This window comes from Pelmatolapia mariae, linkage group LG3_W, assembly GCF_036321145.2.
Source record: "Pelmatolapia mariae isolate MD_Pm_ZW linkage group LG3_W, Pm_UMD_F_2, whole genome shotgun sequence".
Classification (NCBI taxonomy): Eukaryota; Metazoa; Chordata; class Actinopteri; order Cichliformes; family Cichlidae; genus Pelmatolapia; species Pelmatolapia mariae.
In genome coordinates, this window is record NC_086229.1 from 59,685,414 (window position 1) to 59,757,502 (window position 72,089).

General features: G+C 39.2%; 3 protein-coding genes across 6 annotated transcripts; 1 reads left to right on the forward strand and 2 right to left on the reverse strand.

Moving 5' to 3' along the window:
- The first annotated feature begins 13,610 nt into the window (after positions 1–13,610).
- fgb (fibrinogen beta chain) lies at positions 13,611–19,389 on the forward strand. Its single transcript, XM_063469707.1, has 12 exons — positions 13,611–13,697; positions 14,907–15,013; positions 15,404–15,506; positions 16,441–16,509; positions 16,722–16,836; positions 17,189–17,295; positions 17,456–17,570; positions 17,692–17,811; positions 17,901–18,023; positions 18,120–18,214; positions 18,571–18,761; positions 19,158–19,389. The coding sequence occupies exons 1-12, from the start codon at positions 13,611–13,613 to the stop codon at positions 19,387–19,389; spliced, it is 1,464 nt and encodes a 487-aa protein (XP_063325777.1).
- A 690-nt stretch (positions 19,390–20,079) lies between these two features.
- LOC134624682 (zinc finger protein 883-like) lies at positions 20,080–48,949 on the reverse strand. Of its 4 annotated transcripts, XM_063469705.1 has the most exons (12): positions 40,561–40,636; positions 37,485–37,605; positions 31,241–31,342; positions 30,546–30,729; positions 30,013–30,158; positions 29,130–29,228; positions 28,094–28,255; positions 27,203–27,275; positions 23,111–23,232; positions 21,742–21,925; positions 21,492–21,637; positions 20,080–21,165 (listed from the first exon to the last, which is right to left on the reverse strand). In XM_063469705.1, exons 1-12 carry the CDS (start codon positions 40,569–40,571, stop codon positions 20,815–20,817), a joined length of 1,701 nt encoding a protein of 566 aa, XP_063325775.1. In that variant the 5' UTR covers positions 40,572–40,636; the 3' UTR covers positions 20,080–20,814. The 4 variants fall into 4 exon arrangements, 3 of the variants coding, with proteins under 3 accessions (XP_063325775.1, XP_063325776.1, XP_063325774.1); XM_063469706.1 differs by lacking the exons at positions 37,485–37,605; positions 40,561–40,636 and adding an exon at positions 32,199–32,690; XR_010093606.1 differs by lacking the exons at positions 20,080–21,165; positions 21,492–21,637; positions 21,742–21,925; ... (4 more) ...; positions 30,546–30,729; positions 31,241–31,342 and adding exons at positions 45,651–46,187; positions 47,265–47,385; positions 48,722–48,949 and having other exon boundaries at positions 23,127–23,232; positions 40,561–41,496.
- On the reverse strand, positions 25,301–26,613 carry LOC134624685 (fibrinogen alpha chain-like). Its single transcript, XM_063469709.1, has one exon. The coding sequence runs from the start codon at positions 26,069–26,071 to the stop codon at positions 25,490–25,492; it is 582 nt and encodes a 193-aa protein (XP_063325779.1). The 5' UTR covers positions 26,072–26,613; the 3' UTR covers positions 25,301–25,489.
- Positions 48,950–72,089: the final 23,140 nt, after the last annotated feature.

Here is a 72,089-nt window from a genome sequence, read left to right on the forward strand (position 1 = left end):
AACTGAATCCCTCACCTGTTTTCCATACAACATTTTTGCATTGTTGTTGTATTATTATGTATTAATTACATCAGTATTGTTGCTAGTGAGCAACTGAGTCCACTCAGTTACAATTTTAAGTAAAAAAAAAAATTAGGTTACGCTAAAATAAGAGTGATATAACAAAACTTTTTTTGTATATAAACTTTTTCAGTATAATACATTTCAAAAAATGTATTATACTGTGAAAAACCAGATTTGTTAGAATTAAATCTTTTTTCTCCCCAAATTTCAAGCCAGTTCTACCTTGAACCAAAAACTGCAGAATATTTTCAGGTACCAACAACAGATACATGGATTGTGGAAACCTGATTGTGTGGTATTGATAGACTGCCATGTGTTGCCCGGCACGTATTTTAATGACAAAACAAAAGTAATTTATGCGTTACAACTACTTCTCAGAAGTGAAAATACAGCTTGTTTTCACAAATTGTACCTGCCTGATCACACAGCTTGGACACACATTTGGCAGGGGTACACTGAAAAAAATGCAATAGGGTGGTTGTTGAATTTGCATAGAATTACTTCATATATCCAGCATGACTAATTTAAATTTCACATCTAAACATATTTTTGTCTTTTAATTTCCACATATTCTTTAAGAATATTCATTCTTTTAGAACAAATCATGTTGAAAAGAAACAAATTAGTCGTGTTTTATCCTCAAGCTCCGCCCCCTGGAAAGGAAAAATCGGCTGCACTGTCCGCCATTTTTGTCTCTCGCTTTGGAAAATCTACTACCATCTGGAGTTTTACACTTGAAGGTAAATAAGATTTTAAAGCTAACACACCAGTGAGAAAGAGTGTAGACCCTTTATATATGTGGACTTTTACTGGGGTGTTGTTATTTTACAGGTATGTGGGCTGTTTATCGAAAACCATGAAAGGCCAATATTAGGCTCCAGTTAGCTAATGGTAACCGAAATTATGCGATAAGCAAATTAGTAATCAGATTAAATTAAATTAAATTAAATTAGTAATATATAATGTGAGTTAATATTGTTTGTATATTCTTTCAGTCTAAATTAACAGACTATTACAAACTTGCATCGGTGTCTGTAGTAAGTGGTGGTACCTGCAGTGTCTTAACCATTAAACAAGCTAATGTAGGGCCAGGATATGACTAGTTTGTTGAAACATGTCTGCTGCCAATGTGACTGCGCACACATGGTAACATTACCAGCACATAGCCACAGCCACTATAAACATGCTGAAAGGTCAATCTAGCTTCTGTAGTCAGCAGCTGGAAGACTTAACACAGACCCAAGATTCAGTGTAACGGTTATCTAAATGTTGTGTGTCCTGTTTGTAAGCCCAGAAAAAGAAATTACATAAAACGACGACCTTGAGCTTCAAGCTAATGTAAGCGTAATGCTATAGCATAAAGCTAATGCAATGATGAGGTTGTTAAATTAGTAAAAATACAGTACATATATCCAACATGAATCATTTATATTTTTGGTCTAAACATAATTAAGTCTTACACCTTTCACTTGTTTTAGAAGGATGTTCAGTCTTTTAAAACCAGTCATATCAAAATAACAGAAAATAGTTATGTTTTCTGTTGAAACTCCACCCCCCAGGGTGTGTTCTGCAAGGGAAAATTCACTGTGGCGGTCCGCCATTTTTTGTCTTCGCTTTGTTTACATTTGGTGCTGGGCTTTACTTTGTCGAGGTAAACTGAAAACTACATGTTTGAGGGGAAACGAAGAGAACATCCATTAGATGGGGAAGTTTTTCTCTTGAATTGCCGTTGAGCAACATAATGGAAAAAACAAGTCATCCCTTAACTAACAATAATGCTAGCTTAAGCTGCGGGACAATATTATGTGCATTAGCTTTTTTTCAGTGTGTGCCCAGTCACATTCGCTTGTTTTTTCTCAGTGAATACAGACTAACAAACTTGTGTCCATTTAGTTAACTGGTTGTACCTAAAATTTTTTAGTTAAACAGTTAAACAAGCTAGTTTGCCGTGGGGTGGGCTCTGTGTGTGTGTGTGTGTGTGTGTGTGTGTGTGTTCGGGGGGGGGGGGTCTTCACTAAAGTAGGTTTATTTAGGGCATGACACCTATGCAGTACTCATTAGGAGAGGAAGTGCATGACGTGGGGCTTTATTTCATGTTCTGGGGCAGTGAATGTAATGTACTGATAACATGTTAAAGACACACAAAAACCCAACAAATTATTTTAACTGATTTATAGAGAGACTGAGAGGAGGACTTAAAGAGATAAAAAAAAATGACAACATAAATATGTAAAATTTATTTTTTCTGTATCGATATGTGGTGCTTATCCCTGCTGAAGGGCAGATTGGTGTTGCTTCAGAGCAATTCTCTAGCGCTGTCACGTTGAGGTGTTACAGTTAAGGTTTTAATAACATTATTTTATTTATTAGTGCAGATTTGCATATGTTATCTCACATTCTGTAAGGTAAATTTTCTGGAAAGGTCAAATTAACTATTACTAACTATTAATACTAACTAAGTATTAATGAAAGACCTTGATGTGTATATGACAATAATAGATGTAGTTTCTGGGTCATTTGGCAGAACTGCAAAATGGCCAGAAGGAGGCAACTGCTGTAGTTGCAAACAGGCTTTGGGTGGTATGGAAGTAAGGGCAACTATGGAACTGCTCAGCAACATGGGACCCATAGCTAATAAATAGTAATATGACAAAAATAACAACTTTGTGTGGATGTAACCTTGTGATATTTGAGATTTTGACAGCATTTTTATGTGACAACTTCTCTTTTTAGATAAATGCAGAGTTTAAGCGCATTACCACCATGCCACTGCAGTCCAGATTACTCTCGCAGATAGATGTGCTATCTGACAAACTAATAAAGGTCTTCAAAAGGCAAGGAGGACAAATAGGAAGAAGACTTCAGAACATTCTGGAGCCCACGGCCCAGGTAAGAAAAAAAATTAATTTGTGTATACACTTTAGGGAAAATAATAATTTTAACAAAATGCTGCTTGTCACTCTATGCCAGGAGTATGTTGAAAATCACCTGGGATTTTCACAATTTACCATGGGTGCGGTTTTTTTTTTTCTTTTACCTGCATTAGAACTATGTGTGGAGTTCATAGTTGAACACCTCTCTATGCTCTGACAGTATTCTGCTTCTTTGCATGGAGATTCCACTTCAGAAATGCATTACCTTTTTAAGCATTCTGAGGACTCAAATCACATTCTGTAATGAATCCATTTTTGTTCACCTAATGTGTTAATGTTAACATTTTTTGGAATAGTGACACAGATTAAAATAAGATTTGGTATAATGTTCTTTGACCAGCGTTCTGTTTAATTAAATTTTGGAATTCTGCATTTTCTAGGCCACAGATGAAGCCATTATCCAACGATCTAATAAGGAAACAACCATGGGAATTTACATCATAAAGTCAAGAGATGCCAATGGCAGCCCTGAGGAAATCGGGATAGTCCTTGAAGGCCAGAGAGTCTTGCAGGATTTGGATAACTATACCCTAGCAGCTGCAATGCTGTTTGGACTAATGTACACTTTGAACCTGACCTACCCACTGGAAAAGTATACCTTCGAGGTATTATAGAAACTGGTTATGGAGCTCAAAAGGAACAGCCTTTCAAAGAAGGCCCAGGTTTTCAGGACCAGACTGTACGATTGAACAGTTTTCCAGTTATGATGTGGGAACAACATGTTTACCTCTTCGAATATGTACCATCCTTTCTTTTAAGCCAGCACTGGTAAAGTTGCAGTACATAGTGAAACTTATTTTTCTGGCACTTTTCAACTTGGGGCCTTTATTACTGCAGTGTTCAGTGTTCACTTTTCAAGCCATGGCTCTTTTGAAAAAAAATTCAAACTTTGAATGTCCATTTTTCTCAATGGAAATGGTGCCTTGCACCAATTTCACCAGTTTGCAATTTTTTTCCCAAGGTGCACCACTACAAACAGATTGCATGGTCTAGTATTAGTGATTGTGATGTTTAGTGATAGAAGCAAGCCAATACTAATCAGTTTAGGTCTCTTGGTTTTGTGCCTGTGGGTTATAATGTTATTTTAAGTCTCTTCTTTGTGTCATTTTAATAATTACACCCCTGTTGCCATATTACCTTATGGCTCTTACATTTAAAAAACTATTTTTTACATAAGTGTGATGTCATAAGGCCCCATAATGTTGAATCCAGGTTACAGCAGATAACTTTGAGGAATGTTGTGGAATGTTTTTCAAGAGATGCATTGTACAAATATGACTCATGTATATTTTGGAAGCCTGAATTGAAAGTCCATTGTTACAACTGTGTAGTATTTTCAAAAATACAGGTCATTGTTCAAAAATGTTTTGCTTTTTTCTTTGATTGAAGAGAAAGTGTACAGTACATACAGTAAGATCAGCCTTAATTTAGTTTTATTTATTGAACACTCAATTATATATTAGATTATATATTATATATTAGAAATTTGTTATAAAATAAAATAAGCTTACCATAAAATAATCTTGTCAATATAACACATAGTAGTCCAATACAATTAACACAAAAAGTTCATGTCTGATAAACAAGTGATTTCTATAAATATTTGACCGGAATGAAAAACATAACAACAACATAAAAAAGTCATGTTCATGTTACCGGAAAAATGTGTGCAGGTATAACATAAAAAACTAAGGTTAACCAAACATAACTTAATTTCGTGCAACCGATTACAATAATTTTTTATGTTTATCCCACTGATTATTTTTTTCAGTGTAATTGTACTTTCATGTACAAAAAAGGTCTGTGCACCTGTTTCGGTAGGTGAAATTCTAGGATGTGTATGTTACTGCAATATTGAACTGGTGTGTGTCGTCACGACTGTGTCTGTCTTTCATACGCAGTGTGGTCAGTCCTTAAAGGCTCCATCTGAAAAAAGTCTAGCTTTAAGGGGAGAAACGGAATTTGTTTAAAAAAATGTGTGCTTACTTTTAGTAAATTCAATTTCTAGCAATAATTTAATGTGTTAGAACTTTATTGTGTCCAAAAATAACAAAATGATGGCCCAAAATAGTAGTTCTCTCTCTTGAAAATCTAAAAACTCCATTTCCATAAAATTTATTCTGCCCTCGCATCTGACTAGGCAGATAGATAACCATCATCCCATGTAGAAAAATCACACCGTTGTTCCTTTTTTGCAGATTTATTCGATTGGATGCATAGCATGGCTTTGATGAAATAAATGAATGGATGAATGAATGGTAAAACTGTAAATAAAACACAAAATAAAACGTGAGAGCTGACATAAGCAAACATTCTTACAATTAGAAGATGCTATGACCTGTTACTATGCAAAGAGAAGCAGAACTAAACAAGCTAACAAGCTAACATTAGCGCTTAGCTAGCGCTAATTAGCGTCTAGGCTAATATCAAATGAAGCATATCATTAGGAGAATTCACTTGCTCAAACTATCACAAGCAACTCACAGCAGTTAGTGCCAAACACACACTGGTAAAAAACAACATTACTGCCAACTTACAGACTGTGTTGGCTTAAGAGGCAGCATAGGCAGGCACAGGAGTAGCTAACTGCCCTTCTCCTGTCAGACACAAAGCAGCGTCAGGTAGGATGTCAAAATAAAATGAACAGTGCCCCAGAAACAAATGAAGACTGCATGAACTTATATAACACCACATAATATGTGGGACGACTCTTAAGGAGTCAGAACAAAACTCATATAAGTAAATTCTTCTTAAATAATAAATAATTTGAAGAACAATTCCTCATAAAGAGGCAAACAGAGTAGCAGGTAGCATTCATCTATTTTTTCCCCATTTTCACACAACTTTTTCAATTACAAGAAACCAGGCATGTGTCTGTTACTGCAATATATAAAAAAACATAATAATGCAACAAGATTATATTAAACGGCAGTATGATCAGCAGGTTGCTTAATTAGATTGAAGTGGGATAATAAAAATGTATGATGCATTTCTTAGGTGTTTTATATTTACCTGCAAAAGCTGTCTGTAACCCAGATTGACACAATACAAGGTTGTAACTAAAGTTACCTGTGACCTAAACAGACTGTATGGGAACTCAAGACTCAATGAGTCTCTGTGAATACCAAGAAAAGAAGAGACATGGAAGTGAAGTAACACAAAACTCACCATGACTTAACATTCTGAGAAAAGAATAAATACACTGACAATGGCTCATTTTCTGATACACAATGAGTAAAAAAAGGAGTAAGACGAAGTGCTGCATGATGAAAAGGGCAATTAATGCATCATGTGAAATCGTGATCCAGGGCTTCTGTGGGAAATCATATCATGACAAAGCAGAATCTGCAGAATAAAGGGAGAAGACGCAGCAGACGCTTTCAGACCTGAATCAGCACTCCAGCTGACACTGAGCAGAGTGAGTACACTTTGGATTTTTTTTCTTTTATGAAAATTAACATTAAAATTAAAATGCAAATGCTTATTGAATAAAAAAATCAACAAGTCAGATTTTTAAGTATCTGAGTATTAACTCAAACAATATTTTTTGCAAACAAAAACTGAATTATAAATTATAAAAATCTCTCACAATTATGACAGTTTTTTGAGAAAGAAGCATCTCTTGTGGACGAAATGTGGCTTTTCTTAATCTATTAATCTATTAATCTAATCTATTATTTATTTTTATTTTTTATTTTTTAGAAACTGTATTGGGGGGAAAAAAGTAAAAAACCAAATGTGAAAATTAGATTATTTGTAAATTTTAATTTTTTGTATATTTAACTCAAGTTTTCTTAACTGGGTTATCATTTTCCAAAGCCACTGTTTTAAATAAGAATGTTTTCTTACAATGCTCCTACTTCCTTTCACTCTTTCTTTTGTCCCTTTTTAAATTTCCTTCTTCTCTTTTTCCTAAATCTAACTCTAAACTCTCTACTTGTTCTTCAGTCTTTGTTCCTTACATCCCTTTCCTCTGCTTTGATGCAAACATTGTCTTTCCTTATTTTTTTCTTGTACTTTATTCTCTTCTGCTCTCATTCCGTAAACCTTATCAAAACTCTCCCTCTGCCTTTGTTTGTTCTCCTTCATTTCACACTCCACCTCTACCCATCCCTTTTCTCAATCTTGGCTTAGCTATTTTTTATTTTATTTTATATTATTTCTTTGTAAAAACATCTTTTGCATGGCGAAGAGCAATTTAGAGGTTCTATTCATTTTACATATTTTTTAGATTATTCCAGTATATATCAAGTTAAATATATATTTTAGAACCTATTATTGAATATAGGATACTATTTTTACATCTAATTGAAATAATGTACAAAAAAACATTATGGAAAAATTACAAGTGAACTTTGGATAAAATGTGGTATTAGTTATTCAAAAAAGAAGAAGAATATTTAAAAAATGGTGTGCTCACTCTGACACAGATTAAACATATAAATGCTTGCATTTATAACAGCTGCCTAAAAACAAAATAAGAAACACATTTTTAATAAATTATTGTAAAAGTAGATTTTATCACATATTTCACATCAGCATGCAATCTCTCTCTCATCCACCATTCACACTGCTCCGTCTCAGTCTGCTTTCCTTTTTCAGACCTGAAACCTGTCTGAATGAGCTGCTCTACTCTGGATTTAACTCTTAATTTGCTCTGACTAGTTCTCCACACTTTGTACAGGGAAACTCAGCTCAGCTCTGGTTTCCCTGTTGCTCCACGCAGCCAGAAACCCGCCCAGTTCTCCAGGTCTCTCTGTCACAGCTCAGTATTCCATCCTTGAACCGTTAAGCTGTCAATAATTATTTATCTTTTATCTATCTACAGTCCATTTGACTAACTGCTAATAGTTAAATGTCTAATGTTAGTTTTTGCACTCATCAGGTAAACATTAATAATTAAAATATATCACTGTCTGTGAGACAGGAACTTTCACCACTGAAATTCCTCTTATAGCCGAGCTGTGTGAAATTCTGTGTCAGCTAAAGAAGGAAACCAAGATGGCATTTTTGATATCAATATTGTTGCAAATAAGTATTTTACATGATATTAATTTTATTATTGATTACTATCTGAATATCATTTTTTGAAAACAGTAAGACTAGAAAAGTGCTATACAATTTTGAATAAAATAAACAACACAATTCATGCTCCAAAACAAATAGATTACTTGTTCGTGACGATTTTGTGTTTTGCCTATTTTATGTTTTTTGAGATCACGCTTAGCCCTGTGGTTGTGTGCACCCCCACCCCCATTACTGTAGTAAGTGACCAGTCAGTGTTAACAGCTGTTAAATTAACATAAGAAACATTTTTCATCACCAAATTCAGTTCAGTGGGTGGGTCAATGGGCTGTTCAGTGGGTTGTTCAGTAGGTCATAAAAGTGGGTCTTTCATTTGGTCATTCAGTGGGACATTAAGTCAGAGGCCAAAGGGGTTGGGTGGGGGGGGATTCCCATTCACTTCCTATGGCGGTCAATTTTGACCGGGAACACCACAGATGTAACAAAATTCATTAAAACACTCAAAATTCAACGAAAAAGGTGCTCATCACTTTTATATGTTCAAGTGCATAGTGTGGAGGAAGTCATGGGGCCTTGAGGCAATCAGATGTAAAACACAATATTTATGAGTTTTTTAATTTGTAAATCAGTCAGATTAGACCCGAACACAACAGGAAGCTTGGCGATATAGTGCTAGAGTTAGGGTTTGGTTAACATCTGTTCCTTTTTAGAGAATTTTTGTAAGCCTGGAAACTTACAAAGTAAAATCTCTTAATAGGAAAAAAAGTCAAAATAGGCTTCACTTAAAATTCAGCATATTCCAATATTCAGCGCATTGTTATAACAAAATCCCACTCAAGACTTTAACATTTTGATGTGTTGTCTGAAGGTCAACTTCCTCCATCATCATCTTCATGATCATCATGAAGATGCTTGCTGTGTCACTTACACTCTGCACTGTCCTGGCAATAAGCCAAGCCGCTCCGATCAACTCCACCACGTCCTGGGATAAAGGCCACTGTTACTATGAAAAACTGAATTGCTCAAACCGCATTGGATCATTCTGCCCTAAGTGTGATGAGGATGGAAACTTCCTCCCAAGGCAGTGCTCGCCGTCTACCGGGTACTGTTGGTGCGTTGACATTGTGAGTGGAAAGAAGATACCGAATACAACAACACCACCTGGGACCCCACCTGTTAACTGCAGTGAGTGGCTTTAGCAATGTGTACCCACATCACACTAAGTCATTCAAAAGTAGAAACCTGTACAAGACAAGCAAAAACATGTGCAATATAACTAACAGATCTAGCACACAAAATGTTCAAGCATAAGTATAACTGTGCTTTTTTAATTTGTTTGCTTTGGACTTTGTTTTTTAAAAAAATTTGTTTGTTTTTTAAGTGATAGGGGACTCAGACTGCCCAGACGGCTGGTCTCGATTTGGTGACCGGTGTTTCAACTATATCAGCACCCCAAAGACATGGACTGAAGCTCAGGTGAGCTCTCATAGAGATGATGAATACGACATACTATTTATTCAGTTGTTCATATGTATTGTAATAATTACAAAATGGCTCCCACCAGATTTTTTGTCAGTTCGATGGCGGCAACCTGGCATCCATTCACAGTTATGAGGAAAACCACTTTGTCCAGTCTTTGACCAGAGGGGACACCGACAACTTCCCAGAAACCTGGGCTGGTGCCACTAGTGCCGTCCATGTATGGATATTTTTTTTTTTTTAAATCAGTGTTATAATCCATGCCTGTATACTTAGTCAGGATTGAAATCTGACAACTTCAGTGGAAAATTAAATAGTTGCAAACTTGAACACTACCAAAATCCCACCTAAGATATAGCTATGCAAGTTAACTATTTATGTATGTTTGTGTCTGTCCATAGCCTGGTTTTTGGATGTGGATTGATGGCTCCAAGTTTTACTATGAAGACTGGTGCGATGATGACGATCATGATGATACGAGTGAAGAAGACAGCCATGACAATACAACTGAAGAAGACAGTGATGGCAAAATTAGTAAGAAAGACAGCCATGATGACACAAGTGAAGAAGACAGCCATGGTAAATCCAGGAAGAAGCGCAGCCATGATGATACAAGTGAGGAAGACAGCCATGACAATACAAGTGAAGAAGACAGCCATGGCAAATCCAGTAAGAAGCACAGCCATGGCAAATCCAGTAAGAAGGACAGTCATGACGATACAAGTGAGGAAGACAGCCATGACGACACAAGTGAGGAAGACAGCCATGGTAAATCCAGTAAAAAACACAGCCATGGCAAATCCAATAAGAAGGACAGTCATGACGATACAAGTGAGGAAGACAGCCATGATGATACAAGTGAGGAAGACAGCCATGGTAAATCCAGTAAGAAGCACAGCCATGGCAAATCCAGTAAGAAGGACAGTCATGACGATACAAGTGAGGAAGACAGCCATGATGATACAAGTGAGGAAGACAGCCATGGTAAATCCAGTAAGAAGCACAGCCATGGCAAATCCAGTAAGAAGCACAGCCATGGCAAATCCAGTAAGGACAGCCATGACGATACAAGTGAGGAAGACAGCCATGATGATACAAGTGAGGAACACAGCCATGGTAAATCCAGTAAGGACAGCCATGACGATACAAGTGAGGAAGACAGCCATGATGATACAAGTGAGGAAGACAGCCATGGTAAATCCAGTAAGGACAGCCATGACGATACAAGTGAGGAAGACAGCCATGATGATACAAGTGAGGAAGACAGCCATGGTAAATCCAGTAAGAAGCACAGCCATGGCAAATCCAGTAAGAAGCACAGCCATGGCAAATCCAGTAAGGACAGCCATGACGATACAAGTGAGGAAGACAGCCATGATGATACAAGTGAGGAAGACAGCCATGATGATACAAGTGAGGAAGACAGCCATGGCAAATCCAGCAAGAAGGACAGCCATGATGATACCAGTGAGCAGGACAGTGAAGATGACGATGATGATGACCATGACAACACCAAGAAGACAGCTAGCATCTGCGTGAAGATAAATTGCCATTGTAATGCTATACACACACATAAATACACACACATGTACACATACCAACAAACTAATACGAATGCAGATAAAGTTAGCCTGCTGTTATTCTTACTTATGTTCTAAGTGGAGACAAAAATGTCGAGGTGGGTTTTACATTACTTTACAAACTACAGTTTACAAAATAGTGTAACTAGATAAAGGTGTTCATTTAGTACACCTATATTGGGGGAAAACTAGCCAGTAAGTACACATGCATTGCTGGGACAGTTAGCACACATATATTATAAGTAGACTAGTCAAAAAGCACATCTGTATTATAGTGACACGAGTTAGCACATCTGGTCAGTTAACATATCTACATCTCAAATAGACTGATCACTTAGAACATCTACAAAGCAAGGACAATATATGGATTGGGTTTACTATTAATGTATTTTATTTACACACTTTTTGTACTTTAATATCCTAAAGGAAAATCAAAGCCATTCAAATCGTTTGAGTAGGTCTAAGGTGGAAAAATACTCTGCATTAGCTGCTTACTAATGTTTGCTAGGTGCTTGACAGTGAGCTAGAATCTTAAGCCTGCTCCCTCTGAGACCTCCATGTTTTCCCCACACCTCATCCAAAGCAAAGTTTTTAGAAACATTTAGAAAATAGCTCGGTCAGATTCACCTTTGACAATGTATTGACATAAGAGCAGCCACATATTCAGTCACAAAGAATCTACAAAATGACCCTGACCGATAGTAGGATCAGCTAAAACACACAATTTATAATTCCAGTTTGAAATTCTTAAATTCACATTTGTTTTTTTTTTTGTTTTTGCAGATAATCTGAAGTGGTGCACTGCAACCTGCAATGACGCCTTCCCCTTTGTTTGTTCGAAAAGGATCTGAACTCAGACCAGATGACTATACGCACTACACGTGACAGCCCCACAAAATTTGTTTCTTACTCTTTTTTGTTTTGTTTTATGTTTTTAAACGTAATCAATAGGTATTAAACACATCTTTTAGGGGTAGTTTTTGTTGTTCAACCAGTTGTTTACTGAATTTGGTTCAGTTCTAGATATAAATCCAAATCATTTGTGCATGTGAACTTGGATCAAATTCTTCTAATAATCTATTTTTGTATAATCAAGCATGTTTCAATTACTCTAAGTATAAAAAACACAATAAAAACAAAGCAACACAAATGAATTGTGTTTATTGTCACACAATAGAAATTTGGTCCAACTAAACCTAATGTCTTTGAAAACCTACATTGTAGGGACATACATTGATCAGAAAATCTGCACTCTGAGGACACTATTTGAATGACATTCCTACATCATACATACACTGATTACACCTGTATTGTGTCAGAAATTTTTTTTCCTACAGTGATATGTTACCGTATTTGTTTATTTGGTTAAGACACAAACCATTCAGTTAACACACTAACATCATGGAGATATCAATTAATTCCCAAGCCTACTGTGTGGGGATGCTGATCAGTCTCACCCAACAGCTACTATAAAACCACCTGTTTACAATAATAATAACTTTAAAATAACTTAGATTTCTATAGCACCTTTCAAGAAACCCAAGGATTCTTTACACAAGAGTATCTAGTAGTTAAAAAGGCTCGAGGTTAAGTTTTGTTTTGTTGAAGAGGTGAGTTTTGAGAAGTTTCTTGAACGACTCCAATGAGTCTTCCAAGAAAGGTATTGTGACTCTTATATGGGAGAGAGTTCCAGTGGGTGGGGGCTGCCACACTTTAGTACAAAGTAACAATGTACTAAAAACTAGGTTAAAGAACAAAGGTTTTTAATACATTATACTTACTTTGTCTAACAGCACACATTTATGCATGCATGACTCTGTGTTGATATTAGTGATTTCATAACATTGTACAATGTACCCTTTTGGACTTAAACAAATATCAGTTGTTTCAACATCCTAATCTCCAATCAATGCATGACTCACTGCAACTTCTTCGGGAAAACCGTAAAACTGTTCTCACTGTACATTTTCTGCATTTTCCTTTCTGACTAATGAAAACAACAAAAGTAAACAGGAATCAAGGAGAGCTGGGGACAGTTCCCAACACTAAACATTCTTCACACTTCAAAGAATATGTTATATAATTTCTCCTCCTTAATATTATGTTTTTGATATTAAAGGACAGTTGAGTTAAGGCCACTACGTTTCTAACCAATCTGCCACTCCTGAAGCTAAGAATTTCAAATGTTATTTTAAAGCAATGATGTTTTTGCTGCTATCATAACATTGTTCTGAAAAAGTTTCACTAGATAGAAACAGCTTTTTAAAAACACAAGTTACCACATTTTGTGGCATTCTGCCTTTCGGCCCCTTTGCCCTTTTGTTCATTGACATTCCCCAGACTTACCTGGTGTGGCAGTGACTAAGATTGGGTAAACTGTCCCAACAGTTACGGAACAGATCAATATAAGTGGGGGAGGACGCCTACGCATGTGCAGAGATGGAGGATAAATATGTGGTAAAATCAAATGTCTGGGAGAGAAAAGGCAGTTTGGACAGAGTTTGACAAGACTAACTTCATAAAGTACACCATGAAGATACTGCTGTTGGTTTATCTGTGTGTGTATGTCGCCTGGGCACAGGACCTTGACTTTGATAACGAAGAGGACGATGACTTGGTGAGTATATGTCCAAAGTGGAAACATTTTTGTATTACAATCACAAAATTTCTTGATTAATTCCTTTGATGAAATGACATAGTCAATAAAATATATTAAACTTACTTTCATAGTGTATCAGTTAGTTTTTAAAAGAGTGTACACTGTGTAAAGATCTATGTTTAAAATTTCAGCTGTGTTATTAACAAAATATCTACCTGTCTATCTGATATATTATTTTATAAAATACGTTTCTTCATAAATTGAGTCTATTTTTACTGAGAAATGCTGGACTTGGACAAAAATGCATTGCTTGTTTTGTTTTATTTTTATTTATTTATTTATTTTGGTTGGGTTTATCTTTTATTCACTTTGCACATATTAGAACTTCTCAATTCTAATTCTCAATGGTCAAATGGTGCTAAAACATAGATTACACATAATTTTAAAAAAAGATCTAAGTTAGGAGCTAAATTTTTTTTTAAGTTTTACTTTTTCAAAATGTAAATACAGTGCTTACCAAATTTGTCTGACCACCACCGAATGTTTTGAGGTTTTATGCCAGTTATGCCCTAAATTAAGAGTAGTAGTACTGGTAATAACCAGAATCATTTTTTATGCTTATCATATGGTTAATCCACCAGTATGCGTAAAATCTCTAATCAAAATTGTGTTGTTATTGCTAAGATATAATTTTTGGAAAACAATATTGTTGATAGTAATATTTTCCAATATACTGTTTTAGAAAACAAAATATAAGGCACACTATTATTTTATGATCAAGATGACAAGTTTTTGATGGATTTATAAAATATTTGTGCTTCCTCATTTTTGTGACGTGGTCTAATAAATGTAGCATTTTTTAACATGATTTAATTAACCCAGATCTGTAATAATTCCAAATAAATAATCATATTTGTTTATGGCATACATTGTTTCTTTAATTTTAATATTTTTTGTTGTCCAGCATAGTTTTGATAGTATTCTCACTGCCACGATTTGATTTGAAATATGTCTTTAAAAGAACATTTATGAAATGAGAGGAAATCTTTTACTCACAGCAGTTTCTTAAAATCTTCCACAGGCAACACCGGAATCAAATGGAACAGTATGTATAACAAACAATAAAAAATATTGTTCATAATTAAAATATAATTGAATAAAATAATTATATTACATATATTAAATTATCATTCATTACTTTTTCTTTCTTTTTTTCCCTCTTCATAGGTCTCTGGAACAGCTGTAGATGCTCGTGGTCACCGCCCACTACAAAAGGGCAGGGAGACCTTCACTGGAAATAGATATGCCCCTCCTCCTGTCAGCGGCGGTAGCAGGTAGAGCATTTTTTTAAAATAAAAGAAATAAAAACAATGAAAAGAAACAAAATCTAATGCAGCCATCTTTATGATATAGATGAAATGTAATTAAATCTTACAAGTATAAAATTGGCAATAAAATTTAATTAATAATAAAATTTTGTGAAATACAGCAAAATGGCTTTGTTTTGAGTTTTTTTTAAGACTTGATACACTTGATTTAATACAGCATAAGCATTTTATATTTGTTATAGCTGTCCTTTGGAGCTCATGCACAATATACCATATGGCAGGATGTGGTCTGCGGTGCCACTGTAGGGGAGGCGGACGAATAAATACAAATACAAATAACGCCTCACCAGCATATTTGTGTTTTTTGTGTGTATTTTATTATTTTTTTTAATTAAGGTATCGTGGGCGCCCCACTCCTGCTCCAGTTGGTGGCCGACAGATCCAGGAGAAAGTTGAGCAGCCCGATGCAGGAGGATGTACACATGCTTCAGAGGAAATGGTAAAAAAAAAGAAAAAAGATAACAAAAACACACATACAATTAAATATGGGCCAGTCGTCTTAGGTGATGTCAGGACCAGGACCAGCAACCACAATTGCTGAAAAGAAAAGTTACTGTACTGGAGTTTAGTTAACTAAACAAAATGAATTAACACAATATATTGCATAGTTACAAAATGTAACAAAATAGCTTTAATTGATACAAATAGCTCCAATATAAATATCCCAGTATATTGCACAACTATACAGACATTAAGGTGCCCCTGCTATTTTCCTGTCATACTGTACTTTGATATTTTCTCTGTAGAGGATGTGCAGATAGTGAGGATATGTAACTATTTGAGTGTGTACTTGTGTTTTAGATGGAAGTATGGAATGAAATGTAAAAAGTGCTAATTTTAGTCTTCAGTTTATTATGAATGTACAAATAAGAAGAAACATTTAAAAGTCAAGACTGTAGTCCACAGTAAAATACCACCACCATTTCACTACACGGTTTGAAGACAAGTATTACTTGAAAAACATGAAAAATAAGATGCAAAGTCTGCCACAATTAGATGATCAATGCTTGCAGTTCGTCTTCCATGCAAACTATGGGATAACCGCAGAAAGAAAGCACCATATGCCTATTTGTGACCAGGTTCATCTAGCTGAAAACCAGCAGTTTCCATCAAAACTCTGCCAGCTGTCCAAAGAATGCACAATTTGCTCTATTTGCTGGTAGTGTTCAGGGGGTCTCCATTTTGGCTCCACGTCTGTGTGACTGGGGTGTTCTTGGGAAACTTTTAATTGCCAATGTTAGATGTAGTTTTTATTGCCTTTAAGTTATATCAATAAGCTACTTTGAAGTCAGAAAATTAGAACAAAGCCAAAGAACATGTATTTTAGTGAGTCAAGATAAGTTAGCTTAACTTGTTTTCCTTTTGTCCATCAGGGTGTTTTGTGTCCCACTGGCTGCGATCTAAAGACCACATTGCTGAAGCAAGAGAGGAATGTCAAGAGGGTAAACCAAACTTATGCAATCATTTAAAGGGCGGTTGTTGTCATCTTTGAGATCTTTCCAAGCAAACATTTTCAAAAATGTTTGCAGCCATGATAAGCACAATAAGGTTTGGTTTGGATATGAGTTTAAACCAACTATGGGAAATCATTTGCTTTGTGAAAAGACTAAGTTCAGCCTCCAGTATTTTTGATTTTTCTAACTGTTTTACACAGAGCATTGCAGAACTCAAGCCTCAGGTGAATGATTTGTCTCGGTCCTCCAACACTGTCTTCAACTACGTCAATGGCATATCCAACTCGCTGAGGGAGAGGCAAAGAGTATCTAACGGTGCAAAAGAAATTTGCAATATAGCACTATAAATGTAAAAAATAAACAAAGGTTATTTACAACTATTACCTAATTTAATTAATTTGTACTTAGATTACATTATATTAATTCTAACTAATTGCCAGTAATTCTATGAGTGTTACAAGTTAATGAAAAAAAAAGAATGAAATACAGTGAATCAAATCTAATTAAATACACTTTTTTTTTTAGAAAGGAAGCAAAAAAAGTTTCCATGGTAACAAATAAACACTATTCCTTAATACTAGTGGTTTCATTAAAAAGGCCTGCCTTAAAATTATATATGAGAATGTGAAATGCTGAACATGTTTTTTCTATTTCCTTGTACTCTTAGACAACAGCAGGGTAGTTAGTCAGTACACCGACCGAGTGGAGGAACAGCACGCCTACATCAAAGAGATAGTGGATACTGTGTTCCCTTCCAATATCAGAGTATTGCAGGTAAATAAGAAGTGACATAGTAGTATACATATAATAGTATAATTATAATAATGTGGTGTGTCTATCAGTTTAGGAACCATATAGACTTTATACGACAGAAAATGAGAACAAAAACAGTACAATCACCCTTGTTCTAAAGTATAACATGTCATGACTCCAGGGGGTCCTGGACAAGATCAAGCTGAAGATCCAGAAGCTGGAGAAGGCCATCCAGGCCCAGAGGGATGAGTGCAAGACGCCGTGCAAGACTAAATGTCCCATACCAGTAGTTTCTGGTAAGAAATGCCAAAAGAAGTTAGAGAGAGGTCACTTGCTGTAAACTCAAACGCTTAAGACTATCATGACCTGAATGACTTAGTAGCTCCACAGATGTTAAAGCTTTTTCTTTTGTTTTAGGTAAAGAGTGTGAGGACATCTTCCGTCGGGGAGGAGTAGATTCCCAGATGTATATGATCCAGCCTGATGCCTTTTACCCTCCATACAAGGTTTTCTGTGATCAGGCCTCCCAGAATGGAGGTGAGACTTTACTTTGATCATTACTGTGATATAATGGTTTTCAGTTAAGGTTTGTCTTTTTTAGATTTCTTTTTTAAATTTGTTCCCAGGATGGCTTCTTATCCAGAATAGGCTTGACGGCAGTGTTGACTTTGGTCGACGCTGGGACGAATATCGCCGTGGATTTGGAAATATTGCTTTTGATTCTGGCAAGGGTCACTGTGCGACTCCTGGTAAGACAGTTAAAACACAAGACAAAAATGTACTCTAACCTTTTCTTAATGGTTACTGTAATAGCTACTGTAATATACCTTTTTACATGCCTACAGGTGAATACTGGCTGGGTAATGACCGTATCAGTCAGCTGACTAAGATGGGTCCAACTGAGGTTCTCATCGAGATGGAGGACTGGACAGGAGCCAAGGTGAGCTTTTAAGGGGATTGGCAGGTGCGAGAAATGATCATAGGATTAGTGAAAAAGTTTAAGCATGATAATTGTAGACTCCTGTGAATTTTAAATGTAGAAATTTGTTTATTTGATAATAAAGCAAATTGTGTACAGTTTTGAATTGCTGATCTAAAAAAAAGAAGCAATTTCCAAAAAAAATATTTTGGAATTTAGGAAATTGGAATTTGCATTAATGGTTAGGGTCTAATAGTTAATTATCAGTAAGACATGAATGCAATATTACATAAATATTTACAAGTGTTTTCACCTACTCCTTCTAATGACTATGTCAGTTAGGAATTAAATTAAAACTGGTTTCTGCTTTTAATCAGGTCCATGCCCAGTACAACCAGTTCACTGTCCAATCAGAGACATCCAACTACGTGCTTGCTGTTGGTGGTTATTCTGGTAATGCTGGCAACTGTTTCCTGGAAGGATCTCTTGAGCTCTTTGGTGAAAACCGTACTATGACCATTCACAATGGCATGATGTTCAGTACCTACGACAGAGACAACGACAACTGGTAGGTATCCTAAAAAAAGTAAATAATAAATTATTACTTAAAATATAAATACTAGAATACTAGCTGTCATAGCTAATTATCCTGTTACTAAAATGTAAAGAAATCAAGCCCATCTTAGCATTTTGGATGACCCACAAATTTACACAACTCAGTCTGTTAAATATGTTTAAAAGGATTTTGATTGCTTTAACACCCCTCTATAAACTAAATGTGGCAGTAGTTAATACATCTACCAGCATCTGAATGTAATATAATTAATAATAACAATAGTAAAAATATAATGATAAATAATAAATATGTAATAGTATGTAATAAACGTAAATGGTAATAACTCAGATTTAGAATTTTTCAGAAATATCACATTTTAACTTTACTCTTCTTGTCCGTACCAATCAGGACCCCTGGTAATCCCACCAAACAGTGCTCCAAGGAGGATGGAGGTGGCTGGTGGTACAATCGCTGCCACTCAGCCAATCCCAATGGGCGGTACTACATTGGAGGAGCCTACACACGACAGATGGCCAAGCATGGCACAGATGATGGTGTGGTGTGGATGAACTGGAAGGGCAGCTGGTACTCGCTCAAGGCTATTAGCATGAAGATCAGGCCTTACTTTGCCTCCAGATAATCCAAGAGTGTTGATGCACATAACATATAAAAGAAGGTGCCAAAATAAATGGTATATGACATGCAGATTTACAAATAACTAACACTAAGTGTCAATAAACTGTAACGAGAACTAAAAAACAAGGCTATAATAATGCAGGAGCAATGCAAGTATTAAAAATATGTTGGGGATGTCAGATAAACTTGTTACCAACAAAAGTAAGAGAAAAAACCTAATTAGTTGTGAGTAAATATGCTGCAATCTGTCCTTTTTTGTTATGTGTGACAACTATAAGGATGAGTTGATGCAAACTGTCCTCCACTACTCAATAAACACATTGAGGAACATATTATATTGTTTGTGTTGGTTATTTCACCTAAGAAACAAAAATGTCTTTTTTATTTAAATGTTCTTTTGCTTAAACACTATGAGTACTTCTGTGACATAAATAAGACAAATCTGGCACCATTGGAATCGTCTGCTCATTTTTGCTGCATACCAAGAAAACTATTAAAGGATTTATGTGACAATGAATTAAATGTAAAAACATTGATTATTTAAATTTTGCAAGTTTTGGAGTTTAAAGTTTTCATTATAATTGACAGGGATGATATCCAGTCATCCAGTAAACTCAAGTAAACATAAATACAAACAAAATTGGTTATCAGAAACTATTTAATAAAACAGAATAAGGATACAATGGATAGCAACTTGTAACCATTCAGACAGCATTTTCACTTACACAAATAAAATTTAGTAAGTTACATACAGCAATGACTGCACAGCGAGGGTAAAGTAATAGTTTTATTGCCTAATCATGGAGTTTGTGAGATAAATAACAGAGGACCAAACAGGAGTGCAGTGTCTGGATAATGAATGGAGGTAACAGGAGAATTTCTCAGGTTTAAAAGATGGCACAGAATTAGTAATACTGTCTACTCCCATCATCCTTTGAAAAAAGCACAGTCCACCTCTTCAATGTAATAACACAAGCTAGCTTTTGCTTGTGAGGTGTATTGTCTTGCCTGACAAGGCAGATGCTGCCAAATGTGGGAGTGTGCTGTGGGTGTGTTTAGGGAGATGTCACAGTAACATCCAATAATACCTTGACTCAAAGTTTCCCAGCAGAACACAGATTGCATTATTCACGTTTAACTGTATTTAAATTCACCGAAAAGCTTTTTTTCCCATTGTTTTTTAATCAAAAATGCCCCTGGATTGAACTGTAAAACAGCCTGTTATAAATCAGAGTTATTCTTCATGTTATCTCATCTGTTCATATGACATGCCACTGAAAAATATGGAAAAGACTAGCACACAAACTACTCACATTGCTGATCCAAATATAAACTGAAACTATAGCTAAACTTTGCAGATGAAAAAAAATAATGGTTATTTAAATAACAAGATTACAATGTGCTTCCTTATTTTCTGTCAGCCCCATATTCAATTAAACCTTTCTACATGATTGTGATCATTTACATCCTCTGACCCCTCCAGTAGCTCCTCCAAAATTATCTGATTCTGTTCAATGTCCTCAAATTGGGTCAGTAGTTCTTTCTGGACTGTCGGGATCGTCTTGTATCCTTCAGCTGGTTCTGGGACTATGTCTATAGGCTGGAGCTTAATATGTGGGATGCCTGTAGGAGGTAAAGGTGCTTTGGCTCTTCTGTTTAGAGTCTTGTCCATGTCTTCCATGTGAGTTTGAAGGATGTGATAATCGGGATGATCAATGCCAAATGGCAGCACAGACTGGCAAGAACCGCGACAGGCTCGTAGCTTCATGTCAATGTCCACCTGGCAACAAAAACAAGTTGAATAAGCAGTTATTCAAGCAACAATTACCATAAAGAACAAAAAACAAAGTAAGAAAACTTACTGTCTGAAATGTGTTTCTTTGCATTAGAGGACAATAATGCCATTTATGAAATAGCATTTCATAAATACTAACTACACTGAGTTGTTTAATGTGTCAAATATAAAATGAAATGTTTTAGGGCACTAATTTAAAACATTGCAGCAATCACTGTCAGAAGAACAAGTCATAATCAACAAGTCATAAATGTAAATACAGTCAAACCATTGCACAGTCGACCAATCAACAGTATTTGTTTATGTCTTACCTCTGTTCGATATAGCTCCTCTATCTGTTTCTGCAGTTTGCTAATCAGTTTTTTCATCTGTTGGGACAGACTGGTTGATCGTGTCTGTAGCGACGTGAAATTTCTGCCCAATTCTTCTGCTTGTTCCACGAATTTCAGCTTAGACACTAGAGATGAAATTCTGCATTAGTAACTCAGCATTACTTTAGTAAGTATTTACTAATTATTTTATCCACAACCACAAATCCAAACATCCCCAAAGAGTCTTAACTGTATCTGCTGACGATGACTCGCCGGTTAAAGTTGTATATGTGAGTCATTGTAGTCATGGACTTCTCTGTTGCATCTTCATACATCTGTGCTGTTTTACACACCTCCCGCAGTTTTCTTTCCACTTTGTTTTCCATCTGTGAGATCAAACCTTGGAGTCTGCAGCCAGACGGGCATTTAGAAAACTTTGGAGAAGGACAAGAGAACAGGTCAGGTTGGCAGTGCATCATAGTAACAGGTCATTCTGAGTTATCATGAAGTGAACAACAACAAAAAAAGCATCTTATTTACACTTTGCCTTTTAGATTTTTCAGAGTAATGCTAGTAAAGTGGTAGCACAGTGCTGGGTTGAAATAATTCAAATAATTAGACAACTGTTAATTAAGCCATGTTATAGGACTGTCCTTCATAACAATCAATTGTTATCAGTGGTGCCAGAGTATTCATGAATTATACTAATAACACTTAGTTCAAGTGTTATTCAAGAGTTCAAGAAAAAATTCAAACGTTAAAGAAATCTATCCAAATTCTTTACCAGCTTTGAAATTTAGTCTACATCTTGCCAGCTGTTGGATGTGTGCCAGTGCATGGGTTACAGATAAAACAAACTGGAATTGATTGAAACAATTTCATTATTGCCATTTTTCTCAAATTACTTGGCTTAATGGTCAATGTGGTTATTCCTTTTTAGGAAGAAGAGGGGGTGTTTTGCTTTTATTCTAGGATGTGTAACTGTAATAATAACCCCACTGATCTCAAACAGGGAAGGATATCAGAACAGCTGTAGTTGCTGCTTAAACCTTTTGACTGATGTATTTTAGATTGTGATCCCTGACAACAAAAGCAAGATAAAAAGTACTTTAGGTGTGCTAGTTTAAGTTTGTGAGCAATTGTGTAATAATACGTAAGTGGACTGAAACTGTTTAAATTCTACCAGTAATCAAGAGTAAATCCTGGTTTCAATTCAAAGTTTTTGTAGATGTCATCTGTGCGCTTTGCACTTAGGCTAAAGGTGGCTGCTAGTGCAAGGTGATTTTCTGCTTATTGGTTTATGAGACTGAGCAAGTCAATAAATGCTGGTTTGCTGGTTTTCTAACATAGTTACCTCTTAGTATGGCTGGCCACCTTTGGCTAAAGCTGTCATGTGGTGGTCAAGAGTACTGGTACACCAAAACCCAAGTGCCCTCTTTCTCTCAAAGAGGGCACTTGGGTTGGTTTCCCTCATGTTTTCTGTGAATTGTTTTTTTATTTCAGCTCAAGAAACTCAAATTATTTTCACATCCTGATATTATAATGTTTTAAACTAGCAAATAATTTTCTTTATAGTACTCATCAATAGAGTTGTATTTATGTGCTTGTATGCTTCTTACCCAGTCATCATCTAAACACAGCGGGATCTCTAGTTTTGCTTGACATTGCTGCTTCCTGTACATCTGGGTTGCACTGGGGGACTGTCGGCCATCTTCATTCTGCTGTTTGAACCTAATACACACTGTAGAGAGGAAAAAAAAAGTCCATCTTCAACTGTGCTCTAATTCAAATAGGACAGTACAAACAAAAATGTGATTTGCGTGCACTTTCTTGTGTTTATTTTGTGTCACTGATGGAACTTGTGGACTGTACAAAGATCAGTAACTTCAGGGTTGTTATTTAACATTTCCACATGAAAAACAAGCACAAAATCAATAATAGTTATGAAACTGTGAGGTGGAAATGGATAACCTTTGGCTCTATGGATAAAAAACACATAAAAGATGACTTTCCAATGTCCTTATCACCAGGCCAGAGATAAAAACAATTACCATAAAAACTAATTACACAAAAAACATGAGAATGTTACAGTTAAAATGTAATGTAGATCCTGTTGTTATGATGCATACTAGTCTGCGCTAGACCACATTGGTGCTTTTATTTTTAATGCCCTCTATGGGTTATATACAGTATCACAGGTGTTGCTAGTCACAGTTGGTATTTAAATAGTTGATTCTTATATAGAGCTTTTCTACTCTCTCGGAGCACTCAAAGCACATTTTCATTTAAATCAGTTCAAATAAATTGTTTACTAAGACAGAGTGCCTTGGTTACTTTCACAGTTGTATGTCTCATTTAATTGTTATTTATAGGCAAATAAACTGAATGTGCCATTTTTATACTGAAATTTGAGCTGTCACACTGAACAAAAAATAATTAATTGACATTCAAGAATCAATTTTTTTTTGTTCATGTTCATGTATGCAAGTGAAATAACTGCTATCTGGCATCTTAATCATAATATAAGGATGCACTTTATTATATGGTTTTATGCTTTTGTTTAAAAAAATAAATTTTAAAATTCATGGATAACAATATTTTAGCATTAGAAATATAATTTTGATTTGAGTTTGCACATACCGAGGGATTAACCATTTAAGAAACATGAGAAAGATTCTCGTTATTATAAATACTTTTAATTTAGGACAGCTTTGCCTTACAATGTGAAGTGCCTTGAGGCAACTGCTGTGTTATTTGGTGTTATATAAATAAAATTGAATTGAATTGAATCTAACAAAAAAAAAAACATTGGGTGACAGTCTAATAAATGTATTAAGCCATCTATATGTGAGATTTTAGTTATTACTTTTAAATGAAAACACTGACTTTGTTCCTTTAGAAATCTGAGGACTCAGTATTTCGAAGCATGGATCGAAGAATGTGATACTGTTACAAGTTTCAGGGTTTAAAACAAAGGGATACTCAGATCACCTTTATAGAATGACTTGTGCATAACATTTTTAATGCCTTCTGAATACTTTTTCTTATTTTCTGTAATATTACTTTATCACTATCTTGTTTTCATGTTTTCACATTCATGTTGTTTAATCTTGTAATCTTTATGTAGTTCCTGTTGTTTTGATGCCTAAATTCAGCAATGCACATTGCCATATAAATCTTTTTAATTATTATTATCATTAGTAGTAGTAGTAGTATTTCTTGCACTATATCATAATGTGTAAGAACTTTTTGTCACCAGTTCCTTGTGTACACACATTCTACAATACTTGTTTCTTGCACAGAGTTCAACTTGCTTGTTATGTGTGTTAACACGTCATCATCAACCCAGCAACTATAAGAAGGAAGGAAGACAACATAATAATAAATACAATTCATCAAACACAGAATGACTTAGCATGGTTAACTGCTTAACTTTTTAGCTGCAATCTTTGACACTATAAACTAGACATACACATTCAGGATATTTTTAACATATACTTTGTATTACTCACATTATGAAATAATATATCCTTATATTGTGCTTCATTTTTAAAATATTAATAGTAAAGTGAGTGCCAGTTATACATACAGTCTATAAGAGCATATAAATACTCCTAATTATCGGTTATTTTACATGTGGTTTATTACTCTGCAACCATGTGGTTTAATATTTTGATAGATTTCATAGATATTTTCTATCTTTAAGTTTCAATTCAATAAGGTTAAACTCAAGTTATTTATTTAGTGGGAAATGAGAACACAAACCACAGTGAGTAAAGTGAACACTGAGTCTTTATTGATTGAGCAGAGTTCAGTGGTTGAGAAACACGAAAAACATTGGGTCACTGCAAGAACATTGGACTGGTAGTGCTAACAAAAGGATCAATACTGTTTACACAGCATGCTCACATACAGAAAGTACGTATTGCACAGATATATTGATTCTACCTTTGGTTTTTGTCCTCTGGTTTTTATCTATTCACCTGTTTTTTCACCTGTTAAAAAGCAGTTGGTCGGATAAACATCCGAACAGTTTTCAGGCTGTAATTTGCTGGTTTGTATGTCATCCACACAACTCCATTCTCAGTTCCATATGGGATGTTTGTTTTGGGGTCATATGTGCCTTTATAATAAATACCGTTTAAATTAGCTGACTGGCAGCTATTGTACCACCACCCACCCCCATAAATCTCTGCACAATTATGCTCCGATCTATCGTTATCTTTGTCGAAGGTGCTGAATTTCATCCCATTGTGGGATAAATCAGATGCTTTTGGCATTAATAGAGCATCCCCAGCATCCCCGCTGTATGTGGAGACATGCAGCGGGTACCCCTCCTCCTCTGATCCTACCCGTATAGTGTACTCTGCACTGGCTACACCACCTTCCCAGTCCTCCAGTTCAACTTTCAGCATAGTCTCACTTTCATTACTTAGCAGGTGGAGGTTCTGGTTGCCTAACCAAAACTCGCCTTTGCCCTGAGTGTCCACTGATCCAAACCCATTGCGGTATTCAACCCAGCTGCGGTTGAAGCTGAGTGCACCACTCTCTCGCTGCTGGACTAACAACCACCCTCCCATAATACCCTCCTGCTGGCAGTAAACATCCACTATTGCCTCAGAGTTGGTGCCGCCAGGTTTGATCTTAAACAGGCCATTTGTTTCCCCATTCAGATGGTTCTGGTAGATTTCGACGCAATCTGTAAACAGAGAGGGGCATACCGCAAACCGCGAGTTAGCGTGGACTGGCTAAAACGGACACTTCACTGACAAAAGCTAAACTTGCTGGCAGTCGATTCCTCATCTCCTGATCACTATGCAAAACACTCTTTTGTGGCAAATAAGTCTGTGGCTAGCAGGAGGGATGTGGGTGGTGATATTTTCAGGATTTTTGGAGAGTTTGGTTAATCGCTAATCAGGAATTTGTTAATTGGTAAACTATTGATGAGAAATATGTTTTTATCAAATGTATTATATGGGAAATCTGAAAATCTTTAAACTCCAGAAACAAACAACAAAAAATGTTGTATTCACTTATCATTTTGGTACATAGGGCTAGCTAGCAAGCTAGCTGATGCTAATGCATGCTATCTAGCTACTCATTTTCTTCTTGGCTTTGTATATTTTACTCCAGGTCAGTTTCAGTACCTTTTCCTACATAATCGGCCTGGCGTTCGATTCGTGATCCGGCCTTCACACTCCTGGCGTGAAAATCAGGAACATCATCTTCTGTATTGTCAGTCAGAAATGCGCCAAGGTCGATCCCGACATCAGAGTCGAATGGATCGCTAAACCCAGTTTTGGTATTTCCAGAGACGCTGCCCTTAGTGCTGCCGAGATGTACGGTCTTGGTGGAGCCAGTAGAAGAGGATGAAGATGTATGGCTGAGAGAGGGGAACAAGGAGCTTATCCCACCCTTGGTGAAGTCTCCTGTCACCTGGCATCCGGGTCCTCCTTCTATCACCTCCTCCGTCCTTTCCACTGGCCCATCGCTTGTATGAACCACAGTTGTTCGGGTTCTCTTGGTGCAGGTGATGGTTTTGGTGGACACATGACTTGTACTGGGTTGGCTGAGGCTATGCGACCCTCCACCCAAACCAAACGTGTCCGCGTCGCCACGTCCTCTAATCTCAGTGATAGATTTAGATGATGTGGAAGAAGTGGACGATGAAGATGAGGAGGATGAGGATGTAGACGAAGAGAAGGAAGTACCTGGGACCTTGGAAACAGTTGCTGGGGATGAGCTAGAGCCTTCCTCTTCCAGGACCAAATGGACAGTCCTCACCTAGAAAAAGGAAAAGAAAAAAACTCTTAAGGAATATTGGTTCAGTGAAAGTTCGTTTTTATACAAATATAGAGCAATATTAACAGAATTTGATGAAATGATAGATCCTGCTCAAGAGGGAGAATGGTTTCCAACTTCCAGAAGGTCAGTGACTCAATAGCTGCTTCTTGCTTGAGAAGTCCCTGACATTTTTTTCGTGGTGCCATAAGAATTCCCAATAAATGTTTGTGAAACATAAAAGCCTAAAGTTTCCAAACATACAGTACAGTTAACCAAATAAGAACCACAAACCAAAAGGAATCAAATTTTAGGGTATTTAAAATTAAATTGAATTGAACTAAATGCTGTCAAACTTATCAAAAAGACTAAACTGTCAATAACAAATGTCAGTTGATATCAAAATTTGATATGTCTGCTTCCTCTGGGTCTTAGAACTCCACTAGTGGGCAATCCAAGGGGACAAAAAGTGCTCCAAAGTAGCATAAAACAATCAAACACTAGCTCACTGGTGCAAGATGTAAACAATGGGAAGCATTTACTTAAGATTTCCATCAATCACTGCATCACCGCTTAGAGTAGGATGAACATTTTAGCCACATGGTAAAGATGCATAGTTTTAGAAACGAGGCGCTTAGCTTTCAGAGAATGTCAACTGAAGGCAATTTTGGCCTTATCTCTCTCCTATTGTAAGATTTCCATTTGAAGTGCATGAAAACGCCATATTAATAGTTATTTTTGAATATACCTCTAAACCTGAAAAGTTACCAGCAACGTAATGCTTGTTAAGAGATGAAATCTAAATGTGACGGCTCTCTTACATCAGGGAACATGTCTGCAGTCTGCTGTCCTGCTGCTCCTTCAGTGTCCCTGGATTTGAAGACGCTATCCACAACCATTTCCCTTAGCGGCCTGCTCTTCATCACGTGCAGCGTCCCCACAGTCTCGACATTCTGGGGTGCCTGGGAGTCTAACTGCTGGACCTGGAAAGACAGACAGAAAGAGAAGTTCACAACCTAATGTTGGGAAAAATTCAATTGTCAGTAGAATGACAAACACAAATCTTACACAAAAATATCTTTTTATTAATTCGGAAAAAAATGAATATAAAAATGGTCACAACTAAATATTTTGACTTTTTAACAAATATTACTTTTTCTGTATCTTTGAATTTATTACCTTTCAAAAAAACAGCCAATAAAAACATTCTCTTTGGTTGTTTTATTTCTAATGTTATCTCCTAAAATAGTGTATTTCTCAATGATGTTTTGGCTTGGTGGGATGAGCAGGTGACCATATCCTGTATGATTACAGTGGCCGAACTGGGTTTGAGTCCGACCCGTAACCCTTTAAACTTTAAACCACTTTTAACAGATGTAAAGTAACAAATTTATTTTGGTGACAAAAGTAATGGCAAACTGCAAATGGGTGAAAACTGTGAAGACTCATTGCCAGTTATAACAAATTATTTAAGTTCTTCATGTCAAGGGTGGCGCAAGTTATTAAGTTTTGGGGGCAATTACAGTTCTGCCATGTAGGTTTGGGAAGCTTTTTTTCTGTAAATAAATGAGATCATCATTTAAAAATAGGAAAAAGAAGTATTTTCCGAGGTTATCTCTATTGGTCAATAAAATGTGACAGATATGCAAAAACCTAAGAAATTGTGAGAGGGGAAATTACTTGGACTTAAAATGTATTTAAAACAGCAGATTACTCGAGATAGCTGGTGTTTCACTGTATGCAAACCCCACAATTAGTTATTTATTGACTCACTCTGCTGATTGGCACTTTAATTAACTTGTTTTTAATTTATTCACCCTTAACTGGGTGGATAGATGTGGTCGCTTGAATTCTCACCTGTTTATTCAAGGTGACATAGCTTTCCTTGTCCACCTGGTACTCAGAGTAGCCTGCACAGGATCCTTTGCAGGAACGAAGCTTAATATCAATATCCACCTGAAAGAGGAGATAAAGTTTTTTTTAAAAATGTGAAACCCAAGAGTAAAAAAAAATAAAATGGTAAAACTAGCTTGTAAAAAAAGTGGTAGTTTTAAATATATCTGAACAAATTTATTCTGCCATTGTAACATATCTTTAAAATAAAAAACAATATTTTACTGCTACTCACTGTTACACAGGTGCCATAAAAAAGATTTTACTTTAGTTAATCTGACCTTTTGATTAATTAATATTCAGAGTTTTGTCAGAAGTTGAGCTACATTCGCAGTACAAATCTGAATATATCCATGTGTAGATATTTATTATACTGATTTATGTTGATTTATTGTGTCCTGTCTTCTTTCCCTCACCCCCAACTGGTCACAGCAGATGGATGTCCATCCCTGAACTTGGTTCTGCTGTTTCTTCCTGTTAAAAGGGAGTTTTTCCTTCCTACTGTCACCAAGGGCTTGCTTTAAGGGTTCAACGGATTGTTGGAGTTTTCTCTGTATTATTCTAAGGTCTTCTAAGGTCAGCATAAAGCAACTAGAGGTGACTGTTGTTGTGATCTGGCACTGGCTAAGTGCTTTTTAAAATGTTCTTATTTTCTTTCTTCTAGACTACTGAAACCTGCGGCTTCACTACTTGGTTACAGGCATTTCAATATTTTTGCATAGTCAACTATCCTCAGTACTTTAAATTTTTCTTCTTTAGTGCTTTTGTAAATACTTTTATTTTTAAGGATGTTCTTGTCATGTTTTTTATGCAAACATGTATTTTTGACTGTGCTGGCTTGGTATACCTCCAGTCTCTGCATCTCTGTGACCTGGTCTTTGACCCGATCCCTCAGGGCTGCCAGGACAGTCATCTGTCTGTCAATTTTAATCTTCATGTCTGTGATCCTCTGACGAAGAGTCTGGGCCAAGTCAAAGTAGTTGTTGTCGCTGCCTAGTAGAAGAAAACAGGAAACATTTAGTTTAATAAATGGATGGATTGATTCTTTCTTTTGTTTAAATGCATTTTGTCAGCTGTCCAGAGATGGGAGGGTTCTGCTGGATATAAATAATTGTGATAATATTGGGAATAAAACAACATGATGGCTTCCACAAACTGGTGCGCACTCCCATGTCCCATTTCTTTCTACTAAATATCTTTTAAATATGACTGTGTACACCTTTAAAGCTGCTTGTTAGGGTTGCACTTTTGATCAGTTTATGGAGATATTTATTTAACTGTGAAACAACTTCCAGGTATCCTATAACCACCTAGACTGGGTTCCTGTAACCATTAAACTCTTGACTGGGAAACAGAAGAAGTGCACAAAGCCACACTAACCAGCGTCAGTGGTTAGCTTTTCTTTCAAGTAGTCGTAGGTCTGTTTCGACACCGTATCAGCGGAGCGATGTTTGGCCTTGTTTTGATCCAGCAGGCTGCGGATTTTCTCGATCTTCTTCAGCATATTGTGATCGTATTTCTCCATCAGACCCTGGATCCTGCAGCCTGATGGACATTTAGGGCCCTAATGGACGACCAAAGAGAAGACATAATTATTCCTTATTTCTGTGTCACATGAAAATTCATTTAAATACAGAACAACAGGTTATTATAATAATTGGCAGTACAACCAGAGGCACAAAAGCTCCAATCTGGCCCGGATTGTACATTCTCTAGTGTATTTTCACAAGTTTAACAAGTTTTCCTACCCATAAAGACCTCCCTCGTGGTCATTCACAATATACCATTTATTATAGATTTCTGTCATTTTAAGCATTAATTCTTGCAATCAGCTCATGCTGATAGATTTCCTTCACTTATTATAGCAGCATCTCTTTACCATATATAAACACTAAGACATAATTTTGAAACCTTATTGATTAAGTACATAGTTAGACTTTTGCACTGACAGAAACTGGAATATCACCAGTCCAGCTTTCTTGTAAACATTGAATCTTAAAATTGCACACATTCATTGAGGTCAATAAGAACTTTGCCTAGCTTGAGCTCTGAGAGACAACAGAGAATCTGCATACCCATTCAACGTCTGTGCAGAAAGGCCATTCCTTCTCAGTGGCACATTTTTCACTTCTGGTGCCGTGCTCCACCGGACGAGCTCCCCTGGGATCAACCTGGGCCTAGACGAAGACAAGAAAGTCAACATTGTTTTAGTTAGGGCAGAAAACATAGCTATTGTCTCTGGGTTGTTCTTGGTGTACAATGTATTTTTGAAATACTTTGCTCTACAAGGGCCTGATATCCACTTACAAGGACATTATACTGCTACTGTTCTATCGAAATTTTAAATGAATATCCTCATATGTGGCTCTCATTTTTCATTTCGGTAATTCTTTGTTTTTACATTCATCTGGCCCCAATATGCTCAAATATCAAAGAGAAATTAAAAATGCATGCCGTGGAAAAGTTTGGGTGTTAGGAGGTTAAATATTACATACGAAAATTTTAGGTCAGTGGTAGTTAATCAGTCTGCAGTATTTAAATAACTGGCTTTATATAAAAACTGTAAGTATAAATGAAGCTCTGTTTTGTTAGGTCTGCTAATTTACACATCCTTTATTTGAATTCTTAAAACAGCTAAAGATAGTGACTGTTTCTTTGATTGATCAGTATTCAGCATTCTACTCAAGCCAACGTCCACAACTTCTAAATCTTTTGTTACTATATTCATATAAATCAATAATAATAATAATAATGATAACCAGAAATATATCTAATAAACTTAGGTAGTAAAATAAAAGAGTAAATAATGAATAAGACAGTGCGCTCGACATCTTTATAAATAGAACAGCCAAATACTATGTTCATGTATTCATATCAGTAAATAATAAACATATGAGTGATCAGTAAATACATAATTATTCTTGTTATTTATTAAACAACACATAGTATATAGTAAAATGACAAAAAATAAATAAAAAATTTCAGCGCCTTTGTAAAATTATTTAAAAACATCAGAACATCAGAGAAACTCACCAGTGTCGAAGACACACATATCAGACACAAAAGGAAACAGAGTCGCTCCATCGTTGCTGTTTCTGTCGCTCGCTCTCTGTGTGAAGAGTTGTTGCTGAATGATTTTCTAACGCTGCTCTCTGATCATTTGAAGCCTCCAGGTTCAGTTTCACAAACCGGTGACTCATCAGCAAACACTGGTCAGGTCAGATCAGAGTTGAGCAACAGCTTCTAATCGATGTGTTTGTTGTACTGTGTGTATCTTTACTCATAAATAATGCATTCAAACACACACACACTAAAGTCAAACATGCTGCCTACTCAGTGCAGCAGGATTTCTTGTCAGTTCCTGTACATTTTACACCAACCAAATAGTGACAAACACCAACGACACTAACACTGACTCAACTGAACTCAATCAGAAAAGGGCAACAAAAACATTAGAGGACTTTAAAATGATGGAATAGGATTTCTATTTACTCCCATTTTACAGCATTACCGTGGGTTTTGTTAAAATATAAATGAATCTCTCCGTATTAATATTACATGCGTCAGTAAAATGTCATTTATTTACCACCTTTCAATACAAAGATCACACAGTGCTTCACAAAAAAACACCAGAGAATAAAAAAGTTAACTACACACTTGTAAAAAAATGCAATGATAAAATGTATAACAATTTTTAAATAACAATAATGATTTAGCTTCTCAACTTAAGGTGTACGTGTATAAGCCGCTTAGCTAAAGCTTCATATTTACATTCTCTTTCTAAGGTAAACCATGAGGTAAATGTATATAAAATCAATCTAATCATAAATACTTTGTCACCAAAGACTTTATATTAAAAATGGTTGGTGTCTCCAGATCTGAAAAGTCCATTCTTTTCCATGTGTATATGCTGCTCCTTTGTTGGCATTCACACTACGAAGTTTGAGTGGATGTAGCCGCCATTGCTTTTACACTTAAACATGAGGCTTTTGGCTGCACCTATGTTGGATTTTTAGACCCAGACGTTACGTTTTCTGGATAAAAGTGTGGAGTGCTAAGTTAGCAGCTTGGTACTTTTGAACTGAACAGGTGAAATGCAGAGATGCATATCAGCTAATTAATGCTTAGCATCACAAAATAAAACTTTGTGAATTTCAGTCACCAGAACTGAAGCACAAACCTATTTGTACCATAGGATACTACTTTATTTATAAAGTGCTTTTAAAAACAACAACCACCCTGACCAAAGTGCTGCACATTAACACCAAATATAAAAGAGAAATACAGGCCAGAAGGTAAAATATATAGAAAACTAAAGAGTTGTAGAAGTTAATGAATAAAGGAGCACATAAAAAAGTACCACACAGCAGGCCACAATATTAAAAAACACACCAACAGAGTGGAGAGAACCAGTTAAATGACTAGAACTAGGGGATGAGACCTAGCAACTACCAGCTAGGCTGCTGTGGGGTGTGCACAGCAAGATTTATCATTTATTTCAAAGGCTTTATTTGACTGATTGTTAAGCAGGACACTAACTTATTGATCCAGTACAAAAGTAATAGTAGAAATGGGAAACTGCAGTTTCATCGTGGCAATAGAGTATTTTGGGAGATACACTAAGCTAACTACTTACAGTTTTATAAACACGTGAACGCTTTCAATATTATTTCTCTTAACAGGAAAGGAAATAAACCGAATCATAATTATCTTCCCATTAAAATTGTCCTTCTAAAATTCTCATTAGTCTTTTGCTATAACTGTTTCTGTGAACAGATGTACACATGTAAATATGAGGAGAATCACACACTGTTAAATACACACCAGGAACATAGATATTTATCAAATCAAAAACAAAGCGATACAGTAATGTTGTGGGTATGGAGCTGGATTCCCTTAAGGTGGTGTCGGAGAGGCGGCTGTTGTCCAAGATAAAGACAATGTTGGGTAATACCTCCCACCCACTCCATGACATGCTGGCTAGTCACAGGAGCATGTTCAGTGGGAGACTGAGATTACCAAAAAGCACCACTGAAGTACACAGGAAATCATTCCTGCCTGTGGCCATCTCCCTGTACAGCTCCTCCATCAAACACACTGTAAACACTGCAATAGCTATGTCCTTTTTACACACGCTCTTTTCTACTCTGTAATGTTGCTGTCAATATTCTTGATATTTATTTATAATTACATCTGTCAACCCTGGCTATTTATTATTTGGTGATTTGTATATATTGTGCTATTCCTTATATCTTAACATATTGTATTGTTAAATAGTCTGTTTTTGTTAATGTTACTGTACTGGAGCACCTATAACCCACATAATTTCCCTGGGGATTAATGAAGTATTCTGATTCTGATAAATGTATAGACAGACTAAATTACTACAGGAAATATCTTTTCTTTCTTGTCTACCAGTGAGGAGAATAATGAAGCAACACCGCCATCTACTGGAATAAACAAAGAATCACTCATGAGTTTAAGGCTGCTTAAAGAGCAGCAAAGACCAAACAAAATGACACGGCTGATTAATAGTAACATATGAAGTGCATTGATATCAGCAGCAGCAATAAGTCTCAGCCAATCTTTCTGATCTGGGTCTGTAGAATATTAAAGCTTATACTTAAACAAAGAAGCAAACAATACGCATGCTTTTATTTTCAAGAAAAGTAAAAGTGGATTGACAAATTAGTGGTAGGAAACATTTTAGGATTGAATGTCTCACAAAGACACATAAAACTCTTTAAATCAGTGCAGACAAAGATACAGATTTTAACCATATAAAGAACCCTATTAGCAGAATGTAAGTTCTTCACTAAGTGCAGTAGTACATTATCATCTTCATCTCAACTTTTTACCACGCAGACAAGAAACTGTTTTACACACTGTGTTGCTTCACTTCTCATTTACTATCAGTTAAATACCATCGACTTCTTTTGTAAAACCATAGGTAAATCCTGCAAAAACATCAAACACTGGAGAGCCAGAGCCAGCGTGATACATCGAGGTGTGGTAGGTCGCTACTTTTCCTGCTTTATTTCCACCCTCTAATATGTTTTCAATGCCTTGCTTTGTGACATAATTACAGATCAAGTGGATGATTACTGCCTTTAATGACTCAAATAATCATCAGCAGCCTGCCCTCTCTTCTCTGTCTCAATGATACATGTAGGAACCATTTGTTTCACTTCCCCTGCTGGGTGTCCAATGATGCAGGCTTTACCATTGGGAGGCAGTGGAGCCCCGGTGGTACCTTGTTCTTTGCTCTTGTTTTGGCTTGAGCTTTCAGGGTTACCTGGAGCATGCATCAAGATGTTTCAGGGTTGAGCTCCAGAACTGCATAATCTAGCTCAGCGTCAAAGTCGATGAATGTATTCTCTGCTCTAAAGTAGTAGAACTTTGTTTCTGGCTCAGACTTAGTCAAATATAGCAAAAACTTCTGGATCCTGCTGCAGCTCCTTTCCTTTAAAGGAGCTGCAGATAAATTTGCCTTCATTACTGCAACTGCTAATTTCACTGCTATCATGTGCACTGGGTGAAGAGCTTGTGTGACTAGAACTCGTCCCATCAGAACATTGAACACAAACTACTCTCAGATTAAAATGTGATTAAATGTAGTGATAGTTAACGGTATAGAGTGAGCACTTACCTTAAGTTTGATGTTTTTCTCAGCCATGTTCAGAGATTCAGATTTATTATGAAAAGAAATACTCATGTTTCCAAAGTCATATTTTCATCTTTCTCTCATATGTTGCTTTCAGTGTGATGAAATGGGACACTTGGGGGAGCTAGTTGTGTATTATTTACACTACAGCCTGAGGAACCACTCGTCTCTGAAACCACCTCAAGAAGAAAAGAACCAACTCCTCACAGTTATATTTCCTATTTTATCTGCTTTGCTTCCTTCATGAACATTTACAACTACAGCCAGAATCACCAATTAACCTAACATGGAAGTTCATTGATACTAAAATTAATAATTACACACCAACCTAGAAGGTGGTCAAAATGCAGTGTATTTGAATGTCAGGAGTTTAACAACCATCTGCATGTCCTTGTACTAAGATAAGTGCTAAGCTATTACTGAGGTCATAGGTGTTGTTTTTTTTTAGACATCAGACATTAAAAACATTAAAAACCTAAAGCTTCACACTGAGAGAGCTCAGTCATGTCTTACACACACAAACAATTCAAGACATAGCAAGAAATGACCAAATACGTGTTGACGCGTTATGAGTTACCAATTTGAAAATGTTGAGACATCTGAAACTTGTACAACTAAAACAAAAACATTTTTTTCTAAAGCCAACAGTCCTAAAACAAAAACAAAATTCTAATAACTGGCGCTGTCAGGTGAAATTGATCTGACTTTATAACAGAGTTTGGATATCCAGCAATAGTAACATTGACTCTCTGAGTGAGTCTGTGTCTGGTAGAACAGCACAACTGCAGCTACACATCCATAGACAATCAGTTTTTACTCACCAACCAAGAGAGACTTGCTCACATGGTAACCTATCAACCAATCACAAGTGAATATGCGTTTTGGGGTGTTTTTATTTTGCATGTTACAAGGTGAGTTTAGGAATATAACCACGGCTGAAAACCTAAACAATGATCTTATAAACACTCACTTTGGCTGAGTTAGAAGAATCCAAAAAGTAATGTAAGCTTCTTACTGCGGAGAGTATCTGGCCACACACGTCTGTGTCTCTTAGATCCACTGGTCTGTATTTGTACATAAGTGTAAGCACGTATATATGGATTTCTTCTAATCTTTTTCTCTCATTTATTTCAATTGTTTCTTTTATTTTGACTACATTGTCGTCTTTTAAACATGCTATACAAATAAAGATTGACTTAACAGGGGTGAAGAAAGAGCAGTTATTATATGAACTTTTAATGTATAACCAACCATTTTAATGTTCAGACCAACATCTGAACCAGCTGCCAAGATGAGTAAACCTGATGGAGTTTTACAGCAAAACAAAAGGTGTGTTAACAGCAGAAGGAAGCACGTTGCTCTCTCAAAGGCTTCATCACAGTTTCTAGTCACACACATTTAACAGAAATACACAACCCTTATTTACCAAGCTGCTTATTAAAAAGCATGTTTATTATCAGGGCGACATTAGCAGAGCACAAAGTTACATGTTGTTATTATTTTGTGTTTTACTTTTATGGATTTATATACAGAAACAACAGTGGAGTTTCTGTAGCTATTTTCTTTCAAAACTGTTTTTGATTGTGTTTGTGTTAAACTTAAAACTAGCTGAAGGCTGCTATCTTGAACTGGGGGAAGAAAAAAACGTGTTTTACCCTGATTGTAGAAGCCATGCAGTCCGAGCAGATTTCAGCAAAGTCTCTGCCCATGACGCCGTAGTAAAGTCCATAAAACAGCATAATCACGCCAACATCCATCGAGTCCTCTGCCTTGATCCTGTACAAAGAGAAAAAGGAATAACTCGGTTATTTAGCTGTGCTCATGCCAGTACAGCTAATTTAACTGTGCTCAATGGAACTGAGGGGTGTTTAAATGAAGTTATGTAACTACCACTTAGTATCTAAAAAGCCACTAAAGAGGCGTTACACTGTATCTGAAGGTAGTCTGTCCTGTAAAAGGTGAAAGGTCTACTGTTTGATAGCTCACTCAGCCAAAATCATATGTAAGATGTTAAGACCACAGTTTAATCAAATAAACCATAACATAAACTCCTGATCCCTCAGAGACACCTGATTAATTTTTTTTTCTGTACATCAACTTAAATCTGTTTAAAACATGCAAACATTTACCTTCACAGCATTAATACTTTCTAAGGCAGTTAACCTAGACGAGACATGGATCAGCATTTTGGTTTTTTTAAAATTATATTTCCTGTATCCTTAAGCCTGGTGGATATCTTAGGCACAGGAGATACCCACATCTGGACTGAAAATATGTTTAAGGTCTGTTAAAAACCACAAGCACATCAGTTTTATACCAACTGCAGCTGTGAAATCTGGTTTGTATCAGGACTGTTAAAACTGCCTGTTAAACTTGCGATAAATGTATTTTTGGTATAAAATGGCACATGAAAGGACATTTATGTCCAGTGCATTATCTTCATATACTGGCTCAGAACTGATTTTTCATGGATTGACTCTGAACTAAAACTACTACCATTGGAAGAGGTTTATTTGTTTTTTGTCCCACTATCTTAAACTCTTGCAGTCAGCTTAACTGGAGACATTGATGCAGCAGGTGCAGCCTGACTGCATGGCCCACCACCAACTTATTAGTGGAGTAAGCCAGGCCAGACAGTTCCCCTGGCCTAAGCCAGGCAATGGCAGTATGTGGTCTTTGGCTCATCTGTAGGGGAGCAGTGGGTTCAGGGTGTGGTGCCAAATGCCTCCCCTATTTGAGTAGGATGCCAGGACGTGGCGAGAGAGCTGTGTGCACTGCAAAGATGGTGAGGGCAGCTCAAAAGCTGTGCCAACTGAAAAGTGCAACCAACGTTGTAAATAAAAAGATCACTCAACTTGCAGCACTGTGTGCTCCGGGTCCTTTTGTCACAGTGTGCAGTACAGCACCAGTCAAAGGGGTTACACTACACACTTTGGTGTAGTACAGCATCACATCCAAATGATAGCCATCATAACGTCGTGTTGCAGATACCTCAGAACTCAGGAGTGACATCATTACAGAATTAACTAATTATTACTAGAAATTAAGCATAATACTTTGATAGAGTCTGATCAGCACAGCGTATGGCTTAAAAATTCACAACATTGGCAGTGCAGATTAAAGGTTTACACTTTTACAAGATTCTTGGATTGTAAACTCATGTATACTGGCCTGCTCGGACTTGCAGAGTAGTATGTGGGGAGGGTGCGAATCCCTGGAGAGAGACTGCCAAAAATATCCAAATAGATAAGAGGGAATGGGTGAATAAGTCAAACCCATTGAGGCACAAATATGTTGACCACAGCAAAGAGCGAGAATTCAAGAGGGTAAAAAAAAGTCCCTGAATTTTATTTAGTTCCATCATCACTGGCACTTCATTAAAAAATTGAAATTACATAAAGGCTCACAATCAGAAGGTAAACAGATTAAACACCCAGCACAAGTTTGAATGCTGGTAACAGTGTTGGCCACTTGCGTAGGTTGACACGTAGGCTGTACAAAGATTTACAAAGTCTAAATCAGATGTTAAAATGTGAAGTTTATATCACGTTAAAAACGTGCACATTGCAAGAAATCCAGTGAATAAATTTATAAGGACAGGTGACCAATAGTTGCACTGAATTACATCGCAAGGCCAACCATATACAAGTAGTTGTCGCAACTCTCAGACAGATTGCAATCTGCAGTTATTTGGAAACCTCTGCCAATCAATCGGAGTCAGTCTGTGTCAATGAGCGCAATGAGTTTCCTTAATTAGAGATACATGACTTAAAACAGGGCAAAAAGTTGATGCCCATTTTGACCAACAGCAGTTTTTTTCTTTTTAATTTTCTCTATTATCTATATTATTAATTACTCTGACAACTACAGTGAGGTGGATGTACTGAGAGTCTAGCGTGGTGAAAGTATGATTGTAACTCACTACTTGATGATCAATATCCAGTCTGTAGCTTACCAATGAAAACTATGACATCCAGACAAAAGATAGTTTCTTAGTTCTTTGGTTTTAATATTGACTTTTATTTTGTCCCGAAATAGTTTATCTTTTTTTTGCATTTCATTTTTTTCATCCTTTTCATTTTGGGACAAATCCCCAATTTAATATATTAATCTGTAAGGAAAAAAAAAATTCTAAAAGCATTTTATCATTTAAAGATCAAGGCAGAGAATTTCTCTCTAACATTCTTCCGTCTCATTTTACATGAGGAACAACTAAAACAGCTACAGTTAAAGCTTAAAATGGAGTGAAGCTGAGTCAACGTAATCTCATCTCAGCAGAGTCATCCCTGTTTGTCCTCCTAATCTGTGGCTGCCTTCACTAAAACATCAGATTCAGTCTCTACTTTTTCTTGTTGTGAGTTAATCTGTGATTTGTGAGGTGCTGCAGGAGCCTGAAGCGCTTCTTGCAGAGTTCACACTCAAACGGCCTTTCATCGGTGTGGGTGCGCATGTGCTTTGTGAGATTCCCACTGTGGTTGAACTGCTTCCCACACTCCTTGCACGCGAAGGGTTTTTCCCCTGAGTGGATCATCTGGTGTTTCTTCATATTCATGATCTGGGAAAAGCACTTTCCACACTGAGAACAGCGATGAGGTTTTTCTGCTGACTCAGCGCACCTGTGATTGGCTAACTCTTCCTGATCGCTAAATTCCCGCCCGCACAGGGAGCACCGTGGTGGTTTCTCCTCATGAGCGGACAGGTGTGTTTTCAACGTGGACGGGTGACAATAACCTTTCCCACATTTTTCACACTTGTATGGTTTCTCCCCTGTGTGGCCCCGCTCATGGAATATCAGGTGCTGCTGCAGCCGGAAACTTTTGTCGCAATGTGAGCAGTGAAATCGCTTCTCCCCGGTGTGTATCATTTGGTGCTTCTTCAAGTTGCTCCTGATACTGAAGGCCTTGGGGCAGAGGCTGCACTTGAAGGGCTGCTCTCCAGTGTGGGTGTGGATGTGTGATGCCAGCGATTCCTGCAGTCTAAACTTCTTTGCACAAAGCTGGCATTGGTACGGTTTCTCCCCTGTGTGGATTCGTTCGTGCTTCCTCAGTTTGAAAAGCTGTTTGAAGCTTTTGCCGCAGTGGCTGCAGTTGTGAGGTCTCTCCTCAGAGTGGCTCAACATGTGTATTCTGAGGTCCCCGCGCCTGGCACAGGTCTTGCCGCACTGGTCGCATTTATAAGGTTTCTCCCCTGTGTGGATCAGCATGTGCTCCTTCAGAGTTCCTTCCCTGCCAAACTGCTTCCCACAGACCTCACAGTGGTAAGACTTCTCCCCAGTGTGCGTGAGGAGATGCTGCCGCAGCGTGTACAACACGTAGAAGCTCTTATTGCACTGTGTGCAGGTGTGAGGCCTCTCTCGTTGAACCTCATTACTCTCTTTGCCCTCGTGACTTTCACTGTTCTCTTTGTGACAGAGCTCATGCAGCTTCAGCCCGCGTTTAGTGTCAAATGTTAGAATGCACCTGCTGCATGAGAACGTCTCCTGCTCCAGCTGGTCTGAATCTTCTGTGGGTTTTGTTCTGCTGCAGTTGTGCCGCTGGTGTCGGCGAACATTGCTCTTCCTTGCGAAGGACTTCCCACAGTGCTCACAGCGGTGGTGTCGGGGTTCAGGCGCAGCATCCTGTTGGTTCTCTGTTTGGTTTTCATTGGTTGAAGACACGCAAGAAGGAGCTGCAAGGAAGAGGAAAGAAGGAAGTGATGATTACAAGTCACTCAAAATTATTCCATTAGCGTGTTGAAAACGATGTTTAGAAGAGAAGCTTGAAGGACGTAAAAAATTGATGTTTTTATTACAATCAATCTGCTTTTATAACAAGACTGATGTCTGACCTTTTGACCTATGGCCTCGAAGCATTACATACTAAAATAGCATGTTTACCCATAAGATGAAATCTTTGGGTTCTATAAGCTGTAAAAACTTGAAATTTGAAGGTATTTTCATGCTGTTTGTAATTTGCGAACCTTTATGCCATCTTTGTGACATCGTAAGGCATTGTGTTGAAAAAGTGCTTTGTACAGTGCTCTCCATGCCCTTTTATAATATATATATATATATATGTACACAGTGTTGGGGAGTAACGGAATACATGTACCGCCGTTACGTATTTAGAATACAAAATATGAGTAACTGTATTCCGTTACAGTTACCGTTTAAAAAGGTGGTATTCAGAATACAGTTACTTTGTTGAAATACATGGATTACACGGCGGTACTTTCCTGTTTCATATTATCGCGAGTCAGGACTGTTTGGGTTTGTTTGACAGCTATGTTCTGTTGTTCCAGGCGGCAGCGTTACGGTTGCCATGGTTACAGGGTGACGCTCTCTCTCTGCGTGTTTCCTGGGTGAGAGAGCGCTTTTTTGTTGTTGTTGTTGTGCTAAGCTAAAAGGCAGAATGCTACAGGCATGGCCCTAAAGAATGTAGCCTGATGGGCAGTGTAGTCCGTGCTGCAGCGAGAATGGACTGTCATACACGTTATGTGTCTGTGAGTGAGGGAGGGAGAGAAAGGAAAGTCCGAGCTGTCACGGAGCAAAAACGGGAGCTGGAAGCATGTAAATATAATAATAACCACTGAAGCCAAGAAGAGTGCCTGACGAGCCCATTTGTAAGTAAGCTATTAAGACTCAACTGTACACTGTGTTCGTGTTTTCCTCCGGAAAAAAATAAGTTCCGTTGGAGCAGCCTTTCAACGCCTCTCTCTGTCTCTGGCAAGCAAAGTTGACCCAGACAACAAAGTAAAGCTATTTTTCGGCTACCAGCCCGACACGGAACCCACCGTATTAGCCAGAGGTCCCTTTACTATGGTTCGGAGCCGCGGACCTTCAGTAACAGTAATAAATCACAGCAATAGTACATTCACGTAGTTGTAAACAGCATGATAATATATTAAGTAATCCAAAGTATTCAGAATACGTTACCCTCATTGAGTAACGTAACGGAATACGTTACAGAATACATTTTGGGGCATGTATTCAGTATTCTGTAATGGAATACATTTTAAAAGTAACCTTCCCAACACTGTATATATGTATATATATATATATATATATATATACTCAATATGGTTTCTTTAAATCTTTTTTCAAGGTCAACTTTAATGTTGGGGGCGCTAAGTTTGTGGACGATCCAGAAAAAATTGTGGGTAATGTAAAGTTTTTACTGATTTTTACATTTGCTGTGACCTTGACATGATTTTCACCAAAATTGAATCAGCTCGAGCTATTGTTGGACCTGAGAACTCCTAGCAGATGCAACAGGGTCTTGCACTAAGTTTATTATACGCAAGCTAATACCAATACTACTCGTACTACTACAACTAATGATAATGATACTAATAATAATAATAACAACAACAACAAGTAGGGCTGGGCAATATGAGAAAAATCTAATGTTCAAATAACACCCCCCCCCCCAAAAAAAAAAAAAAAAACCCACTTTGGTGTAGTACAGCATTCAAATCGACCATTCGGTGTTTTACTTCTACTTCAAATACAAAAAAAAAAATGACACTACTGTCGGAGTACGTCTCTTTCTGTGTTCAACACCAGACATTTAACAAACAAAAGATCAGAACAAAAAGTACATCAAGCAATAATTCATGTGACAAAATAAACCGAATAAACTGAAATGAAAAAGGTGCTCTTTTGTGCTTATGATATATGAAAATTGTAAAACAAAAAATGGGATTATCTCAAATTACAGAAAGAAAAGTCTAGATAGTGACTATAAAAACGACTAACCAAGAGCATTCACAGGTGTCACAGCTGGTTTATTTAACATTTTCTTTGCTGTGTGAGGAGATGTTGACATTGATTGATTGATTGATTGATTATACTTTATTCATCCCGAGGGAAATTGGGTTAAGGCTGCCAGCCGTGCCAGCGCCGTCTTACCCATCCGACCATACATACATTACACAAACATCACATGGGGAAGACAGGTCAGAGGGGTATAACATGGAAAAGCACAACATGAGGAAAGATAAGGAGAAAAAAAATAACTCCCCCCAGACTGAGCTCCAACAGGTAGATCAGTTTGAGAACAGAAAAAAACACCTCTGCACATAGCACATGAAAAAATCTCTTAATACACCAAAGAAACACATGACAAGCAACAGGGGTGGGTAAAGGGTGAGAGACATCCAATGTAGACAGTACATCCGGGCTCCATGATCCACCGTCAGCATCGGAAGGGAACAAGCGTCGAAGGCGTTTGGAGGGGGGATGAGTGTATATCTGCATGTGTATATATGTCTGTGTGCGTGTGTGTGTATGTGTATGTGTCCAGAGTTCAGCTGAGACAGTGTCCTTCGCCCTGCCAGGCTAAGTAAACAGTCTTCCAGCCAACCCAGGTGGCCTTGCATAGAATGGGAAGAACAGTCTCAACACAGTCGTTATCTGGGTGTTGTTGTTCAGCTCCAGCCTTGAGCCCACAGCTGGCGCCGAAGGGGTCTCCGCATAAAATGATGATGATTTTTACTTTAGTGCGAACAACTCATAAGAATTTCAAAGCTGTTCTAACAGTCCAACACTGGTCTCTCAATCTCCCGTTGGAGAGCCGTGAGCTTCTCCATGATGTTATCCAAACTTACGTTCCGTGGTGTTGTCATTCTTGTGGTCAAAGAGCAGGTTCTGAGAACTCACGACCGCAGTGCACTTCCCAAGATGTGATCAATTTGTGCCCAGAGGTGTTATTCCGAGTGAGCCCCTCCAGATGTAATCAGTTTGCACTCAGAGGTCTTGTTCTGAGTATTCACTGCAGCCGTGCGGTTCTCCAAGCGCTCAATGACCCATTTCGAGAAACTCACGCCTCGTCCCATCGTTTTAATCCCAGCGGGCAGCCTTGTGGGGGTTTGAACAGCCGGTTCCGCTTCCTTAATTCTTCGATAAGCCAGGGCCAAGCCAGCTCCGATCAGCAAGAACCCTGTTATCATGGTTCCGAATAGGTAGATGTCTTCAGCACTCAGGCTCACCCGAGCCCAGACTTCTCGTTGAGAAAAGGCTGTCAATTGCATTCAGAGACCAGTTGATCAAATCCATAATTCCTCTTTTAGGTTTTAGAGAACAGACTGTGAGAGAGTGTTCCAGGGAAAAGTAATACAAAAAACACGAGACTAGACAAGGACACAAGAGGCTAAGCAGGGAAGAGGAGGAGGAAAAAAAAGTGCGACCGCCTTTGCCAAGAGCAAGAGAGAAAGAAACATGTGTCAATGGCTTAATATTGTCATGGCAATTTATACTCGATGGTCACGATAAAGCCATTTTAACCATCATACATGGAAAAACTTGCGATACCTCAAGTATATTCGATATATCGCCCACCCCTAATAATAAGGCCTTTTTCTAGAAGCTAAACATGCTCTGAAATTCATCAGGAGAATTGCAACTGGTGAAGATTTACTTTCACATCAGTTGAATGTGAGGGAATTGTGGAAATAATATCATTTAGAAATAATGAAATTTCTAGGTTTTACTTTAAAGATTTGATCTGATCAGCGTCATATTTACTCAGTCTAATGCAAAGACCTCACTGATGGTAAATTGGAAAACTTTTGAGTTTTTATTGAAGAGCGTGTCTCTCGCTCCATGGGGAAATTTGTAACTCACACATATGTCGTCCAGTACGGCCCAAACTTCTCATGTTTGATGAAGACCTGAACATCTACTCAGCAGCATCTAATAGTCACAGTGCCACCAAGAGGCAACAGCGCAGTAGTGCACAGCTAAAATATTAGCAGCAAAGCCTTAAAAAACTTTCTGGTGAAAATTTTAAGTTTAAATAGAATAATTTAAAAAATTACTAAAACACTATTTATTAAACATTCACCTCCAGACTCGGGCTCGGGGGTTTCTGCACCTTCAGCTTCCTCTGCTTCAGTGTCCTGCTGTGCCGTCTCCGTTCTGTCTGATAAAGTATCTTCTTCCTGACTTTGCTGTGACATTGCATCCATTTCCTCCTCTGAACTGGCGCCCAGTGCAGCTGTTTCGAGGGACTCTGATAGTTCGGAACACTGTATGAGCCACGCCATCCCTTTGGGGCCGCTGCCGTTCTCCTGAAACACTAACATTTTGCCATCAGTCCGAGCAAGCTCTTCAGGTTTGTTTTCCACCAAGATGTTGTTTTTATTTTCTTCTTCTTCTTTATACAAATGAATCTCTGCTCCGACTCCGCTGTCCTGCCAGACTGGGTGCAGCTCCAGCTTTGAGCCCTCGTACTCTCTCCCCAACTGCTCGTCCTCCTCTTTCAGCTTGAGCTGCAAGCTGCTGTGATTATCGTCACTATTCAGCACTGGAGTTTTCATGCAGTCTACCAAAGAGACAGACAGCTCCCTCAGAGTGAGGACTGGAAGGTCACCAGACGGGGCTGAAAGGACGATAAGAAGAGGAAGACACAGAAAACTGATGGATTATTTGCTGACCTCTTCAGGGTTTACTGTTTGAACTTTACTTTAAAAGGAGGCTGAAATAATTTGTTCACATACAGATATGAGCAGTGAGCAAAAACCTTGAACTGTTTTAAATTTCAGCCAATCGCCTGTTCACAGGGCTTTAAAATAGACTCCAGAATGGTGGCCAAGTTTTAAAACTTTTTTATAAAACAGATAAAAATCTATGCATTACTTCACATTTTTCCAAAGTCCCTTCAGACTCTATTTCTCAGAAACAGCATTTTGAAAACAAGGCAACATTTGTTACATATGTAACCAGAGTAGACCTCTAAAGAATCATCAGCTATGCATGAAGCTTCAGGCTCATGTGAGTTCAGTCTCTCTCTCTGAGTGGTCATTGTATATGTAAATCTAGACAAAAAAAACTTAATTCATGTGAATGCGGATTTTAGCAGATGACTATGTTGCCATAAAAGAAAGAAAAGGCTGGTTTACATCAGTCTTTGTGGGCAGCGTCACAGTTTTATGCCCAAGAAGTAATCTGATCAAACAGTAAAATCCTGGTTTGCCTGTAACTGTGGAACATCACTATAGGAAATTCAGAACATCAGAGCAGGTCCTCAGGCAAGCTGGTACTGATTTGTGGAGCTTGACAGCATGATAAAAATATACTAGTGATAAATGCAATCGGCCCAGACACAAGAAAGGCTGCGTTAGAGCTACCAGCCGAGTGGAGGGCAGTAGCTGTGCAGTTTGTTTTTGGCACTACTAGTGAGTAGTTTGCTTTGTTTAACCATCTCTTTGTTATTTTAGCATATATCTGTTGGTTACTGACTTTCAGTTTAGCCATTTTTTGTTTTTTTGACTATAGTAATAAAAGCAACAACAAACTACTGTGTTTGACTTGGTTCTTTTCCCAGCTCTAATTGTTGTTGACCTCCTCATTCCCTTGCCCTTGTTTGTATACATGATGAGGGTATCTAAGCCTGTGACCAGCACTGTAAGATGTAGGAAGTAACGATCCTGATCTTGTGTTTCTGAATGCTGCTCACCTTCAGGCTCTGGCCTCGGGACCCCCGGAGTCTTCATACAGTCCACCAGGCAGACAGAGAGCTGTTTGCAGCCTAGCACGGACAGACTGCTGACCGACTCCATGATCGCCCGTCAAGAGACCTGAAAGACAGTCAGGTTCAGCATGTTTTGAGTTTTTCTTGCATATAAATATTTTTTGGTGCAGGCCAAAGTTAATTTTGTCACTGCCAAAAGAAAACCCACCAAAACCCAAATAAAAATATTTTAACTAGTAATTAATTATGTGGGGATTTGTTTACGCAAGTTTAAGTATGTGTCTGTTTATCAAATAGCCCAATAAAATTACCATTCAAGTGGAAATCTCTAACATAGATGCTTTGCCTTTATTGAATGGGACTAATTGTGCTTATGTGTGCAGTCAACCACCAAAAGCCCAAGACAGCAGTAACTTAAACAACCACTTGTTACATTTAAGCCTCTTTGCCACTGGTAGCTACTTGACCCCGGTTCCAAGCGAGCTGAGTCGAGCCAAAAATGTGATGTAACCAGGCTCCATGCCACTGATTGGATGAATCATAAGAGTGACGCCTCCGGAAGAATCACACTCCTCATTTTTGAAACACAGCAACGAGGGAAATGGCTGCACACAAACCAACACTGTGGTCCAATGATGAGGTGCAGAGGTTTACCATCAGCTTAGCAGCAGGTATACCATCGCCTCGATGTCCTCAACATAACAATGTGTAGTGTTGCTTTGCATTGGTGTCCTATACAAATGACATCACAGGACTTTTGGGAGGAATGCTATAACGAACCCTCCCACACTGAGGTGGTACCCAGTGTTAAAGGTAAACAACCGAAACCAAGCAGATTTCCTGCTGAAGCATAATTCAGGCTTAAGGCGATGTCTATTCATCCATTGTATTCAACATGGCAGCTTCCACAAACCACCAGCCACTGATATGCATTTCAAGTTTATGAGAATGCATCAGGAAGACTAATTAATGCATGTTTATGACTACAAAACTCTTTTTTCCCTATAAAACCAAAAGATAATCACTGACAGCTCCTTTACAATGTCAGTACAACAGGCACAAAAACCTGCAAATATTTAACATCTTCGTCAATAAGAAACGTAAAACATTAACAATCCATCAATAAATATTAACAATAATGTTTCGGTGTCACAGTTTACACTGTTTTTATCTGTTTTAGCTTGAGGCACTGCTCTGCTTTAAGCTTCTCGAGTATCTTGGTAAGGTTTACTTTACAATAGCCCCAGCTTTAGTTTCCAATTCAGTGCTTAACGTGGCTTTGCGAACTAATTTTCTCCCCTTTAGTTAGCAATTTGAGGCTAACTGTAGCCCAGCTCCTGTTTTAGCAGTTTTACAGCACAGACACAAACTTCATGTCTGACATCCTGCTCTCCTTACACCGAGCACAAGAGGAAATCCCCGAGAACACAGGGTGAACTCACCAGGAGTTTAGTCCGCTTTCTCCCCGGCCTAACTCCCGAGCTAAACCGCTCGTGCAGCCCGATTTCCGCTTCGTGTAAACATGAATAAACTTCCACCATCAATTTCTACTTTTGACATGCAGAGCTGCACTCTCCTCTGTTTATAATCTAATCAGGAAAAGAAACTGTGAAGAAGGACGCACGGAAACAACATGAGAAAGAAGTCCGAAACGTGTGTTTGGTGTGTTTTTCCAGATTTACGCGAAGAAGGGGATGTGCGACCAATGAGCTTTGAGGAAGGGAGGAGAAGGCGGGCTCTTGTGTAGAACTGTAGCCAATCACAGCATGGATGAAGTTCAAACAGAAGGGTTGCGGCTCAGGACAAAATTGATATGAACGCCTTTCTTTACCCTGGTCTGTGACAGTGATTTGTCTGATAGTTCAGATTATTTCAGGCGCTGTTCCTCTTATCAGCCTCAATTTTAAAATTTCACATAATTTTCATCAGTGTTTCAGTCTAATTACCACAATAAATTCTTTTAATTAGTTTATTTGGGCTTTGTTTTCTTATTGCATATTTGTCACATTTCATGTCTCAAGTGTTCTATTAAACAAAGATAACCCAAGTAAATACAAAATGCAGATTTTAAAGGATTTAATTTATTAATGGGGAAAAGAATATCAAAACCTGATCCTATATGAAAAAGTAACTGAGTCCCCAAAACTTAATAACTGATTGTGCCACACTTGGCAGCAAGAACTGCAATCAACTGTTTGTGATAACAAGCAAAGTGTCTTTTGCCTCACTGTGAAAAACCCGCCCACTTGAGATGCCAAACCATCTCCATTCATCCATATATTATCTTCTGCTTACCCTCATCAGGACGAGAGGCACGGTTCACCCTGGACAGGTCGCCAGTCTGTTGCAGGGCTAACACAGAGAGACAGACAACCATCCACACCCACCAACTAACCTGACCCACTTACTGCATGTCTTTGGACCTTAGGAGGAAGCACAGACCCACACAGGAGAACATGCAAACTGTGGACAAGTGAAATTTCTCTTTCTGGTAGTTGAAAGAAGTTAAATAAATAACACATTTAATCACTAATTTATTTATTTATTTTTACAATGCATCTCAGTTTTTTTTACACGATAAACAAAAAGCTGCTTTGAGTTTAATTTTGCAAGAATAAAATACGCAAAATTACAGAAAAAATTCTAATAACTCATTGTGCAGGCTGTCCTGTAATTTTGTTTGTTTGTTCTTTACTGTGAAACCACTGTAAAAAAATATGTATATCTATATTTTACCCAGCTTAGATTATGGGATTGAATTAACTGCAGATGTTAAACAAAGTGTGAAAAGTGCCATCATTACTCTGAATTTGTTTGACAGTATACACTAATACTGTAACCAGTGTTGGGAAGGTTACTTTTAAAATGTATTCCATTACAGAATACTGAATACATGCCCCAAAATGTATTCTGTAACGTATTCCGTTACGTTACTCAATGAGGGTAACGTATTCTGAATACTTTGGATTACTTAATATATTATCATGCTGTTTACAACTACATGAATGTACTATTGCTGTGATTTATTACTGTTACTGAAGGTCCGCGGCTCCGAACCGTAGTAAAGGGACATCTGACTAATACTGGGTTCCGTGTCGGGCTCGTAGCTGAAAACTAGCTTTACTTTGTTGTCTGGGTCAACTTTGCTAGCGAGAGACAGAGAGAGGCGTTGAAAGGCTGCTCCAACGGAACTTATTTTTTCCAGAGGAAAACAGGAACACGGTGTACAGTCGAGTCTTAATAGCTTACTTACAAATGGGCTCGTCAGGCACTCTTCTTGGCTGCAGTGGTTATTATTATATTTACATGCTTCCAGCTCCCGTTTTTGCTCCGTGACAGCTCGGACTTTCCTTTCTCTCCCTCCCTCGCTCACAGACACATAACGTGTATGACAGTCCATTCTCGCTGCAGCACGGACTACACTGCCCATGAGGCTACATTCTTTAGGGCCATGCCTGTAGCATTCTGCCTTTTAGCTTAGCACAGGGGTGTCCAAACTTTTTGCAAAGAGGGCCAAATTTTATAAAGTGAAGATGCCTGGGGGCCAATGGTTCCTTTTGACTTTTTTTTCCATAACAAAGTTACATGAAAATATAATGAAGAACAATTTTAATAGTCACAATTACCTTTATTTTTAAAATAGAAATGTACCTAAATAAAAGACACTCAGGCAAGCATTTACAACTCTAAAGACACAATTCCGCTTTTCATTTATATCTGGAGAGTCAGACAACATTGAACAAACTGTATAGAATACCCTAAATTTCCATGAGTTTGCAATATCTTTGCCTAATGAACATTTAAACAGGAGTTATAAGTAATGAAAAGTGTTCTGTTATCAATAAAGTTTTTTTTTAAATGAAATTTGCCCTTGACTTTTACAAGACCTTTCAGGAAGCCAAAGTTTTTCACATCTACTGGAAGATTGCATAACTGGAAGTTCACTTGCTGCAAGAAATAAACACATTTGTAAATTTACACAATATGTACACAACACACTCAACTATGAATTAAGAGCATAACATCAACAGTTAAAACCAAATCTTAAGAGTTTAACAAAATACGTTTCCTTTTGTGGATTGCATTAGCGTGCTTTATGCTTTTTACAAATATATGGAGCCAAATAAGCTCAGCATTTTCTTAGCAAGAGATCGCACTTCAGGAAACCTGTCTTTGTCTAGCTGCCGATAAAAGTCAACAAGAGAACACTGCCGGTGTTTTCCGCGGCACTCATCGTCACACTGCAGCTCAATGAGCTCCAGCTGAAGCTGCGGAGGAGCATCATCAGGGTCCACGGAGAAGGGAGATGAGAAAAGCAGCATGTCTTTTTCAATAGCTGCAAAGTCCTGAAAGCGTTTGTTAAATTCTCCAGAAAGAGACGCGATAGCTGTTGCGTAACTCTTCATTTGGACATTAATGTCCACTGGGAAACTGTCAATAACCTCTTTCAAAGCTGGGAAGTGTGCGGTGCAGGGCTCTGTTAGGGACAAGTGTCTTTGGAAAAGTTGCAGTTTGGTTCCAAAGGCCTTGATGTGAGCGTATAGTTGGCTCACCACTGCGTCTTTTCCTTGAAGATTAACATTCAGCGCATTCAGATGCTTCGTAATGTCAACCAAAAAAGACAGATTTGCCAGCCATACAGGATCAGACAGTTTTTCCATTGGTTGTCCCTTCTCATCTAAAAACTATCTGATTTCCTCTCTGAGAGAGAAAAATCGCTGTAGTGCAGACCCCCGACTTAGCCATCTCACATCATTGTAATAAATTACGTCACCATATTCAGCCTGGATGTCATGCAGAAACTGCTGAAACTGTCGGTAGTACAGAGCTTTAGAGCGAATACTGTTGATCGTCTTTGCTACTGGTTTCATAACATCATCAAATTTGAGATGTTTGGCACAGAGAGCCTCCTGATGAATGATACAGTGAAGTTTAACAGCGTTACCTGCTTCTTCGCTGACTTTATTGCAGATCAGTGTGGACAATCCGCTTCGCTCAACAGCCATGGCAGGTGCACCATCAGTAATGATCCCAGAAACTTTACTCCATGGTAGCTTCATATCATCAACAGCTTCACAAACAGAAATGAATAAATCCATTCCTCTGGTTTGACCCTTAAGGCTTTTGAGATCCAGCAGCTCCTCTGTCACGTTCATCTTGTCGTCGACTCCTCGTAAAAAAAATCAGCAGTTGCGCGGTGTCAGATGCATCGGTGCTTTCATCGCAGGCTAATGAGAAATAATCAAAATCCACTCCTCTGTCCCGCAGCTGTCTGTGAATGTCTGACGATATATCCTCAACTCTTCGTGCCACAGTGTTGCGTGCCAAGCAAACATTCAGAAATTCTTGCTTCTTCTCGGGGCAAATGTTCTCCACCATTTTCATGACACAGTCTTTGACAAACGTACCTTCAGTGAAAGTTTTGCCATGTTTAGCTATTAACATAGCCACTTCGTAGCTGGCTTTCGTGATATTTCGTGTGTCTCACAGGCCCGCATGAAAAATCGCTGTTGCGAAGCCAGAGCAGCTTGGAGTTGCTTCACTTTTTCAGCGCGCTCACTCCCTGTTAGCTTGTTATATGTTGCAGCATGTTTAGTCTCGTAGTGTCTCCTAATGTTAAAATCCTTAAACAAGGCAACAGTCTCTTTACAAATCAGGCAAACACAATTGCCTCGAATTTCAGTAAAAAAAATACTACAATTGCCACCGCTCCTGAAAGCGGCGGCCCTCACCATCAACCTTTCTCCTTTTTTGTACAGTCGCCATGGCAGAAACGAGCAGAGAAGGGCGGGCTCGCAGCACAGGTGCAAGTAGCAGAAAAAATGTGCTGCCACCATGTGGTGAAAAAAGGAATTACACCTTTAAAGTCATGATTTATTTATTCAGACTTAGAAAGTGAGCCATAAATTATACATAATTAGACTGAAGCTGTGGGCCACTTGAAATCTGACGGCCCGCGGGCCGGACTTTGGACATACCTGGCTTAGCACAACAACAACAACAAAAAAGCGCTCTCTCACCCAGGAAATACGCAGAGAGAGAGAGCGTCACCCTGTAACCATGGCAACCGTAACGCTGCCGCCTGGAACAACAGAACATAGCTGTCAAACAAACCCAAACAGTCCTGACCCGCGACAATATGAAACAGGAAAGTACCGCCGTGTAATCCATTTATTTCAACAAAGTAACTGTATTCTGAATACCACCTTTTTAAACGGTAACTGTAACGGAATACAGTTACTCATATTTTGTATTCTAAATACGTAACGGCGGTACATGTATTCCGTTACTCCCCAACACTGACTGTAACACACTGCGTTATGGATGGGCCTTAGGGTCCACGCCCACACAGTGAATTCACTGCGTTGAACTCTTCTGATACACTTAAGCTACAAGTTACACTTATTCACACAGATTAATAATAAAAACATTAAACACTCGTAGCACAGCTATTGGACTGTAAACTCAATTGAATTATTCTGTGCTGGTAAGCAGCATGACTGAAGAGGACACTGAGCGATGACCCAGTGCAGAGCAGTCGTGTCTCTTTGTGTGTCTGTTTGTGTCTTTGAAACTAAAAAGAGTCAATTTCAGCTTCTACAGCCAGTTATAAAAAACTGCCCTTCTGGAAAATTACAAAAAAAGAGCAACGAGGATAATGTGCACAGTCCTACCGTGTGATGAGTTCTCTGATCTATTTCTAAATCAGAAAAAATATCTCTCCTGTTACCTCCTCCGCTAGCACAGATATTTTCACACTTTTATAACTGTTGCTACAATTTTCTGAGTGTATGTGTGTGGTAAATAATTGTGCATAGCGTGTGTGAGTTTTTGTTTTTTTAATAAGAAAATATTATTTTATAAAAAAAATAAAACCAATAAATAATAATAATATATACCAGAATGAAGACAGGACGTACATGTCCTCTGAGCACCACTAGATGGAGACAAATGATAAGTTTACTCTAAGAGTGCTTTTTAGTAATGGTTTGCAATCACATCAGTAGAAACAAGTGGAGGCTCTATAGATTAAAAAATAAATTGTCGAAAACATGAGAAAAATCAGAGTGGAGGAGGCCTGTTTGCAGATCTCAGAACTAAAGCGTGTGTCTTACTGTGACTCAAGTGTTTCTGCATGAAGACTAAATGAGAAAAAAAGGCTGAAATAGCTTCTGAGCTAGACATCCTGCTGCTCCTCAGGCAGGCAGCTGATAAAGCTTTCAACAATCGTACTAAGAGTAACAAAAAAAACCACGCACACAAGCCCACAAGCTGTGTCCTTCTGTTACGCACAGTGCTGACATCCCTTTGAAGTTTAAACTGTTGTTGCTTTGCAAGTTTCAATTAAGTGACTCAGTTATTGGAATTTTATTTCTCATGAATGCCTGATTAATATCTGAAGCAATGACGCTGGTTCAGGCATCACTGCATTCACTTCCTTCAAAGCAGGAAGTACAAAGCACAAATGATGCAAAACATGAGAAATATTTGAGCATATGATAAACACCTGTTCATATTTTTAAGGTGTTCAAACATCAATTCAGTCCAGAGTGAGTTTTACAATCAGAAGAAGGAAGAAAAGGTTAGAATCACTGATTTACAATTAATTACTATAAACTGTAAATAAATAATGGAAATACATAATGCTTTCCACTAGTTTGTGAAGTCCTATATTTAAAGCCTGGAGCTGGATGTGGATATGAAGGATGAAGATCAGACTGAGAATCTGGGCTATACTTGTCAATCAAAGGGTAAGAAAACCCTCTTTATCTTACATTTTAACACTAATGGGACCATTCGAACATCACATTGTATCAAGTAACACTTGAACTAAGAACTGAGTCCATCCGAATATTTTCACTGAGCTCATATCGACAGGCCTAATCATAGAAGTGTCATTGTGATCCAAAGCCATTATCAAAGTTCAGATGGCCAGTTTGAAACTTCTAAGTCTTCTGCAGCCCACCCAAACCTCTAATCACACATCTCATCAGACGAGTTGAAGAAGCATTTCGTCCCTTGTGTTTTTATTGAGTCATGCCCCAACAATTTGTTCAGGTTCATTCTCCATATAGAGCTTTAATCCTAGAATGTTATATGCACTATCTTCTATCAAGACTTTTAAAATAAATAACAATATTTACAGCTCACTAGCAGTACATTCACTGTCCAACAGGAGGTCGTGGTCCTTACTTTAGGAACCACTCAGGTCCAAAGTGCTAGCATTGAATTTACCCAGTTAAAGAAAAAGCTCCTGCAGCTCAGCGCTTTTTACTTTCTCTTCTTCTTCTTTCTTTTTTTTTTTTGCCTGTCCCGTTTGGATCTTTAGCCATCAGAATTGTTGTCTGAAGGCCAAGAAAGATGCCAAGCGGATTTACTTTACCAATTGGATCATCATGGCCTTGCCATATTGGTCCATTTGATTGACCTTTATTATAATTATGTATTTATTTGATTTGATTTTCGGTTGTTACAGACGGGACAGACATGACTGGGGGATAGGACAGGGAGAAAGAATGAAAGAAAGAGAGGGAGAGAAAGAAAAATAGAGGGGAGAAGAGATGGTGAGAAAAGGGGGAAGAAAAAAAAGAAAAACAAACGAAACACCTGGATCACCTGTATGGAGATAAGAAAAAACAGAAGAGAAAACAAACAAAAAAAAGCAACATAATAAATACAACACCATCACAATAAACTAGCTAACAGTAGATAACAGTAGATACTTAATATTACATGTTATTGTGCAGCATGCAAGATCGACAGCGCACAATGTGCTTTGAGGTAGCAGCCAAGAAAGGTGTAGTTTGTGTCTGTGAACACCTGTGTGTACACCTGTGTGCACACCTGTGTGGATCAGCATGCTTGTATTCAAAAGGTTTCTCCATGTAACGATCTGATAGGGAGTGTGGGGAGCCATAGCCCCGTCCCCCAGGGCATGAAGCAGGTATGGAGGAGATCCAGGCCCCAGACATCCAGAGGCCCCAGAGTACGAGGACCCAAGGAAGACCACCAAAGGGGCAACCGTGCAACCCTCCTGGGAAGAGCTGAGGAAAGCCCCAAACGAGAGGTCACCCAGCAGCCATGGAGCAGAGGCCAGAGGGGGTTTCAGTGACGTGCCCACGGGCTCTGCCGGCAGCCAGGTGTGCCAGAGGCCTGAGGGCAACCCACCCCTCGGAAGGGGCCCAGCCGGGCCACAGGCGCCAGGCCCCGCCAATCGGCCACCAGGAGTGAGTCGGTACATACATGAGCGCCCAGCTCCAGACACCAAGAACCACCAACACACCAACGTCTGAGGGCATCAGCCACTGGCAGGGAGTGTGGTGAGGGGAGATAGGCCTCCATACCTCGGAGAGCCTGAGATGTTCCCAGAAAGGTGGAGTCTGAGACCCAAGCTGACATATAGACACAGACGAACAGGCGCACGCAGACACAAACATGCATTCCCATCCCCATATACACAAACAAATAAATACTCGGCACTCACCGACGCAGAGACAGACACAAATAGACACTGTACACACATTCACACTCCCCAAACATACTCTATATCCCAGGTCCAGGTACCCCTGCCCCCAGAGGGGCAAACCATACCCGGACCCAGGAGATGTAACCCTTCTCTCTGGGGTGGAGGAAGGCAGATCGCCTCCTTATCTGCAGTAGCAGGGAGGCCCCGCATCCCAGACCCCAATCCGACGGCCAGCATCTCCTCCCAGCCCCCCAGCCCCAACGGTTAACAGAACGGGGGTGAGTGAAGACCCCAAACCTCCCTCCGCCCGCTCATATGTAGTGTTGCTGCGTGCATTTGAAGTGCATTTAAAACACAGGAGGGCATGGTGCTTCCTGCCAGAGAGCAGCACGGCTCCTCCCGAAAACCCTCAGTGTCTATATGCATTTAAAATTGAGGGTAGGGCACCAGCGCCAGAGGTGGGTTTGAGTACACAGACCATCCTCTGGACGCTGTATAACGTGCCCACCCCCAAGGCCCTATATGTATGTGTTATGAGAGTGTGAGTAATGTGGATGTCTAGGTTGTGGAATAAATTGAGGCACAGGCGGCCAGAAGGGGACAGAGGGGGAGTGCCTCCCCTGCACCCTGGTGACACACCTGCACCCCAAGCCCTGAATGTTTGTGTGGGTGTGGTGGAGCGGGAAGAGGGAGGCAGCTGAGGATGGGGAGGGCAGAAAAGGAAGGGCAAGCGGCCCCTCCCTGGGGCCAGCTCCCCGCTGACCCTTCTCTTCTTCTAAAACAACTTTTAAAAGTTCTCTTCATCACTTCTAACAGTTTTACACCTCAGGAGATTTTTTTAATGCTGTGTCAAAATTTAGTCAAAAACTTTGTGTTTTTCAAATTTTGCCACTTGAAGCTAGTTTTAATAAGAGGAAGCTTTGTGAATAAAAATAATAATATTAATAAACAATTCTTTTCTTCGCATGCAAGAGCAAAGTGAACTGGAGTCAAATCCTTTCTTTGTGTGCACAAACTAGTTTTGTTATTGTATTAATTAGCATAAATTAGCAGGTACCTGTGTATGGTTTATGCCAATCAAGCTCATCAGCATCACCTCATAACTTAGTGCTGCACCTTCTCATTAAAGTTTGGTCACTTTGAGCTCCAAAGAACAAATCAGCAACAGCCAAAAAGCTGAAGATGAGCACTCAAAATCCCCAAATCAGTCAGCACAGAACTCTCAACTCTACTGGTGAGGGTGTGAGGGTTAAATATACTGTGCAGCAACAACTGCAATTACAGCAATTCTGTAATTATAAGTTGGATGTGGAAGGAAAAAGTATTACAGAAACTTGTTATTATAGTAACTAGGACACAATATACCCCAAAATAACAAATACACAACACAATAGTCACGAGAAAAAAAAAGTCAGATGATTGACAGATGATTTAACAAGGATATTAAAAAAATCTGTTTTATCAGTAAATTGCAGAAACCTGCTGAGCACTGTGCTGAGTACAGTGTGACAAACAACCTCCATTTATATTAAATTGCCCCAATCAATCACAGTAATCACAGTGCCAATATTTGGTTTCCATTGGATTAATTTCATTGACGGGTAGCAAAGCTAAATTAATGCATCAATACAGAGCAAAAGTCATTCTGTAAACTCAGAGAAATTTGCTCATTTAAAGGAAAAGTTCAAACACTCCGATAAACAATTTATCCTCAAAACTAGCAAATAAACTGATCAGATTTCATCTCTTGCACAAAATTTTATTGGATTCAGCTGCTGCTGAGAACTTAAAAGTGGACGAAACTGGTGACTTTTGCAGCTTTTGTGTGAACACCGGTCACAAAGGACATTGGCCATCTTTCTGTAAGAGTATCTGGATGCTACATAGCTTCACTTCCTTGCCTTTACTTAACTAGGAAGTAAAACTCTTGAGATGAAGAATCTCTTTTGCGAGGAAGTCCTGAGCCGAGACCGTATTTCTCTCTGAAATGTTGTCTTTACCACTTCCTGTGTGGATTAGACCTCCCGCTGGTTTGAATCCGAGACACCTAAATCAAATTTCAAAATCAAACAGACCAAATCTCACGAGTCTCAATTAGACTGGATAAGTTTTGGTTTTAACTCTAGTTTGGGAGTTCACTTTTACAGAAAACTTGCTGAATTGAAACAGAAGGAAGCTCCTGTTTGCCTCCCCCTCAGCCAATTGAATGTTTTAGGGGACATCTCTCAGTAACATGATAAAAATCAGTGAATCCTACTCCCTAAAGATGGGTATAAGTAATTCAGCAACCCTTTTAGCCAACTCTTCTTGAACTTAAAGTAGATCAGTGCTGACTTTGTGCTTCATATACGAAGAGTTCAACTTCATAAGAACCAGCTGTAGCCAATCTGGCCCTACCCTCATGTGGTTATGAGCTCTGCTTTGTTTTGTGTGAATTTAAGGATGAGTCAGTTGCTCTTTGCCTGCTGATGTGAGTTTCTCTTCTCCCAGGAACTGTTTGAAATAAAAATAATTCAGCACAGCAACTTCTTATGACATGCACACCTTCAAAGGAGAGAAAACACTTGCTTTAAGGGAGCCTACCTTAAGAGCAGCAAATTAGCATGCTGCAAACAAGTCCTGTACTTGACATCATGCCAAAATGATCCAACGGCACTAGAAAGCAAATTCTAAGAGTCTAAAAAGTAAGGCCCAGGATCCATTACAATTTGCATTACTGCAATGTGTGAAGTGCAGAAAGAAATACACACATTTTTTGTTTTTTATTACTGGTTTGCTGCATTGCGCAAATTGAAGAGAATTGAAACTCATAAAGAAGTCACAAATTAACCTAATTAATCATCAAGTACAAAATGTAACCAGTGCTACTAAAGTGTAGTGGTTAGCACAAGTTGCTGGTTTGATTCCAGCTGCAGACACACATTCTTTTTGATGGATTTGATCTGTGTAAAACACTGCCAAATCAAAACACGTGGAGCAACCCACTGTGATAATGAGTGGAGCAATACCATCACTTAACTATGCCATACAAATTTGAAGTGCTAATATTTTTTATCTACATCATGGATCTTATGATGTAATCAGCTTTGCTAAATGATTTGAAGTGGCACTTGTTTGATACATCAGAAGTGAGAACTTGGTGAAATTGGAAAAAGTGCTTATAATTAATGTGAAGTGCCCGTAAAACGACATGTGATCTTGGCTTGAGTACAGTCTGGGTGAAGACTCAGACGTCACTGTGTGTTAGTTTCACTAAAGTCTGACCAAAATTCTCAGAGTAGTGATTCTTATGAATTGTAGATGAATGGACAGATGGATGGACATCTAGCCACTGTTTACCGGCTAGTGAATTTAAATCCACAAAAATAAAGTAGGTAAGAGTTCCAAAGACACACACACAAAAACTTTGGGTTTTGGTAGGAAACAGCCCAGGAGGTGTGCAAGAAGATGACATTGAATATAACAATTTTGATTTTATGGACCTTTGCTCAACACTTTTTTAAATTACAACTCATAAATCAGGCTTGACTTGGGAGAAGATCATTTTTTGATGTTGATAAAACCATAATTGCAGATTTAGGCTGCGTCATGGAGAAATGAGAATTACCATGGTTCAATATTCCCTTAAGCGTCTCTGATCAGTATAACCCAGCGGTAATCACTTTGCCATTAGAGTGATGGAGGGCTACATTACACTTTAGCTTCATGTCAAACAAGCACATTATTAGAAATTACTGTAGAAGATTATCCTTTCCAAATGAAGTGTTTTACATGCGCTCAGACTCCACAGAACTTCTGTTACAAGCTTTTGTATATGGCAATTTCATAAATAGAAGAAGCAAAGCCAACTCCCACCCCTTAAATAAATCATTGACGAACTGGCAGACTTTGAGATTTCCCATTCAGGTTGCTAGTGAGCCAAGTTTTTGTCAGAATAAAGCATCACCTCATCTGCATTTGTGTCCTCAACCCTGAGTAGGTCTAAAATTTGTTGTCCAGAGTGCCAAAATTTGGCCAGAAAAGCTAAGCCACAGCCAAAAGACATGTTGATGCTATAATTTAGGTCTTCTCCTTCCATGCACTCCACTGCTTCTTGAGTCCCTATAACCGGAGCTTGTTCTGTCATTCCTTTTCTGCTGGGCCTTGTAGTTGCAGATCTTTGCTCTTAGGATTCTTGGTAGTGCACTTTTCTGCTTAGCTAAGATACGTAACACCGGGCCAGACATTTGAAGTGGGTGGGAAATGCCAATCTCCCTATCCCAAGTTGGCATAGCATCAAAATGAATTTAAAATAATTGCATATTACCGCTTTTAAATTCACTTATTAATATTCAGTCTCTGTGTGTAGTGGCTCAACGTTTCGATCTCAGTTTCACAGATTTCCCAGTCTACATTTAACACACCCACACAAATATCCACACAAACAGTGAAGCTTTTCTCACCATGCAAGATCACGTCCTCATCCTGAAACATCAAAACCCTTTTTACAAGATAATACCTCAGGTACAAAACCTGCTCCAACACACATTAAGAGGACAGATCAGCATTTCATGATGTAAAAAAAAAACACACACACACTTGAGAATTCAGAGGTTTCCTGAGTACATCCTTTCCTCACCTTCTTCTTTCTCTCTGCACACTGAGAGCAGAGGGGAAGGTGGAAGAATGTGCAAATCAATACTTCAATACTCATTTTGTGCAGCCAGAGATTATTTAGCCAAAATAATAACCAGATCTCAATGCACGTTACTTATAAGAGGCCTGCTCTGGCAATCAATTTGAACCTTTTAAAACCCGTCAGGTCACTGGTGACCTATTTGGGGTCGCGATTAAGGTTTGCTTTGGCCACATGCTAAATAGACATATTTTCACTAACTAGCTGTTCCCTTTTAAATTATATCTTAAACAATAAGCTTTCCAGTTTGAAAAATTATTTTAAAAAATCAGGGCTGACATGAACCACACCCATTTAGGTCAAATCACAAAGTTGCTGGCACTAAACATCCAATAGGTACCCATAAAAAAGCCAAATCTAACTTCTCTCAACATCTGCCAGTTCATTGATGGTCCATTTAGGTTTGGCTTAGTCTTAATCATTGAGTCTCACAGACATCTAACCACCAATCCTAACCACTTGGTTTTGGTGTCTAACCCAACAGCCTGGGATCTCTCCCTGTCAAAGAAAACAGGTTTTAGTAGCACTCAAAAAGAGGGGTTGTATCATAGATACATCAACAATTAGATTTTATACCAAAAGATTAACTCCACTCAGGCTCAAGGGTACAAGACGGATAAAATATGAGTTTGATCTCATGCTGGGTATCACGTAAGTATCATTAAAGCAGAAAGAGTAAAGTAGAAGAAGAGTAAGTGGTTCTTGATAATACCCCACTTTATCGTGGAAATATTTCCTCAGCAAAGCCTATACTTGACCGAAGTACACTAGCAAACACAAAAGCAAAAGTGGGTTTTCGTGGATCAACCAGAAGTGACTTTTGTTTTCGACACATGCAAAAAAGTCACATTTGCGATCAAATGTCATATTCTTTGGCATTACAGCTTTTATGTTAAAAGCTTTTCCATTTGGGTTTTCCAAACAGGAGGAAATACTATAAAATGTGCTGGATCTTAATTAAATCCTAAACCTGGATGAGATGCTAGTGACCTGGTGGATGGTAAAAGCTTAATGGTAAATGGAGTAGCATATTCTTTCTCTAATTGAGGACTTAATGCGATGCATAATACAAGCCTCATTCACCCAATTGCATACACATTCATATGAGCACTTTTTTCTAAGCACTTTCTCTAACAATCACAGTCTGATGGACGCATCAGGAGCAACTCTGGCTTCAGCATCTTTCCCAAGGATATGGCGACATAGAGACGCCTTGTCACGGCGAGTGAGATGAGCCGTGTGGAAAAGGTAAAGGAGGATCCAAACGCAGGCAGTCGTGAAGGTGTGAAGGTGATTTATTGAACACGAAATAAAAATAGACAAACGGTAACCCGAGAACTAAACTATACTGGGACAACTAAACTACTGAGCATGAACAAGGACACGAACCTGAACATGAAGGAAGGGAGACGATGGAACATGATGATAATAGCAGGGAAACACACAGAATGAAGCAGGGTGGATACACAGACGGACCAGCAACTACAATGACTGAAGACACGACTTAAATACACAGAGAAACACAAGGAGATTACACACAGGTGGTGGACACAGCTGGGAGTAATTAACGAGACGAGACAAGGGAGGTAAACTGAACACACTCACATGAGACGCAGACCTTCACAATAAAACAGGAAACAAGAACACTACACCAAGACGCAGACCTGACACTGAGAAACAGACAGAAAATGACACATGGAACTTGAACTAAACTAAACGTGAGATACAACCGAGAACAATTCCTTAAACACAAATAAACAGAAACATGAAACTCTAATAATAGACATCATCATAATCATCACCACAACAAGAGAACAATAAAACAATCCCAGATGCAAAACAAACCAAAGCATAATAAACTCAAAATACTGGGTCCAACGGACCCAGAACCGTGACAGGACCCCCCCCCCCCCCCAAGGGCTGGCTCCCGACAGTCCCAAACAAACAACAAAAACAGAGCACCAGACCAGGGTGGGCGGAGGGGGTCAAGGACGGAGGGTCCGAAACAAAAAACCAAGGAGCAGAAGAGTCCAGAACACAGGAAAACAGATCAAAAACAAAACCAAACGAAAACTCAACAAGAGTCCACAAACAGTTCAGGGGGGTCGACCCGGAGGTTGGCCATACAGTGGCCAAAACAGGTCAGGGGGCCGGCCATGCACACGGCAATGGGCAAACAGTTCTGGAGGCCGACCGTGCACACGGCAGCGGCGGCGACGGGCAAACAGTTCTGGAGGCCGACCGTGCACACGGCAGCGGCGGAGGTGCAGGCAAAACCATTGGGGAGGCCAGCCACGTGGAAGGCAGTGGCGGCCACTGAGCAGATCCGGAGGTCGGCTGCGATGCCAGCAGTGGCGACGATCCCTCTCAGGAGACTGGCCTCGACGGCCATGATGCCCAATTAGAGGCCTGGAAAGCGGCCGGCAGAGGCGAGGCGGAACAGGACGGGTCGGGTTCCATGACGGCGTGGCAACCGCAGGGCCAGACGACGATGGCGGAGCAGAAGCCGGGCCAGACGACGGCGTGGACGAGGCCGGGCCAGGCGTGGACGAGGCCGGGCCAGGCGTGGACGAGGCCGGGCCAGGCGAAGGCGGAGCAGAAGCGGGACCTGACGGCAGCGAGACGGCTGCAGGCGTGGACGAGGCCGGGCCAGGCGTGGACGAGGCCGGGCCAGGCGAAGGCGGAGCAGAAGCGGGACCTGACGGCAGCGAGACGGCTGCAGGCGTGGACGAAGCTGCGGCTGCAGGCGTGGACGAAGCTGCGGCTGCAGGCGTGGACGAAGCTGCGGCTGCAGGCGTGGACGAAGCTGCGGCTGCAGGCGTGGACGAAGCTGCGGCTGGCTGGACGAAGCTGCGGCTGGCTGGACGGGCTCCTCGGGCCCTCCAGTGGAAACAGACACTGAGGGAGCAGGTACGCAGACCTCTGCCGGTGTGGGCACTGGCTGGGTCTGAGCAGCACAGTGGCTAGACTCAGGCAGCAACAGTGGGATGCAGTCCTCAGAGGGCTGAAAGCGTTCCCCAATACACTCAGCAGAGGACGGAGGCGGACGGGTGAACTCACTTGAGCTCTCAGGGGGCGCTGAGAGCCGAGACTGCTCTGGTGAGTTGCCCAGTGAAACTGCTGGCGCTGGCGTCTTGACCTCTAGGGGTCCAGAGTCAGCTGGTGAGCGACACCCAGCCTCTGGGGAGGCCCTAGAGGGAGTAACTGTCTCTGAGGTGGCCAGCTTAAGAGAACCAGCAGATGTAATGGTGAAGTGTGTTCCCTGCTGACTGAACTGAGGGCAGCGCGGCTGCTGACTGAACTGAGGGCAGCGCGGCTGCTGACTGAACTGAGGGCAGCGCGGCTGCTGACTGAACTGAGGGCAGCGCGGCTGCTGACTGAACTGAGGGCAGCGCGGCTGCTGACTGAACTGAGGGCAGCGCGGCTGCTGACTGAACTGAGGGCAGCGCGGCTGCTGACTGAACTGAGGGCAGCGCGGCTGCTGACTGAACTGAGGGCAGCGCGGCTGCTGACTGAACTGAGGGCAGCGCGGCTGCTGACTGAACTGAGGGCAGCGCGGCTGCTGACTGAACTGAGGGCAGCGCGGCTGCTGACTGAACTGAGGGCAGCGTTACAGGCCTGGCATTTGACTGGGATGGAAGTGAGGACGGGATAAAGGAGCGGACACGGTCATAAACTTTGAACGAGGATTCAGAACAGGCAGTCTTAGAAGCTCCGAGCATGGGTGAGACGGGGAAATCATGGTTATCCGCAGTAGAAACACAAAAAATAGCCCCAGAAACCACAGTCACAGAAGCAACAAAATCAACAAAAGTGTCCCTTTCACTCACCACAGCCGGCTGCTCTGACATTCTGAGTTCCGGCTGTGGGGTGCCGCGCCGACGGCGTGAACGTCGCTTCCTCCGTGGAGACGGCTCTGACGGGCCGGGTAACTCCTCATCCGGCGGTACGGACAGCACGTCCTCCGTTGAAGCGAGCGGGCGAGCAGTGACGGCGGGGGGGTGAAGGTGTAGTTCGTGGAGAATGAAGTTTTGAACGAGCGGGTGGAGTGAGTCCAATAGCCAGGGGTAATCAGAGATAAGCTGTTGTAGCTTGTCCTCCACAGCATAGAGAAACGCTTCTCCCTCACGCTTTAGCCACAGGTTGATTAACTTGGTAGCTGAGTCCGTTATGAGCTTTCGAAGCTCCCTGGGTGGGGTGAATGCCGCTGGATCCATATCTGGCTGGTCCGTACTGTCACGGCGAGTGAGATGAGCCGTGTGGAAAAGGTAAAGGAGGATCCAAACGCAGGCAGTCGTGAAGGTGTGAAGGTGATTTATTGAACACGAAATAAAAATAGACAAACGGTAACCCGAGAACTAAACTATACTGGGACAACTAAACTACTGAGCATGAACAAGGACACGAACCTGAACATGAAGGAAGGGAGACGATGGAACATGATGATAATAGCAGGGAAACACACAGAATGAAGCAGGGTGGATACACAGACGGACCAGCAACTACAATGACTGAAGACACGACTTAAATACACAGAGAAACACAAGGAGATTACACACAGGTGGTGGACACAGCTGGGAGTAATTAACGAGACGAGACAAGGGAGGTAAACTGAACACACTCACATGAGATGCAGACCTTCACAATAAAACAGGAAACAAGAACACTACACCAAGACGCAGACCTGACACTGAGAAACAGACAGAAAATGAAACTAAACGTGAGATACAACCGAGAACAATTCCTTAAACACAAATAAACAGAAACACGAAACTCTAATAATAGACATCATCATAATCATCACCACAACAAGAGAACAATAAAACAATCCCAGATGCAAAATAAACCAAAGCATAATAAACTCAAAATACTGGGTCCAACGGACCCAGAACCGTGACACGCCTTCTGATTGGCAGGTAACCCACTCTACCCCCTGAGCCACAGGAGCATCAGTGCTTAGAAATAATATCCAACATCTCAAGATTTAGCTTCACTTTGCACACAACAAACAAATGGTGACATATCAGACGCATCGCAGTTTGAAGGTAATGGAACTCAGACATTCATGAAAAACATGATCGAAGATCAGTTTTGATTTTAAATATAAATTCTGAAGAAGTAGTTTTTTAAAAAGCATTATAATGAAAATATAAGATTATGGTGTGTTTCAAAAATCTAATTTTACTGTGTCTTTGAGGTAACATTGGTGAAGCAACAGCTGATATAGCACAAAATTAATTCAGCCTGCTCAGAAATTTGCTGCACAGATGCTCCTTAAATTAGGTTGTGCGTTGCCAGGTTGCAGCAAAAGAAACTGTAGCTATAGGTATTGTGTGGATGAACTGGATAAACTGCCTTCCATAGATGAACTGGCAACTTTGGTGATATTAGTTAAGCAAAGTTTAAGGATGTATGTATCACGGTCAGTCATTGTTAATATTTTTTAGGGTCAAACAGATAGAAGATAAGGTAGAAACAGTTTAAATACCTGAGGTCAACCATCCAAAGCAACGAGCAGTGCACCAGAGAGGTGAAGGAGAAAGTACAGGCGGGGTGGAGGAGCTGGAGAAGAGTGCCAGGGGTGATTTGGGATAGAAGAATGGCAGCAAGAGTGAAAGGCAAGGTTTACAAGGTGGTAGTGAGACCTGCTACGATGTATGGTTTAGAGATGGTAGCAATAACAAAAAGACAGGAGGCCAAGCTGGAGGTGGCAGAGCTAAATGTGTTAAAATTTTCATTGTGAGCGACCAGATGGACCAGAGTGGAAAAGGTTAGAAATGAAAAGTGTGGTTTGAAGAAAAAGTTAGAGAGTCAAGGATGAGATGCACAGAGGAGCGATAGTTGGTATATTGGACAAAGGATGTTGCATATGAAGCTGCCAGGCAGCAGAAAAGTCAAAGACCACAGATAACATTCATGGATGTAAGTGAAGGAGAACATGTCAGAAGCTGATGCTAGTAAACCCTCACCTTGACCGATCTCTGAAATTCCCAAAGGGAGTCTGCTGAAACTATTATAATGGAATAATGGAAGTAAACACAAGGTGATACACATAAAAAATGCTTTGAATGGAGTTGGCCAATTGTGAAGGTTGTGTCATAGACTATACAACGACTCAGTGTGAGAAAGACTGACTAAATCTTCATAAGTTAATCTTTTCTGATGAAAAACTAAAAAAAATAAAATGACTGAATCAAAATCAGCTCATATTTGTTCCACTTAATTAAGCTTTTCCTTTATCCTTTCCTTGGAGCTATTTCCTTTGCATATTGTTATGTTCTATTTGTATTTTTACTTTTTCTCAAGTTAACTCATAATGTCTCTCTGTGTCCATTTCCCCTCTGTTTTCTTTCTTTCAATCGTTTTCTCTTATGTAACTTTCCTCTCTTCTTCTTCACTTCTTCCTCCTCCTCTTGCCTCAGACAGATGCTAATTGCTGCTGATGCATTTTTAATGTTCAGCCACCCAGACCGGAGTCTTTCGATTGTGTGTCGCCGGCCTGTTTGTAGTGCTCTGCAATTAGGTGTGCTGTGTGAATGTTTGTGTGTAATCTTGTGACAGGAAGTCAATTTGTACTCATCTTTTCTCGCTTCAATCTGCACTCCCAGTGGAGGCCTTAATGGCAAAACGAAGAGAGCGGAGTAACAGGAAGCCAGGCGGCAGAGTTCCTCGTCCATCACTGCTGAAAGTTTGTAGTTAACAGCTTTTCCTCAAACTATTTCAGGGTGGCTTCGCTTCATTAAGTGAGCTCGCAGCGTCCTGTCATGCTGCCAGAAAACTGGGTCACTTGTGCTTGTTCAAGTTAGTGTGTATGTGTTTGTGTATTGTTATACCCTGGAGTCCAAATTATCCTTCAAAGGGTGGCAACATCAAGATGATGCTCTAAAGTGAGGACATTTTGCCAGTCTTTAAAGGAATAGTTAAAACTGTTAATACTCTTGATCAGTACGGCCTCTCAAAAAAAAAAAAAAAAAAAAAAAAGAGAAGTCACTTCAGATTATGAAACTAAGCAGAACTCAATGGGATGTTGCCATAGAGACGATTGTGGCATTTTGGATTCATCTCCAGCTTTCCACAGTCAACATTTGTTTCTGTTTTGTCATGATGTAGGAGTGTTGGATTATAAAATCTGTGTGGTTAATCCCCTAAGAAGAAATCAGAAAACTCCATACATACATAGAAACTCCATAGCGATATCCTGAAAGTTCACACTGAGCAGTGATTGGGTGAATGGATGGGCCAAGAGAAACCTGCTTTTCATTTACAACATTTTTCAGTTGACATCTATTTCTGTCCTGTGCTGATTTGTGTTTCAGATCAGAAGATCTGAAATCAGGAGAACATCTGAAATCTGCTTTTTGTCTAGAAACAGTCCACATTTGTTTCTATTCTGTCCGAAGCTTATGTCTTCTATGTTGTGAGATGTGATGATTCATGTGCTATGCGCTGAGATGTTTTTTTTTTCCTGTTCTCAAACTGATCTCCCTGTTGGAGCTCAGTCTGGGGGGAGTTCTTTTTTTCTCCTCGTCTTTCCTCATGTTGTGCATTTTCTATGGTTTCGGTTTGGGTCGCTGCTCGTGCGGTCGACCAGCCAGTGCTTCCTAGCCTGACCTGCCTCCCCAATGTGATGTTTGTGTATTGTATGTATGGTCGGCAAGGTATCATCTATCTTAATTGCCCCTTGGGGATAAATAAAGTTTTCGGACTTGACTAATAGGGGCAAAGAATAGAAAAAAACTGGTAAGTCAGTTAGTGTTAACCAGAAACATGTAGTTGTAAGTTTGCACTGAGAGGTTGTCCAGGGAGATGGATCGGTCAAGAGAACACTAGAAATCTTTGTTTCTAATCTGTTCTAATAACATTTGCATCAACAGCATTCTAAAACTTAAGAGGAAACATAAAATCAAGGCCTAGAGCATGAACGAGAAACATACAGTATACATTATAAGTGTCACGGTTTGGCATGGCAGACCGTGGGGATGTGGGGAAGGAAGGACCCAGTCGCGGTGCTCTATGTACAAGCAGTGCGTTTATTTACAGAGTGTGGTACCAAACAACAATAAATCCCCGTGTTTCCCCAAGTCTCCCGTGTCGTGTCCTCCTTGTGCTCTCTGCTCCCGTGTCTGCACTCCCGGTGCTCGCTGCTCTTCAGGCCTCCCACGCTCCTCCTGCGGGAAACAATAGCGGCAGCTGTCAGGACACTAAACAATAGCAGGCATGCACTAAACGACTAGACCTAGACTGGGTGACTAACGTGAAGTCTCACGCAATGATCCCGCGCTGGTGGGAGCTCCAAGACTCTCTTAAGTAGCTCCCCCGACGAGGCCTGATCATTAGCAGGTGCGTGGCTTCGGGTGTGGCCAGTCCCCTAGCAGGGCCACACCCACCAGGCCTGAAGGCGCCTATAAACGAGTGCTCAGACACACAGCCACCCACACACACACATATATACAAGCATAGAGAAAAAGGGGGAGCAACACCAAAAATACATAAGTAGCATAAGTCTATAACTGCTCATGGATCCTGGGTCACTCAGACCCAGGACCCTGACAATAAGTTCTCGAAGAAAGGGGTCCAGGGGGGCTGCATTGGAAACCAGCTTTCCTTTTCAGATCATAAAATCTGGGAGGCCCCATCATGTTAACTTTAAACATATAACCTGTTATTCACACACTGCTTCAGCATATTTGACGTTTTGTTAAATAAATAATGACACACTGTAATACTGTATGTCATACGTTGTTTATTACAGGTTGTAATTATAAAATTTTATAATTAAACTGGTTCAGGACCAGATGATTTTTTAAATTATGTCCTAATATGTGAAACCTTAGAAGCAAAAGAAGCAAAAGACGGGGTACTTCCTTTTTACAGTGTAATTTCAAGTGACTGGATATTTACATGGGCCGTTGGCTTGGCCAGGACATAATTACCAGTTTACTGCTGTTAAATAGTGTTCAGGTCAACTTCCAAGTTGCAAATGAAATAATGCCAAAGATAAACATCAAGTCTGAAAAGATGTTCTTCTATTGGTTTTAATTATGTCAGTGAATGTAAATATAAGTATATGAGAGGAACTGCAAGTCATTAATGAGGCATGGTTGAAGAAAGCTTGAAAACATGTTAACATTCTCGGAGGACGTTAATGAAGTAATCCAAGAGCTCTGTATGTCAGAAGATGAACTATGAAGGACGAGGTTTCATTAATTACTGTCTTTCACACATCGCTGGCTCCTGTGAGTGAAGGAGAAAGGAGATAAATTACAGACAATAGATCCTCATCAGCTTGAGCTGATGTTGCATTTTTTGTATGTTTACTGAGCTGTGTGGGTTTCTGTTGTGGGTTTGCATTTATTATTCTCGCCTGTGGGTGCGAGAGATGATGTGTTTCTTCTTGGGTATGTTTTTTCCTCCCTTGACCAACTGTTTTGCTTTAGTGCTGCATAGCAAAATAATCAACATAGTTTTTCATTCCACAAACTTAACTATATGTAATGAATTGGTGTTTAGGGAACTGTGCAGTCTGTAAGCAGAGTTTGAAAAACTTTGATCAAAGCCAAGCTAAATATTTCCGCTAATCAGCTGCAACAAAAACATAATATTCCAGAAACACGCTTTGCATGATCCAATCAGCTGTTCATAACACTTTCTATGTTGGAATAGACGTCAGCGCGAACTATTGCATGTCCGCAATTACCTGACAAAACTGGAAATGCCATCACTTTTTGCAGAAAATGTATTTTTTTTTTCCTATAGGGCATTTACAAAGATATGCTGGTGTTTTTAAAATTCATGTTTGAGTTTATGCTTCTCTGTATAGTTTCTGGGATGCTTAGAACTCAAATTACACTGTTGGAAATAATTTATTTTGATTCACATGCTGGGTTTTTTTTTTTTTTGCAAATTTGCATTATAATATTTATTTTTGTTTTTCCTGCACTATATAAAAATTGGTGTATCTCAAAAATAAAACAATGAAGACACTCAAAATAAATTTCCTGTGGTTGGAAACTATTTTGTGCAAGTTTTTTGCATTTTCAGTTTTGAGGGATATACCTCTTAAATTTCTCTAACTAGCAATATATAAATATACTATATAATATATAATATGCTTAATTCATACATAGTATTAAAATTTGAGATATAACGGTTGTATTGATGTATAGCTACTTGAAATACTCCCAAAAATGGGACTACAACATGTAAAAATATAAAGAGAAGCTCTGGCGGACTTGGTTCTATGGTAGGTCTTAAAGGGTTATAGGAAAAAATTCTTATAAATAAACAATTTAAAATGTGAGAAGTAAAACTGATTAAGAACAGAACAAAACTCAAAAGTCAAACGTACTTGCACTGGTACTCAAATGTCCGAGTAAACAGAACTGCCCTTAGCATAAAGAGTCACAGAATCGACTAAACCCGGAGTTGAAGGCAAACGTTCTACGTCAAAAGGCCATCTCTGAGTCCACAGGGGAACAAACAGTGGCTGGCCTGAGCTGAAGAGTGAATCTGAAGTAGCTCAGCCACATATTTGGAGCCTGGATGTGCAGCACTCTGTAGGAGAGGGTGAGAATTCTAAACTTGATCCAGAAACCAACAGTAGAGTCGGCGAAGGGACGCTGGTAGTGAGGCTGATATGGAAATGTCTGTTTGACCAAGGCTCTCAGTA

Excerpts from the sequence above, each read along its gene's own strand:
- LOC134624682 (XM_063469704.1), bottom strand. The coding sequence starts at position 47,367 with ATGGAGTCGGTCAGCAGTCTGTCCGTGCTAGGCTGCAAACAGCTCTCT. Across the intron at positions 46,188-47,264 it reads CCCGAGGCCAGAGCCTGAAG|CCCCGTCTGGTGACCTTCCA; the intron begins GTGAGCAGCATT and ends TCGTCCTTTCAG. Across the intron at positions 41,497-45,650 it reads CCCCGAGCCCGAGTCTGGAG|CTCCTTCTTGCGTGTCTTCA; the intron begins GTGAATGTTTAA and ends TCTTCCTTGCAG.
- LOC134624685 (XM_063469709.1), bottom strand. The coding sequence starts at position 26,071 with ATGGGAGGGTGGTTGTTAGTCCAGCAGCGAGAGAGTGGTGCACTCAGC.
- fgb (XM_063469707.1), top strand. The coding sequence starts at position 13,611 with ATGAAGATACTGCTGTTGGTTTATCTGTGTGTGTATGTCGCCTGGGCA. Across the intron at positions 17,296-17,455 it reads CCAATATCAGAGTATTGCAG|GGGGTCCTGGACAAGATCAA; the intron begins GTAAATAAGAAG and ends TCATGACTCCAG. Across the intron at positions 17,812-17,900 it reads TCAGGCCTCCCAGAATGGAG|GATGGCTTCTTATCCAGAAT; the intron begins GTGAGACTTTAC and ends ATTTGTTCCCAG.